General features: G+C 33.4%; 5 protein-coding genes and 1 pseudogene across 5 annotated transcripts in view; 4 read left to right on the forward strand and 2 right to left on the reverse strand.

Annotated features, from left to right (window-relative positions):
* The first annotated feature begins 1,253 nt into the window (after window positions 1–1,253).
* LOC143619122 (uncharacterized) lies at window positions 1,254–5,783 on the forward strand. Its single transcript, XM_077091132.1, has 4 exons — window positions 1,254–1,543; window positions 2,677–2,781; window positions 2,863–2,910; window positions 5,447–5,783. Exons 1-4 carry the CDS (start codon window positions 1,283–1,285, stop codon window positions 5,687–5,689), a joined length of 657 nt encoding a protein of 218 aa, XP_076947247.1. The 5' UTR covers window positions 1,254–1,282; the 3' UTR covers window positions 5,690–5,783.
* A 6,526-nt stretch (window positions 5,784–12,309) lies between these two features.
* LOC143619205 (notchless protein homolog) lies at window positions 12,310–16,166 on the reverse strand. The gene is made up of 13 exons (XM_077091199.1): window positions 16,017–16,166; window positions 15,350–15,431; window positions 15,181–15,270; window positions 14,966–15,091; window positions 14,444–14,571; window positions 14,130–14,329; window positions 13,974–14,037; window positions 13,755–13,865; window positions 13,541–13,678; window positions 12,792–12,934; window positions 12,653–12,707; window positions 12,523–12,579; window positions 12,310–12,436 (listed from the first exon to the last, which is right to left on the reverse strand). Exons 1-13 carry the CDS (start codon window positions 16,164–16,166, stop codon window positions 12,353–12,355), a joined length of 1,428 nt encoding a protein of 475 aa, XP_076947314.1. The 3' UTR covers window positions 12,310–12,352.
* Window positions 16,167–17,297: 1,131 nt separating this feature from the next.
* Window positions 17,298–23,813, forward strand: LOC143619206 (ADP-ribosylation factor 2). The gene is made up of 7 exons (XM_077091200.1): window positions 17,298–17,375; window positions 20,371–20,541; window positions 20,901–20,971; window positions 21,248–21,367; window positions 22,080–22,198; window positions 22,855–22,936; window positions 23,648–23,813. Exons 2-7 carry the CDS (start codon window positions 20,394–20,396, stop codon window positions 23,651–23,653), a joined length of 546 nt encoding a protein of 181 aa, XP_076947315.1. The 5' UTR covers window positions 17,298–17,375; window positions 20,371–20,393; the 3' UTR covers window positions 23,654–23,813.
* Window positions 23,814–26,998: 3,185 nt separating this feature from the next.
* On the reverse strand, window positions 26,999–29,620 carry LOC143619173 (DNA-directed RNA polymerases II and V subunit 8A-like; annotated as a pseudogene).
* Window positions 29,621–57,598: 27,978 nt separating this feature from the next.
* LOC143619174 (homeobox protein knotted-1-like 6) lies at window positions 57,599–64,958 on the forward strand. The gene is made up of 5 exons (XM_077091172.1): window positions 57,599–57,784; window positions 58,351–58,473; window positions 58,586–58,697; window positions 63,125–63,360; window positions 64,535–64,958. Exons 1-5 carry the CDS (start codon window positions 57,599–57,601, stop codon window positions 64,694–64,696), a joined length of 819 nt encoding a protein of 272 aa, XP_076947287.1. The 3' UTR covers window positions 64,697–64,958.
* A 3,165-nt stretch (window positions 64,959–68,123) lies between these two features.
* Window positions 68,124–72,089, forward strand: part of LOC143619175 (L-tryptophan--pyruvate aminotransferase 1-like) — a 9,064-nt gene continuing 5,098 nt past the window's right edge. The window contains exons 1-3 of the mRNA XM_077091173.1: window positions 68,124–68,380; window positions 69,929–70,232; window positions 70,387–70,667. Coding sequence (XP_076947288.1) covers window positions 68,262–68,380; window positions 69,929–70,232; window positions 70,387–70,667 — 704 coding nt within the window. The 5' untranslated portion in view covers window positions 68,124–68,261. The remainder of the gene's footprint in view (window positions 68,381–69,928; window positions 70,233–70,386; window positions 70,668–72,089) is intronic.

A 72,089-nucleotide genomic window follows, 5' to 3' on the forward strand; every position in this document is an offset into this window, starting at 1 on the left:
TTTAACCGAAACCGAACCGAAACTTGTGTGCGTTTTTCCATATTTTGTAATATGTACCTTATTTCTGTTTCCGCATTTTATACCTTTAATTCCAGCTTCGAAAAATTTAATTCATCTATGGATTAACTGTCATTTAGTTGGTAGATGATTGCTTTTTGGTTAAATAATTCACTGAATTGGACAAGATTTATTGAGATTACCTTTTACTTTTTCCTTTTTAGGGCTAATGTTTTAAAAAGGTTAAATTGCCATAATAAAGAAGTATACTTACATGTTCTGATATACTCTTTTAACCTAATTTTGACATGTTAGGCTACTCCGGGCGCAGCTCGGGTGGAGCATTCGATTGTGAATGTGTGGGTGGCGCGAATTGTGATCGTTTTTCAATGGTCTTTGACCATTAACCTTTAAAAAAATAATTTTTTAATCGATATAAATAGCCTTTGATTGCAAGTTTAAACATCCCGGATTCAGAAGAGTAGTTAATTTCAATATTCATGTATTTTCTTAATGAAAATTATTGCTTTTTATTTTAATTGTTTTGTGTTTTGTGATAAAATATTTATTGAAGTTAATGAAATTCTTTATTTTTTTGTTTTTAAATATATAATTTAGTTTTAATTTCAAAAAATGAAAAGAAAAAAAAAAGAATTCAGGTAATTTTCAATGGATTTGGTTAAAAAGGAGGTGGCTGCTCCTCATTGGTTGCTGTCATTTAGGTACTTTGAGTTGTGCCTCTAGTACCCGTATAAAATACATGGAGCTTGTTAAATCTATTGGATGACTTGATTGTAAGAAATGTTAGTTTGTTAGGGTTAAGAAAAGAGTGTATGTAGCATCAAAGTTAGATAAATGTGCATATGTGGCAGTGATGTGTTTGCTGACTGTTCAAATAACTGAACTTGCATTAACCATTTATTTCGTATGTCTATCAATGACTGGATCTTAACAAAATGTTAGTTTGTTAGGGTTAAGAAAAGAGTATATGTAGCATCAAAGTCTGCAAAAAACGCATATTTGGTGGTGACGTGTGTGCTGACTGTGCAAATAACCAACCTGTGTTTATCTTTAGTTTCACATGTTTTGTGTGTATTTAACAAGTTAAGGAATTCTATTATGTCAAAGATCAGTTGATTGAATGTTTGCAAAAAAAGAAAGTATGCTGGTTTTCTTTTATCTTAACCTTGTTTATAATCATGTTTGATGGAAAATTACTGTGACTAAACATGTATTATGTGTTAATTGGCCAGGATTTAATTTAAGTTTTAATATCAAGGAGGAAATGGGGTCAGAAGGGCCAAAGAGTATAGTGATTCACGTTACCGGCTTCAAAAAGTTTAATGTGTTTGCTACCAACCCGACTGAAACGTTAGTTTCTAATTTAAGAAGTTATGTTGAAAAGACAGGTTTGCCCCCTAATGTCACTTTAGGTAGCTGTACAGTTCTCGAGACTGCAGGTGACGGTGCTTTGCCTGCGCTTCAGAAACTTCTAGAATCAAGTGTTTCAAGTGAGAACAAGTCTGGTTCCAAAGAAGTTATATGGGTGAGATTAATCTTAAATTGAATACCGCTATTTATGACTTTTTTGGTTTTTCTATGATTTAATTCGTTGGGCGGATTGTTAGGTTACATAAGTAGAAAGTTTATTTGAGAATGACAAAAAAGTGCAAAACAACACGTGTGGTCGATAGATAAAAAACATTGAGAGCCAAGGTTGAATCTACTTACATGTGCAATATCTTCATGTGTGCATAATGACACGTCACACGTGTCATGTGTTTTTTTTTCATTCGTGAACTAAAACGTTTATTCACATGTGAATATACTCAATTTTGGCCCTTTGTTTTTTGATCCAATGGCCTAGATGTGTTCTTTTGTTCATTTTCTGTGGTTCTCAAATGAACTTATGAACACATCCTGCTACAAAATGCTTGAAGTGATTTTTCAAAGAATTCAATTCAAGTGGAACAAGTGAATTTACTTTGTTAGTCAAGATGGTGCCCCTTTGGGAAAGTATAAGTAGAATCTACTCATGCTCCCCAAAAAGACACTGCCTTGACTTGCAAGTCAAACTTGTTACATGCAGATTGAGATCCTTTTGATACACTGTAACATGGACATTATGAAGCCAGTGTTCGCATATGCGATGCACGCTGAGTTTTTGGATTTTTTAAATTAATTTTGAATATGAAAATTAGTTGGTTTGACATATGAAGTCAATTCAAAACTGTATTCTTCTTTGCTAGGCAAGCTGACTAAATTTTCTATTGCTTTGCACTTTCTCACATGTCTCTACTTATAATTTATAGGGTTTATTACACCAAAACAAATTTTACTTGTAATTGTATGTAGACTTTTAAAGCACCTAAAAAGGTGACATGGCACACCGCGTATCACCATTTCACATGCTATATAACGGTTGCTTATTAGGGTACAAAATTGGAAGCATATTATATACATCGGGAAAAAAACATTTTTTCTTGCATGCAATGCAAAAGGGGAAAGTTACAATTATGGTATAATCAAATTCATATTCAATTTCAGGAACAAAGTAACTGTTCTCTCATCACTGAAATTTCAGTGTTAACCTCAAATAATTTTGTGACATTTTTTAAAAATATTTGTTATGCATCTTTTTTTTTTTTTTTGGTTACTTTACATATTTATATTTTCCAGCTTCACATGGGATTAAACGGCGGGGCATCAAAATTTGCCATTGAGAAACAAGCAGTAAACGAAGCTAGTTTTTCTTGTCCAGATGAGCTTGGCTGGCAACCAAAGGTTCTCCCTTTTTACCGTTAAACTTTACTTGATATCAAGTTTTGATTATTATTTATGCCCAAAAATTCTTATTTATGACAGCGATTGCCAATTGTCCCAGAGGATGGAGAATTAACTCGAATAAGAGAGGTAATTAATGTTCTGTTTCTTGCAAATAGCTTTTTAGTTCCACATAATCATACGTCTATGTCATACATGTAGTCATGACCCATACATAATACGATGTGAAATAAATAGGATTAATTTCATATGTATCCTCCTAAAAGTACAAAATTTCACGCATATTCTTTTAATTTTTATGATATCGTATTTACCCTTTCAAACAGTACAATATTATACTAATCAATACCATAGTAGTAAACTAGTAAACCAAAGATAGCAGTTTCTTTCATAGAATAAACAAATATGAAAACAGTGTTATTACTGCGATTTGCAAATAATCTCAGCACAAGTGAAACGAATTGTTAAAAGTAGTTGATTTTAATTTAGTTCTCTATGGATTAGTTGACAATAGTATTTAGGGCTGTTTGGTAGCCTCTTAATGATTCCATTAAGAGACTACCTCTGAATGGTCAGAGGCAAAGTGTGTTTGGTTCACTAAAAAAACCTCTTAACGGTTCATGGAGCCTCTTAATCGTTAAGTTTCAGAGACATGCCGAATGATTCGAAGGCCACCTCTTAATAAGTCAGAGTGTCGACCCCTTAATGATTCAGCACAAGATTGTCAAACAGCCCCTTATATTTTAAGTGTGTTAAAAGGGTAGTATGATGTTATGAAATTTTGAGGTTTTTAGAAGGATACACGAAATTATTTTTAGTTGGTTGCGTGTGTTAAAAACAAACTTTAGGCAGCTTTTGACCCATTTGACCCCCTTTCAACGAAAATTATTTTTATTAAATTTTGAATATTTTGTGATAAAACACAACCTAGAATCAACACATAAACAAAATGAGTGAAAATTGCCACCTTCAATAATATCTTGTTACCAAACTATTAACAGTAACACTAGAATTAATGTCAGTAATCACCCGAACAGTGATTTACAAGAAGACTACTGGTAAACAAATTAACTTTAGTATATAATGTTTCCTAAAAAGAAAATGCTGCAATTTTTAATGGATATTTGAAACTCGAAATTTTTACAATTTGCTATTGATAGAGATCTTATTCTATTACTTAATACTTAATAGTCATTTGTAATTGTGGAAGGGGTTAAGTGTAATTTCTATTTATATAAATAAGGATTAATAGTCATTTAGGAAAGGGGAGAGATATTAGGTAAGTTGTTAAGCTCATTGCATTAGCATGAGAGGGGCATAGCCTGGGACCACTTTGGTGGTTAGTTATCAATTGTAGATCCTTTAAGATCATCTTCTTCAATATCATATGTCAATATAATATAGTTTACACTTTTGATTTCTGCACTCTTATATTTCCTAATACAGTTTCATACTTAGTTCTTATCTTCACACAATACACTTTGGGTTTATGTGTTATCTCTCACGGAGTCACGGTCAATTGGTCAAATACAAATATTTAGCTAAAAAGGAAACGAGTTGTAAAAGAGGTTGAACACGAAAGTCACTTAAGTGTATAGAGAATGCGTAAAATCTCCAAAATCATTTTATTCAAAAAAACAAACCACTCGTTCTGACCAAATAAAAGAGTTAATAGAAACATAACTGGAAACGAGTCTAAATAGGTTGCATGGTACGGGAGTCATTTGATGTGTACTTTTAATGCGAACAACCTCCTGAGCCACTTTATGAAAAAATATTGTGTTGATTATTGTAACAATATGTTACAATAATTATAACAAATACATTAACCAATTTAAATTATTACAAAAAATATGGATGATAAAAAGTTTCCAGATAAACCCAACCTGGCCAGCCCATTTTAGCCCGTAATAAACAATTACCTATTTAACACATACCCATTTGGCCCGTTACCAACCCGCCCACTTTGTCATGGCCAATATTTCCTGTATGGCTATATTTTTAGGATTAATTTCATATATACCTTTACAAACATCATAAATATCATATATACCCAGGCAAAACTTAAAATATCATATATGCCCTTACAAAATACTTAAAATATCACATATACCCTTACAAAAGATAGTTAAAATATCACATATGCCCCCATTCATTTGTAACAATTTAATAAAATAACTATTTTACCCTTATTTTCAAAAAATTTAATTATTTAACGAATACACCATTATACCTATTTTCATTACATACTGTGTTTATCTCCTATGTTATTATTTTAATTTTGATTGATGTTCCTCATCTTTGACGACAACCAAGTCGTCTCTCGTCACTTCAAAAATGCAAACCCTTCGAAGGTTTATCGCATCGAATGGTCTACACAGTAAACCATTTATCGCATCTAATCGGACCAGGGTAATATGGGTATATATCATATATTAAGAACTTTGTAAGGGCATATATGATATTTTATTTATCATATAAATAAAATTAAGAATATTATAATTATACAACTATAAGTTCGTTTAGGCTTGCGAGCTTAGTCAAGCACGGTATATTAATTGAGCTCCAAATTAGGCTCGAGCCCCATATGCCCGGCTCTGGCTCGAGCTCGTATAAGCTCGGCTGTACTGTCCATACTAAATTACTGATTATTCTTTTATTTTAGACGACTTGTTTCACTGATGCTATCCTGGAGTTCTTAAACAAGATCAAGGGTTGTGATGCAACGCTCTCTGATGACGCAGGGCGTTTCGTGTGCAACTACGTATATTATCATTCTCTCCGGTTCGCTGAAAACAAAGGGCATAAGTCCCTTTTTGTACATGTCCCGCCTTTCTCGAGAATCGACGAGGAAACGCAAATGCAGTTTATGGCAGCCCTTTTGGAGGCAATTGCTGTTAGTTGTTGATATCTTTCATCTTTTCATGTTGTTTTAAAATTCCCAAATCTTTTTCTTATGGTTTGTATGCTTTTGGACTGTTTCTTCTGTAAATTTTTATGTTTTTTTTTTCTTTTTGAGATCTTTTGAATCCAATAGAGATTTTGTTGGTTGTGCATATTTTTGGCCCTTTTTTCGCCTTAGTTTATTTATTTATTTTTATTTGATGTGACGGTGTGTTCATGCAGTGGCGGATCTTGAACACATAATATGAGTGGGCCAAGGATCTTGAAATTTGGATGGGTCGGACTGTATTTTTTTTAATTTAAAAGAATTACATTATTGTGTGCTTGGCCCACACTAAGATCCGTCAATGAGTTTTGTGTGTGGAAAATTTTGAGACGACTTGAATTGATTAGAGATTTTGTTTGAGGCGCTTTCAATGTTTCAAAAACCGGATTATTATTAACCTGGACATACTAGACATACTAGTTCAACTGTAAGACCGTTTTTCAAATCGGATGGTGTGATGGTTATTTTAATTGTACTTTTTTTAAATAGAGTTAATTACATTGTGGTTTGAACACCTTTGGGGTACTAACGTTTAAAAGTAACAAGTTTGGAGAAGTTTGTGGTTTTGATTTTGTTGTTTGTAATCTAATACCAACTTTCGTTAAGTTTTCTGTTAATTTTTCTAAAATGATTAAAATATCCTTTGATTTCCTTTTTTTAAAACTATGATAAAAAGAAAAAAAAATTCGACGTTCACTTTTAAATTTTAATACCCAAAAGTGTTACTTGGGCCTAACCACATAGACTAGAGGTGCACATCGAGGATTTTTAGGAACCGGTTCCGGGTATGGTCAACAGAAGTTGAAACTGGGTCCGGTAGGAACTGGTTTCGGGTATAGTCAGGTATCCGACTGGGTTTTTCGGGTTTTGGGTAGGGTTGGGTCGGGTTTTGACCGAGTAAAGGTGGAACTGGTTCCGGCAAGTCCAGGTCCAGTTCCGGGTACAGGTCTGGGGAGGAACCCAATGCCAGGTTGTACCCGTGGGTGGTCGGATACGGGTAGAAACCGGTTCCAGGTCAGGTTCGGAACCAACTATTTTGTGCACCTAGATCATCAGGGTAATTAACTTTATATTTAAGTATGTTATAAAAAACAAATACTGTATTAACTAAAATTTGTATGATACATCTTAGCTAGGCCTAGTGGTAGGAGGCTTGAGTTTTCTAATGGAGACTCAAGTTCGATTCTCATTTGTGTCACAAAGTAATAAATTTACAATAGAAATACATAAAATATTTTTAATATTTAAAACTTAATGCACAAAGTTAAAAAAATGTACAAGTAATCAAATCAACCTATGAACCAGTGTTTAACGTATAAGCATATGGTACGGGTGTTTAACATTCGGTTACAGACATTCAAACTGAACCAAGCTGAGACCGTTTATAAATGAACCATATTGGTTTTCGGTATTGTTTCAATCAAACAACATTAGCTATTCAGCTTTTGTTTTTAATATCTTCAACGACCTATTTGTGCAACTCATTTACAATCAACCCGTTAAAAACCAAAGCAACCTACAAGAGGAACCTAAAACTCAAACTAATAAGCAAACATCTTGGTTAAATTCACCCTTTCTCTTTGTTGTAAACCGAAATCGAACCAAATTCAAATTCATCTTTTGATTACGACCATTTTAAATTTGATTCGGCTTATTTTCGATTCAAATGAAAGCTAACCAAAACAAATGAACACCCTGCTATATATTCACCTTTTCATCATAAAACAAAAATGGTAATTTCATTAAAAACTAGTGGTTATGCGAAGACAACTAGCTGTGCTAGCCCTTTTGAATTGTAAAACTCTGGTATAACCTAGCAAATGGAACGCCTTTTCGTTCGAAAAACAAAACGTGATTGAAATAGTTTAATGTAGTGTTTTAAAAACCGGTTCATACCGGCAGTTGAACCGGTAATACCGGGTTTCCTATATCAGGCTGGTATTTTGAGCGATTTGCCAGAACATCGAACCGACGTTTTTTTTTCTTCTGAAATACCGGTTTAAACCGGCAAATCAGTTCTAAGCCCAAGCGATTTTGATATTTTGCAGCCCATATTTTTAAAAAGTTACCTTTAACATATCAATTAACATTGAAACGAGTGAACTATTGGATTACTTTTTGAAAATCGAAAGCTTTTGTGTTATTTTTTTTATTATGGATTAACTTTTGGATTATATTTTATTCTGGACTCATATAAATTTGGATTATTTTTTGAGTTGAAGTTACTTTTATATGATATATTGATATTGCAAGGTAGACTATTAACCCGGTTGGGTTGAGCCAGCTGGTGGTGACCTTTTACCATTGGGTCGTCCCGTAATGAGTACATAAGCATTTCAATGCTTGTTGCTCGTTCAAAAAAAAAAAAAACTATTATCCTGGTTGAATCTCTCAGCACAACCCGGCTCATTTGGTTGTACCATTTTTTAGCCCAATCCGATGGGAGTTAAATACCGGTTTTTAAAACATTGGTGTTGTATGATTCTCTTTGGGATGCGATCCTCATACACCACCCCATACGCCTATACGGCTCGTATAGGCCTATACAGTCGTATAGGCTACGCATAACTGACAGGGGGGGGTACAGCTTTTTTCAACCTATACGACCGTATAGAACTATACGAGCCGTATAGGTGTTAAATGGCTCGTATTGCTAACTGACACACCATAAAAGCTATACGGTCGTATAGTGATGTGTGGATGAAATAATGTGTGTTAAGTAAGTGATATAGTGTGTTTTATGTGTTTATATGCCTTGGACACGATTACTTTGAGTGGTTTTACGTTTACAGGTGACTGGAGCTAAATTGGAGCATATGAGATGGAGTGTAAATGAAGATTTTATTACATGGAATGATAGAGAATTTGAAGACGAAGACGTGGCCGAAAACGGTGCGTAAAACGGAGCTATAACGAAGAAGTTATGGGCAAAACAGCGTGAGGGGGCAGTCACCGTAAGGCAGTGAGCTTGGACCGTAGGCTACGGTTCCCACCGTAGCTTACGGTGGGGAGACCGTAGGCTACGGTCGCCTGGGCGGAAAAACACGATTTTTTGGTATTTTCTTCCATATTTAAGCCCGGTTCAACCCTAGCACGGATATGCTTCATACCCTAACATATTTGGGCGATTTTGGGGCCATTCTTCACTATTCTAACACCTCCCAATCACCATAATCATCCATGGTTTCATCCTTCCAATCCATAATCGAGCTAATCATGATGAAGAGCAAGGCTAAACCACTCGTGACCACTTCAGGTGTAGGGTTTGCATATGAACTAATTATTTTTATGAACATTACATGTATTGGGATTTAGTTTGATTAATCTTTTGGTTGATTGAATCTATATGTTTATTGGAACTGATTAAACAGTTGTGTTTTTGGGACTTTCGTTTATCATCAATTATCTGGTTTGTGTTCATCAACATTTAGGATTAAGTTCTTATCGTCATTGAACCGTTTACCATTAATCATTGATAGATGCTTAGTTTTGTATTAATGAACTGGTAATTAGATAGACCGTGTTCAGTTGTGTCAATTCTTCGGATTAAGTTCTGTGAATCATCATAACCAAACTATTGTGTCTAGTAATCATTTATCTATTCTAATAAACGAATCATGTCTATGTGATTTCCCAATTGGTATAAATTATCATCAATCAGTTCATTGCATTACCTGAACCCTGAAGTGTAGTCACTGTTTTCTTAAATTGTTTTACAACCAAATTAATTTTCTACTTGCTTGACATCGTCTGTCCGCTTAACATAATTATTACTAAGTATTGAACTTGATTAGCACTTTCCACTGATTCCCTGTGGATTCGACACCTTACTTGCCCTTGTTAGTAAAGGTATTTTATAAATGTTTTTTATTGACCTTTCGACATCGATCATATAGGGCTATACGACCGTATAGAAAACTTTTGCCAAATGTTTGGGGTGCACTTTTATTTTTATGTATGTAGACCAGATGTTTATCAGTATGTTTTGGCTAAATGTTTTCTTGTTTGCTTAATCATTAATTGATTTTATAACAACACAAGCAGCGTAACACTGAAAGCAATTGCGAGCATTTCTTTTCTTTTTTACAAATTATTATTATTATTTTAAATAAATGCTTGCAATTGACTCATAATTGTATTTAAAAAAAAAAATTTGTGTGTTAAAACTTTATTTTAGTATATGAAACAATCATGTTCAGCCCGATTGCATCTGATGTGGCTGAATGGCTACGTTAGAGGAAATGTTTGCGTCCATTCTTGAATTTCGTTTGAGGTTTTAGACGAAGAGGAAGAATGAGTGTGAATTCGTCCATCGTTTAGTTCGTCACGAAGTTGTAAATGTTGTTTCCTCTGTTTTACTTGTTACGATACAATTTAACATGAAGTTTTTGCTTATTAAGTTATATGTCTATTGTTAAAACTTCTAAAACATCAAACACGCATATTTTATTTTTGTTTCTATTTGTTAACTAGAGTTCGGTAAAACTCGGGCGATGGTAAATCCCAAACATTGTCAATCTTGGGCGTTGAAGCGAATTTGGTTGGTTTCGGTACAAGCGTTATGGTACCGGAACTAAAACATTTAAATAAAACAAAAAAAATAGTAAAATTGAGGTGGATCAATGAGGTAACATCTATTGGTGAAACTCGAACGTTGGTAAAGCCCGAGAGTTGTCAATCCCGATCATTGGTGCGTTGAATCTACGCAAATTCGGTTGGTTTGCGACACTTTCGTTATGATACCGGAACTAAAAAGAAAAAAATCAAAAACAAGATTGACATTTAGTCAATTTTCGTTACCTTCATTACGGTGACAGAACTAAAACGAAGGGCAAAAAGTCTACGTGAACTAAAACAAAAAATTACGGTAACTAAAAAAAATGTCATCCGGTCGGTTTTCATTACGTTCTTTTCGCTACCGAGAATAAGAAACCAAGAAAAAAAAAAGCAAAATACCGAGAACCAATAGTAATATGCTTTCTTATGGTTTATTTTTCATGTTTTAGTGAGGATTGGGCTAACTTTAATTGGGCTGATGTTCTTGAAGTTGGGCTGTGCTGGAAATGATGCTGATGGGTAGGGGTGTTTTTCGGGTTTCGGATTTTTCGGGTCGGGTTTTTCAGGTTTCAAAGTTTTAAATCTTGACCCGAAACCCAACACAAATCTCTCACGGGTTTTTCGGGTTCGGGTTTTTTCGGGTTGAGTTAATCGGGTTTCGAGTATCCCAAAAAACAAACAAACAAAAGAAAAAAAAAAACACAAAAACAAAAAAAAATTGAAAACTACAATGTTAAAATTAAAACAACATATTCTTCTTTGCTTATAACACAAATAATCAAATAACAAACAAACATAACTTGATAAAACAATTCAAAAGAAGAGTAAAACTAACTCGAGCCTTAATCGTATTCAATCGGGCGTGATTTGGTTTTTCGATTCGGTTACTATTAGTAATATAACGGAAAACATAAATTAATAATAAACAATCGATCCATAATAGCTATAATGACAACAGTCGATTAGAGCTAGATTATGATAACTTTAGTGGCTAAGACTTAGCTAATTATACATAAAAATATATTTAATTTTAAAACTAGAAGTTTATTCGGGTTTTTCGGGTTGACCCGAAACTTATAAATCAAACCCGAGAACCAACCCAAATTACTTTGGTTTGGGTTCGGGTTAGTCTTTTCTCGGGTCGGGTTAGTTCGGGTTCGGGTGCAGGTTTTTTGGGTCGGGTTTCGGGTAAAAGTGACAGCCCTACTGTTGGGTAATATAAAACTACACTTTTTGCACAAAATACTAAAAAAATAATTTATTGGTTTATTATTTAGTAGTAATAAAAACACAAAGTATAAGGTGTGAGTTTTTATATACTTACTAACATAAAACGACCATCAAGATTATTAATTCTATCTGGTTTAATGATTCATGAATTTGTATTAGTGGAAGTTGATAGTTGTCTTTTGGTTTTCTGTACAGCTCCAAGTTTCAAATTCTAAGCCGAACCACTAACTACTAACCAGCCAGGTTGGTTGGATTGGGTTGGTCGGCTTTGATCAATTTTACTTTAAAGCGGGCGTCAGTTTTTAGCACATCATGTTTTAAGGGATTCTGTCAAACAGTCGAAGCTGAACCATGGATCGAGTAGTGTAGATCTCCAACCCATTTGCTTCAGTTTAAGCGATTCGATCGATTTAAGCTTTTGTCTTTAGTCACAAAAATTCAACCAAGTAAAGCAAGAGTATTAATAGTACTAGAAAACACAAAATATATTGATAGAATAACAATCCCAAGCCTATAAATAAGACCGCAAAACATCTAAATCCAAGATAATGCAAAAAAGCGGACATGATTCAGTAATCAAACCAAAATAACTAACTGGCTTCGTCTCACACATCGAGCCCATCATCTTGCTGTTATAACTGATCTTGACGGTTTAAAAGAAACAAAGTGCACAATCTACTCAATTTTTTATCTTTAAAATATTAAGAAACCTTGTTCCAATCACCCTTCAAGCCAATGATCCCATCCAAATCTTGTCCGTCATCATTTGTAGTCATAGTTCGCTCGCAGCCATGAATCCTTGTACAACTTACTTAATATAGTTTACAACACCTTTTAACCCATCCATAGCTTGAGAACTCTATCCCTACCACCCGATGCCACCTTCTCACCATCCGGACTCCAATCCACAGCAAAAACCTTACCAACAAAACAAACAAACAATCAATAATTGTTTACTTCTCCAACTGACCTTTGGTGTTGCTAACATTTATCAAGTAAAAAACCTCGTCTTCGTGACCAGGAAGATCTTGTTTCAATTTCTGCGTCCGGACATCCCAAACCTAGAAACATAATTACATCATACTACAGGTTTTTTTATATTTAAAAAAATACATATAAAAAGTATGATGTTACCTTTAACGTAGAGTCCTTGCTACCACTCAGAAGAAGCCTACTATCAGCAGACCAGCTGCACAAAACCACAGCTCGTGAGAAGGTAAACAATATTATTAATGATTCTGTATAAATGCAAAAAAAAAAGAGAGAATCAAACCTTATCTGATAAACAGGCCCCACGTGACCTCGAAAGGCGGCAACAAACTTCCCAGTGATTCCATTCCATAACTTGACAGATTTATCGAACGAAGCACTCGCAATCCATTGCCCATCAGGTGAAAAGTAAACATGATTTACCAGCTGTAAAAGACGAGATTTTTGAAAGTTCTAATTATTTTTTATTGTCGATTTTCACATATAAGTAGAGTAAAACACAAGATTGGCTCGATAAAAGCTCAAAACAAGCCTAGCTTAAACAAGCATAGTGCTTGTATAAATCATAATTTATTTTATATAACAAATACAAAATTATGATAAAAGTTAGTGATAAAATAATATATATACTGTCTCGTATATAAATAAAGCTACAACTATAATTACACATATATACAATGGAGGATTCTACACAGAAGACAGTTTTTATGCGAGAACAGAAAGAACAAAATAAATCACCATTTTTTTCACTTTTAGAAATTTAAAAATACAAGAAAATGGTTGAAATGCAACGCTTAATCATCTCTTCTAACATCTTAAAAAATAAATATAACCAAAATTCGTTTATTTATGAAATCTAATCATGTGCTAGTTTAATGGTCTTTTATGCACATACATAGACATTTGTATGCAAGAAGTAAACGTTTTTCAAAATATGACCATTGACGGAAAAAAATTAAGGATTTCGATTTGTTCTCGTAATAACTTAAGTCTTTCGTAATGAACCTCTCCATATACACGTCAAAGTAGTACCTGTTGATGACCTGTCATTCGTGTTTTAGGGTGCTTGCTGACAGATGGCTCCCAGAGAAACATGGTGAAATCATCACTACCTGAAACCAATCTTTCAGGCGCATTACCCTTCATTTTGTTGTACCTCTCTAAAGCCGCCTGTTGTAATAACAAAATAAAACTTTTTACTTTGCCTTTTCAAATGGAAAACCGACGCGACAAAATAAAATATTACCTTCTTCATTTCTTCTGGAGATGAATAATATTTACGTGTATGATCAAAAGCACCGGTTCTAAGAACATATTCAGTGCTTAATGCCAGAGAATTCACCCAATGTCCATGACCCTGTATTTTGAACACCAAAAATATTATATTATTACTTTAACGTAACTATCTTAAAGTTCATACAAGTATTTAAAAAATAATAATCCTGTTAGTTATAAGTTATTATACCTTCAATTCACGAATCAACTTGCCTTGAGTAGTTTCCCATACTTTAATCGTACAGTCTTGAGATCTGTACCAAGAAGAAAAAAATTAATTAAATGTTGTTTTTGGTTCTAAATTCCATTAATATGAGATTTCATAAGTTTGGAATGATATAACTACCCTGTATATATGAATCCATCGCCACCCCATTTTACACAAGTTACAGCAAGAGTGTGGCCACTAAGACACATAACACTTTTCCTTAATGTTGCATCCCATATTCTTGCATCGCCATCTTTGCTAGAGCTAACAAACCGACGACATGGCGCGCTGAGGTGTGCTGGCTCCCAAGATATACCGGTAATCCATTTCTTGTGACCCTGAAACATTGTAAATTTTATAAATTAGTCCCGGAAAAACAAAAGGTTAATTTCGTCATATAACATGTAACAAAAGTTGATCGGCTTTGTTTTGAATTAGTTGAAGATGGTTACAGTGAGCAGACCGCCAGATGGATTCCCGGTTAGCGGGTCCCAGCATTGCAATTCTCCAGACTTGCTTCCACTAACAAGATACTTACCATCCGGTGACCATGCGATGCAGAGAACCCAATTCTTGTGCCCTAAGCGAATGATAAAAATATAAAAATAAAAATGAGTTATAAATATTTAGCACAATTTTACAAATAACTTGTTATGTCACAGAAACTCTAACGAGCTTTAAGGCGCTAAATATATCACAGTTTTAATACAGAGATCAAAATTAAATATCAATGACAAGTTTCAAAAACGGTTTTTTTATCTATATGCAAAGTGAAGAATTTATGCTAGTACTGTAAACAAGCCAAGCTAGTCATGAGCTACTCGAGATCAGCTTGCTAAAAGCTCAAAGCGCGGCGAGCTCAAGCCTCACTTATCGAGCTCGAGCTGGCTATATATAACTAAAACTGGCAGGTCAGTTCAGGACGGGTAACGGGTCAAAAAGGGTACTGTGCAAAATGGGTCATGATTGCAGACCTGTACAAGTGAAGAGGGGCGTTTGGGTATTTAAGTCCCACAAGCGGACTGTAGTGTCACCGGAACCACTAGCCAACTGTTGTCCATCAGGACTAAAAGCAACTGAAAGGACAGCCTCTGTGTGACCTGCAAGAATTAATTACATAAAAAATGATATTTTTATTACTTGAAGACAGATTTAAGGAAAAAAAATGCACAAAATGTAATAAACATACCAGCAATTGTAGAAGAACAACGATTAACGGGACGAATGCGGAAGACTGCCTGTGGTTGGTACACTATTGTGACTGCCTTCTCAACAGAAACTGAAGAAAGTTGATTAATTTAGCAACAAAAAGACATTTGTGGCTATATTATACTTAAATTCTCATGGTTTCTGTATACCTTTATGCTTCTGCAAATACTCTCCCAGTTGTATAACAAGCTCTTTGTCAGATATATAAAAGGCATAAGGCAGTTTTTCCTCCTGACATTAACAGCTTTTTAATAATCAGTTTTGCCTGTTTTGATTAGGGCTGTTCACGAGTCGACCCAGGGTGGTTTCGAGCTCGTGCTTGAAATTAAACGAGGCAACTTAGTTAGGCTCTAGCTTGATTTTGAAGTTAAACAAGCTTAAGATCGAGCCAACGAGCCGAGCTATGGTCGATTTTGGCTCGGTTACAAAAATGATCCAAATCAGCTCAAGATGTTTCAAATCAACTTTGTATAGCTAGTTTTATTCGAGCAAGCCATGAGCCTCGAGCTTTTTGAACAACCCTATTATCCACCCCGATCATACATAAAGCTATTAAAAACATGGATGTTCTTCATGACTTCCACATATGCGAGTCTTTTCGTCGCATTTCACTTCTTCTGAATCCGTTATCATCAAAACATAAAAAACCCACACTTACAGATTCCTAATAGCATTACTACGCATTCGGTTAAATTACGCCACCAAAACCGAATCGGTTAAGTCGGTTACAGTTAAGTTCCAAATATAACAACCAAAAACCTAATATCCATAAGCAATTAATCAACAATGACTAGAAAAAGATGAAAACTTTATTACATTATTAAGCAGCTTGTTAACCATCTGCTGAAGCTCTTTAGGACCAACGCTTTGAGGAAGATACATGGAAGCCCCAAGTGGGTTTCCTTCAGGATCCGCTAATTCACACATCACGTTGTTGCTCAACTCGTTTGACGACTCCATCTCCATTCTTGCACCTTCAAACTGTTACGAAGAAGAAGAAGAAGAAGAAGGCAATAATAATAATAAAGGTTTGTTTTTTAGGGTTTAGATTTTTTTAATTTATTTTCTTTTTAGCATAATATAAAGCCTGGTAATCCGAGCTCCTCTTTTGTTTAAGTGTTTGAAGGTTCAATGTGATAAATTCGGTTGGCTTCGTATTGAAACTTGAGACATTACGGTCTTCGGAATATCAGTTGAGGTAAACATTGCTAACACGGTTGTAGGTTTATGAATCATTCTCTCTTATAAGTTACAAAACATAGGTTAAATAAATGTTACTTTAAAGGATATTTAATTTAAATAACATATTATATGTTTTTTTAAAACGTTGTATAAAATCTGGATTTCATTAGAAGTTGACACATGACCATGGTTTAAAAAAACACTGTGAGGCGGTTGCAAAACGAATTTGAGGCGGCGTCTCAGGGGATAGAAATAAACGTACGTCTCTTCATGGCCGAGGCGGAAAAAACGACTAAGGCGTTAAAGAGGTGGGAAACCCTAACTTTTTTGTGTGTTTTAATGTTTTAGACTTTTGGTGTCAGTTTCAAACTTATGTCTTTTATTATGTTTTAGACTTTGTGTGTTTCTCATGACCAGCGAATCTGATAATGAAATTATTTTGAAAAGTTCTTTGTTTAATGTTAAGTATTTTTTTTAATAAGATATATAATTTTTATATTCATGTTTCTCATGACCAGTGAATCTGATGTGGGAAAACGCCTTGAGGCGTGATTCCGTACTTTTAAACCTTACACATGACAAGCAATATTTAACAGGAGATATAGGCGAAATACCAAATATTGTTTGGTTTTCACATAAGATCGGGTTTTAAATTTACAAAATGGTTACTATTCTATAGTGTTTTCCCTACATTAAAATGTAAGATATTAACGTATTAATATTTAAAATTGTCTCCAGGAAAATGTCTAAACGCCCGTATACGTATAGGGCTATACGAGGCACTACAAACAATGATCGACAAGCTCCGACCCAATACGACCAAAAGCACTAGTGTCTGCATTTGAGTAACGCAAAGGGCAGTTTGGGAATTTTAACCAAGAATCCGTTGACGGTTCACGCAGCCTCTCTTATTAATCACATCATTTCCCACACTCATTTTTCAGATCGATCGATCCCTCTCTCTTTCCCCAAAACAACCTTCTTCTCTCTCAGGTAACCAATAATAATAATATTAATATTAATTTCAATCGTTATTATACATATTATATCATGTTAATCTCAGATCTAATTGTTTATACGTTCGATTCAATCATTCAAATTACGTTATGTGCTAATCGATCGAACGATTAGATTAATATTTTAGGTTGAATTTATAGGTTTTTGATGAAATTGTGAGTTTCAATCTCAGATCTAATTGTTTATATGCTGAATTCAGTCATTCAAATTACGTTATGTTCTAATCGAACGGATATGCTTATCGATCGATTGATATATTAGGTTTTGTTTGATGATTTATTTTTGAAATTGTTGTGTTAAGCTCAGATCTGATTGTTTGTTTATATGTTGAATTCAATCAGTCAAGTCATGTTATATGCTGCTAATTGATCGAATAATATGCCTAGGTTATGTTGATCTAATGCAATTGAGGATTTGTTAGGTGAAATTGTGCTGTTTAGGTTGAATTTATAGGTTTTTGTTCGGAATTGTGAGCTTTGTTATGCGTTAGGGTTTCTAATTTACGTGTTTTAATCTGATTTCAAATCTCGATTTGGATCTTCGGTTATTGTGTTAATCTCAGATCTATTTGTTTATAGGATGAAATGAATCGATCAAATTATGTTATGTGCTAATTGATTGAATATGCTAATCGATTGAATAATATGTTTAGGTTATGTTGATCTAATGCGATTGAGACTTTGTTCGGTGAATTTGTAGGTTTTTGATGATTTATTTTTGAAATTGTGATTTTCACTGTTGTGTTAATCTCAGATCTAATTGTTTATACGTTCAATTAAATCATTATAATCATGTTATGTGCTACTCGATTGAATATAATACTTTAGGTTATGCTGATCTGATGCAATTGAGACCTTGTTTGGTGAAATTGCATTGAATTTATAGGTTTTTGGCGGTTTATATTTGAAATTGTGAGTTTCGTTATGTGTTAGGGTTTCTAATTTACATTTTATGAATTCCGATCTGTGAATAGGTAAACTCATCTTCTGAATCTGAATTTAAATCTCAGTTTTTAGCCTCCATTATTGTGTTAATCTCAGATCTAACTGTTTATTACAGGTGATTACGCTATGAGCTAATCGATTGGTTAATATGTTTATGTTATGTTGATCTGATGCAATTGAGAATTTGTTTGCTGAATTTATAGGCTTTTGATGATTATTGTCCGAGCATTGTGATTATCGTTATGCGTGTTAGGGTTTTTGTTTACGTGTTACGAGTTCCGATTGTCAGTTTGAAGATCTCGATCAAGTAATAAGTTTCTGTTACGTTGATCTGATGCAATTGAGAAGTTGTTTGGTGAAATTGTGTTATTTAGGTTGAATTTGTATGCTAATCGATCAAATAGTATTTTAGGTTATGTTGATCTAATGCAAGTGAGTATTTGTTCAGTGAAATTGTGCTATCTGCCTAGTTAGGATGAATTTGTAGGTTTTTGATGGATTTGTTTCGAAATTGTGATGCTCGTTATCTGTGTTATGGTTTCTATATACGTGTTATGAATTTGGTTGTTGAGTTGAAGATCTCGCGATCCGATTTGTGAATAGCTTAGATCGGAGATGTTTGCATTGATTAAATTAGTATTAAGCGTGTTTTGAAGTATGAATCTGATTACAATTTTCAATTTCAATCTTCGTTTGTTGTGTTGATCTCCGATCTTATTGTTTATACGTTGAATTTTGTTATTTCAACTCTGTGAATAGGTGATTATATCTTGTTCTAATCGATTGATTAATATGTTTTGATTTTGTTGGTCTGATGCAATTGAGAATTTGCCGGTGAATTCATAGTTTTTTGATGATTTCTGTTAGAAGTTGTGAGGTTTGTTATGCAAGTTTGGGTTTCTGTATATGTGTTATGAATTCTGGTTGTTAGTTTAAAGATCTCGTGATCGGATCTGTGATTAGTTTAGATTGGAGATGTTCACGTTAATGAAATCAATGAACACAGAGTTCTAGATCGTAGATCAATAAATGAAATCTTATAACTACAATTCAACTGCATTTTCTCAAATAATATGTTTTTGTTTTGTTGATCTGATTCATTTGACAATTTGCTCGGTGAAGTTCTGTTATTTGCTTTGAATTCATAGGTTTTGTTGATTTTCGTTTGATATTGTGATTTTCCTTGTGCATGTTAGTGGTCATATTTACGTGTTATGAAATTGTGATGTTTGTATTTACATAGTCAATGTTTGTTATCCGTGTTTTGAAACTTGAACCTAGAATTATAGATTGTTGATTTTGTTTGTGTTTATGTAGTTCTCTGTGTTCTATCACATTTAGGCGGACTTTTTTGCTTTCTTTTAAATTAATTGTGTGTTGAACAATGAATCTGTCAGTTTGGTTTAGCAGATTTTTGAAAACTATAGGTTTTATGTGTGGATCTAGTTGCTTTATACAATATTAGTTCTGTTGTGGCATTTCATTGGATCTTACTCGAAAGATAATTTAAGATCTACTTCTGCTCTGGATGGTCTTTGTTTTACCACTACCAAACTTTTTGGGTCAACAACAATTGTAGCTCTACCAATATATGTTAGTTCTTTGTTATCTTGTTTATAAATTTTAATGATGATTTGTTGGGGTGTTTTGGTAATTTTATTATTTGATATCTAGGCTTTGTACAGATGTGCTTTTCTACATATACTGAGCTGAAACAGTTGATTGTAATGTAGTATGATGACGCAGGAACTTATTTTGGATCCTTGTTTCTATTTGATATCTAGGCTTTGTACAGATGTTTTTTTTGGTTGTAAATCGCATTCTGCTACATCAGTGTTTGGTTTCTATTATTCACTGAAAGTTCTTTGTAATTATTCTATTTGGTTCCATATTTTCTTTCAGTCGTGATGTTTTTTATTAGGTTTAATCACACTCTATCGTTACCATAAGTTGCAGACACTAAGACACTACTTTTTTTTTTTAAATTATAGTAGTTTTACTAAAAGAGTAAAGTTTACCTTGTGCAGGGATCGTCATCAGAAAAACAAGGATGGGGCTTACATTTACCAAACTCTTCAGCCGACTTTTTGCCAAGAAAGAGATGCGCATACTGATGGTGGGTCTCGATGCAGCTGGTAAGACCACCATTTTGTACAAGCTCAAGCTCGGGGAGATCGTGACTACCATCCCCACTATTGGTATGTCTTTTTATAACCAATTTCTATTTAGTAATGTAATTCTATTCACGCAGTGTTCTCGGCGTCATTGGAATAAAAAGAACAGAAAATTTAGGGATATATTTTTGATTTTGAGAAATGATGCATATGCATAAAAATACGACTAATGCTACTTTGCATCCATCCATGGATGGAAGCCAAGCGGCATTAGGTATATCTTTAGACATATGTTTTGTTTGATTGTGTGTAGTTCTGTCATTCAAAGAATCACAATGATATTACATTTAGTAACTTGTGATTCCATAGTTTTGTATAATACCAGTAAGGTATCAAATACCAAGATGAGTTTTTTAGAATTTATTCTGGTCTCTTCTGTGCAGGATTTAACGTGGAGACTGTTGAGTACAAAAACATCAGCTTCACTGTGTGGGATGTCGGGGGTCAGGACAAGGTAGAATAGTTTCTTGATTTTGTTATCTCTACATTTACACGGCTTTTATAAATTTTTTGATTAAGTTACTACAAATAATTTTATCTTATATAAATTGTGACATCATTAACTTTTTGTCAACCATGTAAGTTTATTTTGGAACTTTATAAAAGCAATATTAAATATCAAAAAATCATGTGACTAAAATATAGCATGACGTTTTAAAGTATGAAGCCTTGTTTAACCATTAAAGTTTATTATGAACTATTTAAAACTCTATCTGAGTATTAAACGCAGATCCGTCCACTATGGAGGCATTACTTCCAGAACACACAGGGTCTTATCTTTGTGGTTGATAGCAATGATAGAGACAGAGTTGTCGAGGCAAGAGATGAGTTGCACAGGATGTTGAATGAGGTAAATTTACATGCTAATTGCATTTATCTTTGCTTTCAAACATTCAGCAAAGCATGCTAGTTTTTGGTCCGTCTCATGCTTTTTGACAATTATTACTCCATACGTTTTAAAATAAGGTTCATAAGAAAAAAACTTTCAGTTTCAAGAATGTATAGTTAATGCATTGGTTGAAAACTCAAGCCACTTTTACCCTTTATAGGGCACAACTTTAGAAACTAGAATCAATGCAATTTTGTTGACATGTTTGTAAACAAACTAAGTAGAAAGGTGGACAATTTATAAAGGCTTTGGTCGTATTCTTTATCTATCATCGACATTTTGTATAATAATGTTTAATTAAAGCTATTCTTATACGATTACAAAGTATAAGTTTGTAAGAAGAATAAAACAAAACTTCTATGATGCTGTTGAGACCCTAAAGTTAAAAGGAAATTTATTTAAGAAAAAAATCACAAATATGCCCATTTTTGGGTTTGTGTCTTCTTTTTATGCTGCTAAAGCCCTTTTATCGGTACACGATTGTTTTTCATGTATTTTATTTGAGTTTTTTTTATAAGTACAAAGTGAGTTTTTTGTTCATTAGATCATCTAATGAATTGGAGATCCGAAATATGTTTGCTTATTGTCTGACATGGACAATATATGTGAGTTTCTCTATATATATTTATAGCATCTTTGAGAAGGTTTGTAATTAGATTAGTGTATACTGTAGGATGAGCTAAGGGATGCAGTTCTTCTTGTGTTTGCTAACAAACAAGATCTGCCTAATGCAATGAATGCTGCTGAAATCACCGATAAGCTTGGCCTTCACTCTCTCCGTCAACGCCACTGGTAAATTCTTTAAATATTGCCCTATTTTTATTCAAACGCCAACAAAGTCACCACAGTTGTCCACATTGGTTTCTTTCTAAATTTTTGTCTTTTAAAATTTGACTTAAGTGGCACCATTTATTATAATCGTTATCTTCAAACTTTAAAAATGGAAAAAAAAAACCTTCTTTATAAATAGGCGGTTTAAATTCTAGTTTTCTAACTGCTATTTATTATCCGCCTATAAATTTAAAAAATGAACAAAAAAGGTCTTGGTTTTTGACCACCCATCTGTCACCCTATAGTGGGGGGTGTAAAACCGTAAACGAACCTGAGTTAAGACTGAGCCCACATAAGCTTGAGCTAAGCTCATTTAACTTAAAATGTTATAAGAGCTAGAGCTTGGCGTGTACATAATAGTAAAATGACTGTTAATTTATTATCCCTGATAAAATTTCATTATTTTTATGTAAATAATAAGCTCGTTATATGAAGCTTGGGCATTTTTTATTTATAAATTGTAAATTCTGTCTTTTTGTTCAAATAAAATTAAATGAAATCAATGCCCGTGTCCAAAATGTCGCTGATTACCCTTTTCAGTTTTAAGTAGTTAATAATTTATTATTTGGTTTTAATTATCATACCAGAAAATTAAAGCGGAAAACACTGTTTTTCAGGTACATCCAGAGCACCTGTGCCACCTCTGGTGAAGGACTTTACGAGGGGCTGGACTGGCTCTCCAACAACATTGCTAACAAGGCAAGTTACACTTAATTATACGTCTGTTTACCAAAAGAATCACAGGCCAAACCAAACCGGTTGGGTTCGGTTTGGTTGCATTGGTAGTTTTAGTGGTTAGGTGGTTTAAACTGATTATTTATTTTTTTTTTATCAAATTGTTAGTATGCATATACCAAAAATGAAAGTCAAATAGATAAAAAGGCTAAACTGTCGGTTCTAGTTTCCAAAGCGTTGGTTGAACGGTAAGCCACCAATACTAAAATGTGAACCAAACTTACCTACAGAGGAATCGGGTCAAATTGCTGTTCAAAAAGCTCGAAGCTCGGGCTCGTGGCTCGCTCGATAAAAGCTTGAATAAAACTAGCCAAAAAAATAATTGATTTGAAATAACCTGACTTGAGTCGGTTCATTTTTGTAACCCAGCCACAATCGACCATGGCTTGGCTCGTTTGCTCGATCGTTTAACTTCAAAATTGAGCTCAAGCCAAGCTGAGCTGCCTCGTTTAATCTCGAGCTCGAAACCACCATGGCTCGACTCGTGAACAGCCCTAGGTCAAAAGTCACCTTAAAGCCGATGTAACTTTTCACAATTTAATTTATAAGTTCTGAATTGGTTTACATGACTCAGAACTTTACAAACTTTTTATCTGACCGATAAACCGTGTCTATTCTGTTATTTATACTTTTGCTTGCAGTTTTATAATTGTGTTTTTTTTTTCTTTTTATCAGGCATGAGGCGATGATCGAGGCGGTTATGGAAGTTTGTTTGTTAAAACAGTTATTTGATTTGATATATATAATATAGGACATGTTATGATGATACAGTGTTTGTTTGGAACTTTGTTGGTATTTTAAAGTTTTTGATTGATATAATCTTAAGGATTAAAAAAGACTCGTGGGTTGCTGTTATGTTGTTTTTTGCTTTGATTTTCTTTTGAGAATGTAATATTTGATTTGGTAAAAAACAAAAAATATCAAGGTTACGAGTTACGACATTAAGCAAAATCGAAGGGGGTGCTCGTGATTTCTTATTTTTACCTCCTTATAACTTATGGGTTAAGTTATAAATTATAATATTGTAACTTATAGCTTATTCTCTTACATAAAAAGCAATCCTAGACATCTTTTTATAACTATTCAAAAAATTGTATGTTATAAGTTGGCAAAAATAAGCAATCCCAGAAACCCTGAAATAGGTAGAAATACGTTTTTGTGTTTTTCCTCATAAGGAAATCTGATTAGATTGAAACGACTCAATTGTTATTTCAAGTACGGGTCGAAAAGGAGCACTTCGTGTTTTCAAAGTTTGATAAGAATCAAATTCTTTTGATGACGTTTTTGGAATTTTGGTCAATATAGAATCAAAGTTTCGAGTTACTGGTATTAGTAACTTTTTACTCGCTCAAAGTCAAACGGGTCATTTTTTAGCCAACAAAAACAAAGTTTCCGGATAACTTGTAGTCAGCGCTAGAGGTGTACAAAACTGGTTTTAAATCCAAACCGAACCGGTTTGGTCAACGCCTGGTCAAAACCGGTTTGACTCAAACCGGTTAGGTTTATAAACTGGTTTAGACACAAGATAGGTCAACCTGGTCACGTTGATTCGGTTCGGTTTATAAACCGGTTTTAGCCGGTTTTAAACCGGTTTTCCTCATACCGGTTCGGTTTATAAACCGGTTTGGTCGATCTTAAGGGGAACCGGTCCTGAAACTAGCGATTTGGGTTGGTTTGAGAACCGGTTTGGGTGAAACCGGTTTTAAACCCAAACCGGTTCGGTTCGGTTTGCCTAAAACCGGTCTCAAACCGGTTTTTTTGTACACCTCTAGTCAGCGCTATGTACATGATAACTATCCAACAGCTTCCAAACCCCAACTACAAGCCCATCCAAACTTGCTACAATCCCACCGGCTGTAAACCTAGCCCCTTTTGGTCCAAAGAATAATTCCACCCCAACTATAATCCTAGCTCATGTCGGTCCAAAGCATTATAACCATGCAAGTATATAAATTATGAATGAATATAATAAATTTCTTACGATAAATTAAATTAAAATCCAATATATATATATATATATATATCCACAAAAATAGAAACGACAATATGATTAAGTTTGCATATGTTAATATTTAATTATGTGTTCATGTGAAAATAGAGGTTTATTTGTAAATTATATTATAGACAAGGATGTTGAAGGGTGTTCATTATCTGTCAAATAGGTAAAGAACAGTTAGTTCGTTTAAAACATGAACGTGTTCATGTCCGTTCATGTTCGTTCAATTTAAATCTAAACGAACAATTCATGAACATAAACAAACGTAAACGAGCATAATTGAACAAAGGTAAACAAACATAAACGTAAACGTGTTAGTTTATTTAAAACATGAATATGTTTGAATTTGTTTGTGTTCGTTAATTTAAAATCTAAACAATCTAAACCAGCAATTCATGAACATAAACAAACAATTGAACAAAGGTAAACGAACATAAATTAACATATATGAACAAATGTAAACGAGCACAAACAAAATAAATGAATATAATTGAACACAAAAGAACAAATATAAAACATTAAATAGATTATTCATTTAATGTTTCATTCAAAAATGAAAATAAACGAACATAAATTGATCAAAATAGGTCAAAGTATATAAATTCTAAATGAATATAACGAACTTTCTTATAAATATTAAATTAAAACAATTAATTAAAATAATATATTGCAAAATGATTAAATACAAAAACCTAAAAGCCAGTATATAATAATTGACTCTCCTAAAATCCTATGTTTTGCATTCTGGTTGCATCTCTGCCTATATCGAGCCACCAGGTTGCTTGATTTGTAGTTTGGAGTTCTTCGGTTTTGACCCATTTATGTATCTTACATGGGTCATAACAACTCTCCTTGCAGTCTTTTGTTTCATCGATGATGAAAACCTTGGCTTCTTTGCATCTCCTCCGCACCATAGAGATTATGTCTATTATATTCAAATTCAGATGGTTATGCCTTGTACCCTACATGTATTCCTCATTTCGTTTCGTTTTCAGTTTGTTTAAAGCAGATATCAATTGCTTTTGTTTATCAGATTTAGTATTTTCATAAATGGTGGATGCCATGGATGACTTGGTGTATTAGGCGGCGAGATGCCTGGGGCTCCATTGTTCTAGTTCATGATCTGAACGAGTCGCACATACACCCTAGTACATGTTCCTCGGCGCTGAGGGCATCCCCGAAGCGCGGGGGATTTTGTGACATTTCTAATTGGCTGTCTTGTATTTCTAATAAGTTGTTTTGTGTGTATTTAATGTATAATGAATCAAGTTAGCCATGCTCTTACCAGTGGCTAAATTGCAAAATAGAATGAGGTGCTTAATTCGTGTAGATATAATGTCCTCTTTGATTTCATCCAAAATAGCAACATAAACAAACATTAAACATAAATGAATTAAAATGAATAATATAACAAACTTTCTACAATAAATTAAATTAAAATAAATAAATACACACACACACATATATATATTAGAAACAATAAATGTAAAACAATACTCGTAATACAGAAGCTAAAAGTTTGTGTGTGTTTAAAAAAAAATTAAGTTTCAAACACAAAGCTGAAAACAAAATGCACCGGTCAATTATAATATTTATCTATTTCGTTTTATTATTATTTTTTTTATCAAATTCTTCTTACAACTTCAATATGTGTATATATCAATATTTTCATTTTCATTTAATCTTTAATGGATTAGTTTTTGTCTAATGAGGTTTCTCGAGAGATAAAACAGTTTTTAAACATACACATTTTGGTAAATGGTTTCTCCCCGGTCCCTGTATTTGAAGAAAATAATCCAACTTAATCACTAAATAATTATATTTCAATAATTGTTTCATTAATGTCAGTTCATTTGACAAATGGGTTATGGGTTTTACAGCCCTTTGACTTTTCAGGTCAACTATGCCAAAAACCAGTCTAATATTGTTTTAAATTTATAACTACCAACATCAACTGTCACAAATTTAGAGTGACACAAAAGAGTAATCAGTTTTAACTTAACAACCAACCGTTCAAAGTACCATGACATTTATTCCTTGAGCAGAAGAAGAAACAACCTTTGATCAACCTTAAACTTACCCATCTTCGCGGGCGCACCCTTCATTAGCAGTTGAAGCCCTCCAAATGATATGTATACAGCCCTTTAGATTCACAAAAGTTAGTTATAACACAACTTATGAAATCGAAAATAAACATATATGCAAATGAAAGTAATACACTTCAACATCACCACTCTGGTTCTTATCATCTGAGATCTTGTATAATAGCCCGTGCATCAAATCTATCGGCGAGTGATTTCTTGCTTCCCTGTAAGCAGACGTGTTATCACATATTCCAATTCTAACGAGTTCTACAAACTAAACAGATTAGGAATATAATTTAGATTCCTTTTAATGGAAACCGCTACAAGTAGCATTAAATCGTTAAAATAAATTGGAATTGTGATGTGTTTGGTCAATTCCAATTCCTGTTATCATCGAACCAAACACTCCCCATAAATGAAAACCGTTAACATATCATGTTGTAAATAATAACTTACCTCCGAACCATCCTCGTTCAAAAAACCATCCGATATTTTTCACCCGCGTGCATAACTGTGAGTTCACATCCAGCACAATGTGCATATCAGATTCCTCCCCTTTTGCTTGAACACGCGAAACTGATAGGCATGTTTTATTTTTCACAATAACAATATAATTAACCAAAAATCAAACTTTTTTTTACCTTTGTCGTACTTTTTACCATAGACAATATATATATATATTTTGGACTTTGTTTAATATATTTGTATTTATATATATATTTTTTGCCGTATCATTGCCGTACCTGTATCTTGGATTTTTCATTTTTGCCGTTTCCCGTACCCGTATCCTAGTCCCGTACTCGTTCCCGTGCTACTTAGCGCGCCAGAGCTCGAGCTTGTGTACCTTTAAGTTTTAACTCTTATGGGCAAACGAGCTCGATCTCGAGCTCGTTTAAGGGTTTCTCGAAATATATAAAGGAAACTAAAACGTGTATACATTATATACTAGTATGAGAGACCGCGCGTTGCGGCGGGGGACGCAACGGAAATTTAGTCGGCAGCGTTTGGTTCATGATTCCCATGGTTGATTTACATGGTCAACCGCCGCAACGGAAATTTAGTCGGCAGCGTTTGGTTCATGATTCCCATGGTTGATTTACATGGTCAAACTGCCCCATTAAAAATATATATGACCAATTTAAAATATAAAGAACTAAAACTTGACTTTTAAAAGTCAAATCGTACCATGTAAAACATGTAACCCAAAACTATAAATTGAAGTATAACTAAAAGGTTATTTATGTCTTTTTAGCTTAGTTTGAAGTTCGGTTCGAATTATCACCTTATTATGAGTATTACATGCTTGACCCTCTTAAAGTTACAATTATCTTTCCTATCTGATTCAAGAATGTAACTAACACTTTATTTTTTTATTTATTGTTTTTAATTTTAAGTCGAGAATACCTTTTAAGTATATATATATTTTTTCCTTTCTTCCCCTATCAAATCTTATCATTTCTTTTTCTTGTAATTTAAACCCGAGAATGCAGTGTAAGCGAATAATAACATACATGAATTTCTAAAATGTCAAGGATGAGAAAATATTCAATTAACAAGATCCGTAAAGCTGATGGTACTAATATTAAAACATAACTTCCAAATTTAACTAAAATGAAGCTACTAGTTGGGAAGTTAACATTGTACTTAAGCATCCACTGATACATTAGTTGCTTTAGTTGGTTGCTCGGGCATCAAGACCCGCCCACTCAACGGGTCAACTGGGCGGTTGTCACGGGGCCCACCTTTCATACCCATTGCAACCATGGGTGGTGGTGGTAGCAGCCCTGCTGTAAATAAAAGACGCTCAACCGGGTTTGACGGTTGTGCACCAACTAATAGCCAATATCTATACAACAAAAGAAAACAAGTGTAACATTCACCAAACAAAAGAACAGAAAAATATGGATTTTACAATTGCAGAACAAAAATATACGTACATATTCCCAATTTATGTGCATAATTATTGCGCGATTATCGACTAAATGTCAAAAAAAACAAGCAATGAACATGCACTGTTGTTTACGAGATTATATATTTGGCACCCAAACTTTAATTCTATAAGGCTTTTGATACCAACTTGGTTATCTAGATTCCAGACCCTAATATAATCGATTAGTCGTTTGTCACGAAATATAAAAAGTGTTTACTTTTTCCATGACACAACAGCACAGGCAAAGGTGGGCCGGGTAGTGGAAGTTGGGCGATGGTGACATTGTTCTTAGTGGGGCCCAATTTAAGAGGGGTGGCGGGCGGGTCGGGATGGTGGGCTGCTTTAGTGGGAGTGTGGCAGTGGAAGGTGATGAAATGTTGCCCCTAGTTGAGAAAGATAGAAACCAGATTGCTAGCCGAGTGACTCAAACGTCTGCCTCATTCTAAGCACAAAATGAAGGTCTTCCAGTATTTGACCATATACCAAAAGACCAAATTAGTAACAAAAAAGGAAACTTGTTTATCAACATGTCTGGCATGTCCCATTTGCATGTATACACTATACACACAAAACATGATACATGAAGTGAAATAGATTAAGACTTACAATCTTGCATGAACCAAGTTGCAATAGTCCATGGCCAGCTTGAATGACAACTATAGTCTGTATGAAGAAAGTAAGGTACAAACTTTACGACAAACAAATTAAAAACAACCGTACCAAGTAAATCCTGGCTACTTGTAAAATAGGGTCCAAGGAGTTTGAATTCCTCTAACCTAGAAGATAGCGATACTGTTCAAAATTAGACCCCAACTTAAAAAATTCATTACTTTTACAGAAAACAAAAATCATTATTGGTCTAATATTTGTTAGGACAATAATTTATGTGAACAAATTGTAACAAGATTTAAATGGCTTTGGCTAAATGTAAAATGTACCCCTACTTGTTATACCCCGTGTTTTACGAGAGTATAGCATATGTATGCACCGTGAGAGAGTGATTTGAAAAGATGAAATAGCAAGATGGGGTACGTTAAGCACAACCCTGTTTAATTTCCGTTTTATAAAAATAATTGTATTCAAGAGACAAAAAAAGGATTAAAGTTACACATGATTTTGATATTTCTTGGATCTTTTTATCAATGGTGATGATGATCAAAAGAACAATAATGACATCAATTAGAAAAAGGTTGTGTCAACATTTGATCAAAAATAGATTGGAAGGTGATGTTATCCAAAAAGCTCACCTGAATCAAACTGTTGAGGGGGTGTTTGTCCTAACTTTTATATTTTGGCTTATGCTTATATTTTAAAGTGGCTTATAGCTTATTTTCTATCATTTGATAAGCTCCTTTTAAGTGTTTGGATTAGCTTATATTCTACAAGTCGATAATAAGTTGTTAAATCCACCATTCTTTAATTTTTATAGTAATAAGTTGCTTCGACAATTATTAATCGTTTGTTCTATTTTCTTACTGATCACAATAAAAGAGAACTCGAACTCACAAGCTGCCATTGTTGTCTCTGACTTTACCGCCTCGAAGTCGACTGAAACAATGGTTAAAGGAGTAGCGGCGCAGCTTGTTGCCCGCTTGCCTTCTGTTTCGATGTAATCCAATTAGTTTTTGAACAAAAAAAAAAAAAAATACTTAAGTATTCAAATCAAGTAAAGTTACAAATTCATGTTGCTGCCAATCTTTTGTCCTTAAAACCCAGAAAGTATTTACAAATACCTACATCGGCCAGGGGGCTGAAACCTGGTACTTAAAGGCAGAGGGTGGTAATTGAATGCCGTGATTATGACAATCATCGCCGGACTGAAATTGAAGTTGGCCGGAAATAAAACGGCGGTAATATAGATATAAATATATATTAAAAATTAACATTCCAACCAGTCACAAATAATAATACTATTCCTCTTTTGTTGGTTTTTATTGGCTGCTGGCAAAAAACAAGCCGGGTGGCGCCGGTTGGAGTAATTTTTAGGGGCCAAAATTTTTTGTATCTATATTTTTTATATATACATTCAAAAATATAAAACTTATAAAATATGAATTGCTTTTTATCATCTTATAATTATTGGGCTCGAAATTATTTTTTATCCATAATTCATTTAATTAAGTTTAAACTATTGGGACCAAACTAAAACTAAAAACTAAAAAAAATTAAATAAAAACCCGATGCAAAATAAAAGAAATAGCGGTCGATTGAAATTTTTCTTTGGTTCCTTCCTTCTTTGCGAATGCTGATCAACGACCAATCTAGCCGATAATTGTATAAGCATAACTATTAACTTATCTGGTATAACTTGATAATTATGACTCAATAAACACATATGTTACTACTCTTTATCAACCCATCTCCCCTTATACATGTGAACATAAATCCTAATAAGATTACTTTCAATACTCCCTCTTAATCCTGATCCTCAATCGCGTCTCGGTACAAGTTTGAAGTGAGTGAATAGTTGGAGAAGAGTTTTGAGTTAACTTGTGTTTGTTGAGTTGGTGGGTTTAGATAAAATGTAGCATTTAAGTTTATGAGTTTTACCCTTGTGTGTTTTCAGAATCCATTTTTTTATTGACTCACATCGAAATTTGAACCCAAGTCAAATTAGTTTTTTCGTATCTACTTCACTTTCAAAATTCGAATAACCAGGTTTGGTTAACTGTGAGATTCGATCCCTTTAACACCTCTAAATTCGACTAATTTGTCCGGTTTGAAATGTATATGGATTCATAGTTTGGTTTTGATCGTCTCTAACCTTGTTCTTATCATTTTCAAATATTGAATGCAAACTATGATTTTGAAAAACAAAATTAATTGGTTTAAAACTTTAAATTGATATACTATTGAAACCGAATAATAGTTAATGATTTAGTTATATTTTGTCATAACCTATTGAACCTTATTAAAACGCTCCTAATTAATACGTAAAATTATATTTTAACCAAATTTCCACAATCATGATGTATGAGATTTATGTTTTCCTGTTATACATAAAATAAACTTTCTTTTTAATTAAACATTTTAAACTTTATACTAAAAAATAAATACCAAATGTTCAATATATATCTAAAAAAAATGAAGGATGTGATGTGATATTATTGCTTGGTATTGGTGAACCACTTTACCTTCTATGGGTTGACATAAGATAATTCAAATTCTGGTTTTGACTAATAAATTTGAAAAAAATGGTCTTTTGTTTTGACTAGTAAAAAAACTATTAGATTTACCTAAAAATAATTATTTGATTATCTATTTATAAAAGATATAAACCATTTATTCAATAACATTTTTTTTATTGACAAATTGAATTTTAGTAATTTAAAAAGTTACATATAAAATAATAATTCATACCATGATTACCTCAATGTAATAAAAAAATATTAAAAAATTACACTTTCATTGTTAAGTGCAAATCCCACTTTTATAATAATCATATAATTACATTTTATTTCACTCAATTTCGCTCACAAGACTCATTATGGGCGAAATGGAAAAACGTATTTTCTTTGTGAACGTTTCAACTTTCAGGTGAAAATCAGGTATATATGTATGATGATTATGCGAGGGAAATTGTTTTAGACAAAAAAAAGGTAAAACTTTGAAAGTTCAATCTAAATTTTTCACATCAATTTTTATCAGTCAATATCATAGAAAATTAAAATCCAATTTGCTTTTCTTTTAACACCCTTTTACGTGATTCTAAGTTTTCTATTTCATGACGTGTTTAGGGAACTTTTTATTCAATATTGTATGATTTTTTTTTAGTGTTTCAATGGGTGGTCACAACTCACAAGCTATGTATGTTCAAAAACCAATTGGATTGTAATTTTTTTTGAACGACCAACAAACATAAAATGCCTAGATATTCCGTACTGGGTGATTTAATGGCAAAAGATCACCGCCAGCTAGCCTAACCTAGCCGTACGGAACCCTTAAGCGCCTCCAAGTTATTTCCAGTACTAGGGAAAACCCATCCGCCCGAAGACCTACTGGTGGTAAAACCCGAATGCCCTCAGGATCGAACTGAAAATCATAAAGATCTCAGTATTCCTTCATTGAGCCACCCATGTCCTCCCAAAGGGTTGTAAGTGAGAATTGAACTTGAGTCTGCATTAAGAAACCTAAGCTTCATACCACTACATCACATTAGAAAGGACAATTGGATTGTAACTAATTAGGTTTTTATTTAATTAACTTTTATATTCAGTCTTACCTCTAAATTAACCAATAGATATATAAGTCAATTACCACTTTTTGACCAACTAAAAAACAAAATGACAAATATATATAATAAAGAAATATATTAAAAATGTAGCTTGGAGAATATTAGGGTATAGGTTTCAAGGCTTAAGCATATCAATGTAAAGGCCAAAAATTTTGTAATTCTGTAAATATAAATATTAACGGATTATTTTGACTTTAATTTAAAATAGAAAATCACATAGTTGCAAAACATTTATACATTTAATATTTAATTGTAAAAATTTTATATGAGAACTTTTATTTATAAAATAACTAAAAAAAAGCTTCACACTATATATATATATATATATATATATATGCAGTATAATACAGTATATTATACCACAAATATGTTGTATATAGTTATATACCACATATTGTATTAATAATATCATATCCATAGTATGATATACCACAATATTATATTTTATGGATAATTTTAAAAACTCAAGTAATTTGACTTATAAAGTTTATTTTTAAAACCAAAATATTTTACAAGAACATATGCAAAAGCTAAAAAGGACTCTGCCTAAGGAGTTAACCATATCACTTATGTTTATTTATGGTTTTCATGATTTATAAGTTATAACGGCACCATTTGATTTACACGATTGAGTCGAGTACTCAAAGTTAATAAAGTTTGATCCATCGCCTCAAACGACCGATGTTAGATTCAAATAAGTATATCTTGATTGATAATTGCGTCAAAAATCTCCTCAATAAGTTGATAACTACGTACATTTTAGACGTAATATTTAGTAAAAAAAAATGTATTCATATGGTTACAAGTTGGTCACATAGAAGGAGGAGGTCTCGAGTTCAAGTCACACAGACGAATGAATTAAAAAATACTCGCCGTTAAAAAAAAGTGTATTCATATGGTTATCCGGCAATACCCCCAAACAAGGGAATGCGCATACGCCGCTAATTCTCTCTTGCACTTCATTGCCTGCATATTTTAACCCACTAAACAACTACTTACCTTCACTCTTTAGGATTTTATTTTTTTCCCAACACATACTATGGTAAATAACAATAACCAAAATATATTTTTTTAAGCAAATTGCTACATTATTTTTATCCACTATATAGCTTGAACCCTCACTATTCAGAATTTATTTCGGTATATATTTATCTACTTGTCATATTTGTTTTTTACCTTTCTGTCTTTTTTTAAATATTAATATTTTATTAATAAAAAAAGGTGTGTTTTTGACTTTTCTTTTTTTTTTTAAGTTGGAAAATAAATAAAAAGGCAGTATAACTTGCTACATGTGCCCACTTATTATTAGTTATTATAGCTTGACACTACTCTACTCTCTAGCTCTTTGCCCTACACAAAGGAATCTTTGACAACGAACCCAACCTAACCAATCAAACCAACCTAGAACTTTTCCCTAAAATACTCAACACCGATATGCACCCTACCCACCAAACCAACCTCAACAACCCCGAGCTTGCTACAATTGCGGTGACCCTAACAATTTCCGCAACAATTGTCCTCGCCTCATCCTTACTAACCAAACCATGACCGCACGTTACTACCAAACTCAAGCTTACCAAGTTCAAACCTACCAACCTCAACTTTCCCAACTCAATGCACCACTCATCCAACCCATCCAAGCCATACAAGCACCACCTCCTCCACCACCGCAAGCACCTCAAGTCAACCAAGGCAATCAAGGATGAGCTCTCATGATGAATGTTAATCAAGCTCAAGCGGCAAACGATGTTGTGAACGGTATGTTTTTAGTGAACCAACATTTGGCTTCCATTTTATTTGATACGGGTACCGATAGAAGTTTCATTTCTTTGAAATTTGAGTCGAAAATTACCGTGTCTCGAACCAAGCTTTCCTGATCGTTTTCTGTTGAAGTCGCCAATGGGAACTCCATCACCATAAATTCCGTCGTCTGCGATTGTACTCTCGTTCTTGCTAACCATAAATTCTCCATCGATCTCATCTCGATGCAAATGGGAAGTTTCGATGTCATAGTAGGCATGGATTGGTTATCTTTGCACCGTGCCGAAGTTGTTTGCTTCGATAAATTCATTCGCATTCCGCTTGTTAACGGTAAAATCCTTAAGGTCGTCGGAAAAGCTACTTCGAGAAGGCTTAATCTCATGTCGTGCTCTCAATCGCAAAAATACTTACGCTAAAAGTATGCTCCGCTCCTGGCTCTCTTGGCGACAAAAGACAAAAAGGAAAGGAAAATCCAAGATATTTCTATTGTTCGTGATTTCCTCGATGTCTTTCCCGACGATGTCACCGGCCTTCCACCCATTCGTCCGATTGAATTTCGAATCGATCTTGTGCCCGGCGCGATGCCCGTGGCCAAGGCTCCTTACCGTTTAGCCCCGTCAGAAATGCAAGAATTATCGAACCAACTCGAAGAACTTTCCAATAAAGGTTTCATTCGTCCTAGCTCTTCTCATTGGGGCGCTCATGTTCTCTTCGTGAAAAAGAAGGATGGTTCGTTTCGTATGTGCATCGATTATAGGGAACTTAACAAACTCACCATTAAAAATCGTTATCCCTTGCCACGAATCGAGGACCTATTCGACCAACTTCAAGGCGCAACTTGCTTCTCCAAAATCGATTTTCGATCAGGTTATCATCAATTGCGTGTTCGCGAAGAAAACATTCCAAAAAACCGCTTTCCGTACTTGATATGGACATTTCGAATTTTTGGTTATGCCTTTCGGGTTAACAAATGCACCTGCGGTGTTTATGGACCTCATGAACCGCGTTTGCAAACCATTCCTCGATAAATTCGTTATTGTCTTTATTGATGACATTCTCATATTTTCCAAATCCAAAGCCGATCATGAGCATCATTTGCGTTCCATTCTCGAACTTCTTAGAAACGAACGACTTTATGCCAAGTTCTCCAAATGCGAATTTTGGCTCGAGCAAGTTCAATTTTTGGGACATATCGTAAACAACAAAGGTATTCATGTTGATCCCGCTAAAATTGAGGCCGTTAAGGATTGGAAAACTCCAACGACTCCCACGGAAATTCGATCCTTCCTCGGTTTAGCCGGATATTATCGACGTTTCATTCGAAACTTTTCCAAGATCTCTTTGCCACTTACCTCCCTCACTCATAAAGGAAAACAATTTGATTGGGGTTCGAAGCAAGAAAAAGCCTTTTGTACTCTCAAGGACATGCTTTGCAATGCTCCCATTTTAACCCTTCCCGATGGAAACGACGATTTCGTGATATTTTGCGATGCCTCTCATCAAGGTCTTGGTTGTGTCCTCATGCAACGAGGTCAAGTCATCGCTTACGCTTCAAGGCAACTTAATGTCAATGAGAAGAACTACACGACTCATGATCTCGAACTTGGTGCCGTTGTTTTCGCTCTCAAAATCTGGAGACATTACCTTTTTGGTACGAAATGTGTGGTTTTTACCGATCATAAAAGCCTTCAACACATTTTTGATCAAAAAGATCTCAATATGAGACAACGACGATGGGCCGAATTACTTAGTGATTACGATTGCGAAATTCGTTACCATCCCGGTAAAGCGAATGTTGTCGCCGACGCCCTAAGTCGAAAGGTTAATGTTAAATCCATTCTAAATTCTAAGCGTTGTAATACAAACTCTCGAGAATATGCTACGAGCATGTGTTCTTGATTTCGGTGGGAATTGGGATTCTCACATTCCGTTCATTGAGTTTTCTTATAACAATAGCTACCATTCGAGCATTGAGATGGCTCATTTCGAAGCTCTTTACGGTCGTAAATGTCGTTCTCCGATAAGTTGGAACGAAGTCGGTGAAGCTCAAATCACGGGACCCGAAATGGTTCAAGAAGCCACCGACGTTATTGATCGAATCCGTAAGAACCTCCTAGCCGCTAGAAGACAACCGGCGAAAAACGATCGAATTTAATGTTGGCGATCTTGTCCTTCTAAAAGTATCTCCTTGGAAGGGGGTAGTCCGTTTCGGAAAGAAGGGTAAACTAGCTCCTCGTTTCGTTGGTCCTTTTAAAATCCTTGAGCGTGTTGGAAGAGTAGCTTATCGACTCGAACTACCGGAAGAACTTACCGGTGTTCATTTGACATTTCATGTTTCAAATCTTAAAAAGTGCTTAGCCGAGGGTAATCTCCATATACCTCTCGACGAAGTACATGTCGATGAGTCGATGGTCTTGGTTGAACGACCCGTTGAGATCATGGATCGCAACGAGAAGAGAACCAAGCGTAGCCGTATTCGGTTAGTCAAAGTTCGATGGGAATCACGGCGCGGCGCGGAATTCACTTGGGAGCGAGAAGACAAAACGAAAGAGAAGTATCCACATTTGTTCGCAGCCTCGTCTTCGTCTTAATTTCGGGACGAAATTTCATAAAGTAGGGGATACTGTGACATTCGTCAATTTCGGGTCTTGTTTGTATTCGTTTTTGTATTTGTTTATTATGTAAACCGACCCGATTTGTAAACCGAAGCTTATGTTATAATCAAAATCATGGATTTATGTTACAATATTGTTTCACACTTGTTGGGTCATGAAAACATCCTATTTTTATTTGTATTTTTATTTATTTATTTATTTATTTATTTTTTTGTTGTTTTATGTTTTTGTCTTGATCCATTTTGCATGAAAACTCTTGTGTCTCACACCCATATTTGACCACCAACATTACCCTATATATACACCACATTTCCTCTTCACTTTCCCTTGCTACAACTCAAAAAAAAAAACCCTCTCAAACATCAAAGATTCAAGGTTATCTTCTTAAGTGTTCTTGAAGGATTTTGGTCTTTCATCTTAATTAGTTTATGTAGCCTTATTAATACTTGTTTATGGTTGTGCAACATATATATAATATACACCCCTTGCTTACCTTTGGTAGTTACTTCTCCGATTCCATATGTGAGGTTACGGACCCCATAAGGCAAGGTTTCATAGAGGACTTCGTGTCCTTTATATATATACATCTATATAACTTGTTCATACATATTAATCTTGCTTATTTTAGTTTGTTGGTCATGTTTACAAGTTCCATGGTAATGGGTTTTTAAAAGTCTATGCTTCGGTTTAACCGTAAATAGCTCTAAACCGTAAACCGAACTTTGTTACTAGTTTTGTTTGTTTAAACATACTTAGTGTTAGATCTAAGTTTCTAAAATCATTTTTACAAATTCTATGGTTATGGGTTTGTAGAATCTTACCTCGGTCTTAACCCGAAACACGATCCGAACCGAAAACCAAACTTTTGTTTAAAGACTTTATTTTTAACTTTTGGTATTTTTTTATATGTACATTATTATACAAGTTCTTTAGTGTTTGGACATGTGGAAACCATCTATGAACTTTTTGTGAGATGGAAACCAAACCAAACCGATTCTTGCTCGCTTAAGACACACAAGTGTGTTTTTTTTAGCCATCAAGACTTGTATATTTCTTTAAAAATAGTTACAAATTGATTTTTAAATATTTTCTTAAGTACTTGGAAATGTTGGATCCAACTTGATCTCATAACAAAGTTTGGACCGACAAAACCGAACACTCGCTTAACGTGCGTTGTTAGTTCTAAAACAATGGAACTACATACTTGGTTAAGTCTTATTAAATTTTATTGAGTTATCTCATAACATTCAATATTTTGGAAAGTTGACTTTAGGTTTGACCAATTATCAAGACCCGAACCGACAACCCGAACACTCAATAAAACAAACCCGTTTTAGTATCTTTATTCCAAAGGGATTTGCATTCTTGCATTTTACCCACCTTATTACTTAACATAGGTTGAGTAAATATTCAGGTTAGATACTTTAACCCGGTTTCGAGCAAACTTACATTTTTAAAGGGTTATTATTATAAATTTTTAAACAGTCACATTTTAAACCTTGAACTTTAATTATTTACATTTCTCAACATTTATTTTGTTTAAAGACCTTCAAGACAACCTTTCTAAATTCAAGACTTCTTTTCTTTTTAGGCATTGTGCGTTAAACTCGTCGTTCCGACAAATCTCCAAATTATCATCTTTCAAGTTTACCACTTGAAGGTGAGTACTTCATACCCCATTTTCCATCTTTTATTTTGGGGGTGACATTTCATACTTATTCAACAAAATGCTTTATATTTGAATCTTAAACCACAAACGTAGTTGTATACTTTACCTAAATAATTGCTCGATTTGGTGTTCTATGCTTATATGCCTATGTGTTTATCGCTTTTGGTTGGTGGAACTATAAAATCCTAGACTATTTGGCATCCCCTTATAGCAAGGTGTCGTTAACGTAATGCAATTAACGATAACTATAAAATCCTAGACTATTTGGCATCCCCTTATAGCTAGGTGTCGCTAATGTGTTTAGCGATATCTAGTTATCCAAATTACCACTTTTATTTATCGTTTCGTATGCAAGTCTTGTGGCTATCTTTATTATATACTAATATGATCAAACTTATGAATTGTTCACCGACCTTTGTGTTGACAAACTTTATTTTATGAAATGTTGCAGGTTTGCATCTTGGTTGGTTATGATTGTGAAGAAAACGACATCAAAGACCTTAGGATATTAGTAAAAATGAACAATATCAATTTGCCATATTTTGTGATATCTTGTTCATGGTTATTTTATGGATAATTGCTATGTGACATTTTCGATGTTGTGAAATGAAATGAGTTTATTAAATACTGTCACTTTAATTAGTGTCATGTGCTTATGGACAATCGTTACACCTCGGCATGTTCCGCCGCCTTTGGTCTGGGTGTGACACCTAGTGTGTCTGTGTGTGTGTGTATATATATATATAGGAGAAGTATAGTTTGAAAACCCTTTTGAGTTGAGAAAATCCGTGAAAACCCTATGTAACATCGTTTTTTTTTGTAATGTATGTTGTTACATTTAATACAAAACATCGAAAACATAAAAAAAAATGTGTTGCTATTTTTTTACATTTTTTAGTCATTTTTATATATGTTTTCAGGAGAAAGAAAAAATGTAAATAAACTTTTATATTTTTTATTAACTTTAATTGTGGACCACAAGATTTAATCTTTAATTAAAAACATGTGGTTGAGAATGGGTTTCTAGAGTTTTCACAACTCAAGCGGGTTTTTATTCTAACCTAACCCTATATATATATATATATATATATATATATATATATATATATATATATATATCTACTTATTCTAATAAAGTAAAATAAATGGAGACACTTGTCATGTTTTGGTTAATTCTCACAATTTTTTCCCTCCAAAACTAATATACCCTAATATATGTAATAAATCAATAATTATTCACTTTCCTTTCACACTATATTTATATAATATTTATATATTTTTATAAATATAAATATTAACATATTATTTTACTATACATTTCAAAATACTTGGTGAATTCCAAAAATCAACAACAAATCATTATTCTCAAATAAAAATTGTTTTGGGTTTTTTGTGAAAGTTAAATTTGATTTTATGGGTCAAAAGTTGGCAAATAGATTGTTTGGTACAAGTTAATTACATTTAGGTCAAATTTTGTTACGGGTCAAAAATGAAAATTTTGAGTATTTTTAAAAGTTTGAGAATGCAAAATAGATTTATCGTCAAATTTGTTATGAGTTCAAAGTGTTAACTTTAAAATGTCAAAAAGTATGAAAGTTAGAATTTTAAACATGATTCCGGTTTCAAGTTTATTTTTAAGGGCATTTTTTGAAATAATCAAAAGGTTCGGGATTTGGCAGATTGACTATTTTTCCATCAACTATTAAAACTCAAGAAAAGATTGCGAACACTTTCGATATGCCACCCCCATGCCTATCAATGCTTCTAACTTTTATCAAATTTCAAATATTTATGTAAACATTAATTTTTCCTTCAATGGTGATCAGAACGTTGTATGGGAAGCATGTCATGCAAAACTATGCTCAAATGAAACAAAATATTCACAAAATTGAATGAGTTGACATGTTATTTTTTATGTTGTCATTATGACAAAGTTGAGAAGTTATCTGAAACTTATCAAAATCTTTTTTATGGCGTAGCTCAGAAAAACATAGTTCTTGAAGAATATCCATTGTTACAATTTAATATCCTACTTTCTTTTGATGGGTGGTAAATTGATAAATATATCAATAAAGGTAACGCCTCTTTTATATTTAGGCTGAGTGGTTAGAACTACTATCGTATGAGAAGTCTTATTTTCGAAATTGGTTCATAACCAAAATTCTTTCAATTATACATATATGACACCGAGAATGAATTTTTCAATAGAAAGAAGCATTCTCGGATATGATTTTGCACGGATATTTTTTTATTAAGTTCATTTAAAAAAACCATTTTGTAATATAAATAAAATCAATTTATTTACACATTGTATAAATACAAGCATAGATGTAATACATTTTTTTTATATACGCCATGTAATTATTTGTTTTACTTATAATTTTATCATTTGAATTATTTCGTGTGTAACACGGGCTCTAAAACTAGCATATATATAAGCAAAAACCGATCGTTTTCGACTTACTGCTTTATTAAAAAGTGTCTTGCCTAAATTATTCAATTTTATAAATAGTATATATATATATATGTGTGTGTGAGAGAGAGAGAGAGTGAAAAGTTAAACCTTATATAATTACAATAAAGTAAATGACTAGTCTAGTAATACCAAATTAATGTTAAATATAACTCTGAACATCATATATAATCATGAGTCATGATCGCTATGCCCTTTTTAACATGTTATATATGCCTTTTATCATTAAACACAAACTATTCATCTTTGTTACTCTTCCCATCCTACAACTGTTTTTCTAAATAAAATATATTATTGATTGTATACTGAGTTGTTTGATTGTACGTTGGAATAACTGTTTGGAATCACCCTCTATACGTAACCGCATCCACCACACCCGTCACCCTTATAGATAAAATATTTTCTTTCAGGATATATGCGCAATTCTAAATAGATACAAATTACATATCAAATGACATACCGAGCCAACACTCATCGCCCTTATAAATAAAATATTTTTCTTTAAGATAACTATCACAAAAATATATATACCAACAATATAAACATGTTTATTGTTTTCTAGAATAAAAGTATGTTGGATTTGATTGTGTTTAGGTGATGTTACCCAATGGAGTGATCTCCACCTTAGAATGGCACCCAATGGAAACACTAAGACCACCCGATGGCACGGGCAAGACAATTCATGAATGAATGGCGAGTTTTCTATTTACTAAAATATCTTTCCGGAAGCTTCTTTTTAGAATTGTGAAAGTAGGACGAGGTCTGCCCTTACACTTCCTGTTAGTAGGAGTGGATTAGTTAGAGTCGGTCCGTTCTCTTGTTTCAGAAGCTAGGGACAAGCCTTCCTCCATCCTATTCAATAGCCTATCGAGCCAAGCCAGATCAGCAGCCAGTGACGATAACCAAAGGTGCGCTCAGCCCGGTGACTAAGAAATGAGTTTGCGCTTGAATTTCAGTGATGAGGTTTTTCGCCTAGAGATGTTCAAAACGGTTTGGGACTAGGAACCGGAACCGGTTCCTATATTCAAAACCCCATTTTAAACAGGTTCCAGGCTCGAACCGGTTAGGGAACCGAACGGTTCTCCCACCCTCGGACCCCTAACCTATCTAACCGGTTCTTACCGGTTCCTAAAACCGGTTCCTGTACAACCGGTTACAGTGTAAATTTTTTTTTTTCGTTTTTCGTTTGCGATTTGGATTATAAACTACGATTCGTATTTGTATAACATGAAAAATAAAAAAAAACAATTAACATAAAATTCATTTTAATTACTTTAAGAAGTTCAAAAAAAAAAGTTACATGTTTTAAAATCTTCAAAAACAAACTAACAAAACATTAAACTTATAAATATAAAGTTGTGACATATTATTTCAAGAAAAGCCTTCTTGTTCGTCGTAATTATTGAGCGGCGACTTCTTTCTCGGAATTACTTGTAGAAATGTCTTCTTGTTCGTCGTGCACTCGAACATCAAGTGGTGTTTCATCTTCGAGAATGGTTACGTGTTGAATACGATCGATTGAGTCCAAGTGATCTTTAAGCAAATGCACATCTCCACCGACTCCGAATTTAGTCTTGTTCTTCTCACCGATATTACCCTGCCACTAAGAGAAAAAACGGATTCCGAAGCTACCGTAGAAGCTTGGACGGTTAGTAAATCACGGGCCATGGTGGCAAGAATCGGAAACTCGGTTTCCTTTACCTTCCACCAAGCCAAAACATCAAAAGTTCCATATTCCTCTTCGGATAAACCGGTAGAGTAATCATTTGCACTATACCTTCCTAGTTCGCTTGAAGGGGTGTTACCCCTTTGTTTTTTAGCCGTTACGTTGCGAACGGTGTTCATAAGGCTAATCATGGGATCTCGTACTCTAGTAGCACTTGAACTTGATGAAGACCCCCCCGGCATAGGCATGTGTATGTTTGACCCATATTTATTTAAATAAAAGTCATACATAAATTTAAAATTCAAGTTAAAATAATTTTTTGCCTCTGTTGAAAAGTTTGGGTCAACTTCATGCATATCTAAGGCTGAAAAAATTTCGTCTTTCACACATTCAACCCCCGTAACATTTAACATTGGGTTTAAAGCGGCGGCGCAAGTAAAAACCGGTGGCAATTCAAGAAAGTATTTTTTTAATTTAAACTTCATTGGTAATATGATGTTTGAAAACATTGGACTTTTATTTTCAAATTCTTTAAGATTGTTAACCATTAAAAATAACTCCGAAAGAACCAAGGGACTTGTCGGATAATACGTTCCCGATAGTTTCGTAGTTGATGTTTTAAAAACTTCAAGAAAAGTCGATAAGTCATTGATAATTTCCCATTTCTCATTTGAAAAGGGGATTGCCAAATCATTCTCGGCAAGACTAGAATGAAACATTTGTAAAGTTTCTCTTTGTTCCAAAGCACTTTGAAACATTATGCAAGTGGAATTCCATCGATGAGGTACATCCCAATTAGCTCCCAAAGCTTTTCTTCCCGTATCTTTACAAAATTTTCTATATTCCATTTGTCTTTTTTTACTTTTCTTAAAAACTTTATGTATCATTAGTCTAAAATCGTTTATAACCGATGTAACCTCATCCGAAGCAAGTCCGTCTTGCACGATTAAATTAATGATATGTGCAACACACCTTGAGTGAAAAAATACACCATTGCAAATCGGCGTATATTTTAATTTTAATTTATCAACCGCCGATGTATTATTCGACGCGTTATCAAATGTCATTGAAAATATTTTATTTTTTAGTTTATAAGTTTTTATAACATAATCTAAAATTTCAAACAAATTATCTCCCGTATGTGGATACTCAAAGAGTTCGAAAGCAATGGTGCGTTTCATTATTTCCCACGATGACGGGTCTACCCAATGAGCGGTGACACAAAGATAAGATTCGGGTAGACCATGTGGAGCCGACCAAACATCACTAGTTAAGTTTATTCCCGTATTTATATTTTCAAAATATGCAATTAGTACCTCTTTGGCATTCTTCCACAATTTTAAACAATAACGTTTAAGAGTATGACGACTTACATGAGTGTATTGTGGTTGAAGCGTATCTCGAATCATGGCGGTTAAGCGAGGGTTGTCGAAGTGGCTAAACGGCAAAGCTTCTTGAATCACAAACTTCGCCATACGATCTTGAACTCGATCAATTTGGTATGTAAATATTCCGCCTTCACTATCCATTTGCGTTTGTTGCGAATCGACGTTCTTTTTCAACGCCTTGCAATACGGTTTTTCGATGTGTTTCTTCAAATTTGAATTCGAAAGTGGGTTTAAATAAACCCCACAAAACTTGCACCGAGCCTTCAATGAATGGTCACTCAATTCAACCAAATCCCAATTGCACCAAATCTCTTGATTACGATTATGAGGTACAATACGAACGAAACTTGGTTCGGCGTTGGAACCTTGACCAACCGATGATTGTGAGGCAGCCATAACAACAAATATGAATATAGAAGAAGAGAAAACAAGATATTAGATAACTCAAAACGTTGTAATAGCGTTTTTTTGTATTTTTTTGCGTTCGGTTTGCGTTTTGAGTGTTGTGATGAACCCATGACACCAAATACCTATTTATACTAGTAGTGGGGTGCTTGGGGGAGCCAAAAAACGGCTATTTTTGACCCCAACGGTCAAAAAACGGCCAAAAAAATGATTTTCAACGGCTATACTCGATCCAACGGCTAGAACCGGTTAGGAACCGGTTCCGGATGGAACCGGTTAGGAACCGGTTCCGGTTCCTACCCGCCCCCACTCAGAAATGCAAGAACCGATCACGGATCATCGGGTTGAATCAGATAGGGTCCGGTTCCTACAAAAAACGGGTAGGAACCGGTTCAGTTCCGGTTCAGGTCCACCGGTTCGGTTCCAGGAACCGGTTTATTTGATCATCTCTAAGACCACCCACTCATGTCATCTTTTCCTATTTGCTATCTTTTCCTTAGCTTTATTAATTATTATAGCAAAAGAACAACCACCCACTACTACATGTTTTATTCCACAAAATCTCATTTTTGTACCTTCTTTGGATCTTCATGGTACACCTCATCCTTTTAATTATCTCATTGGTTTTCTTTTCTATTATTTTAAATCAAATTCTAATACCAAAAAACTAAGAGATTTTAGATACATAAATGATTCTAAATAAAATAATTTGCATGGGCATTTATGTCCACTAATATTTTTTGAAATTTGACACATAAAATGGGTTTTCATACAATTTTTGTGAAGATCAATTAACACCTAATGAAGATTATGGTGTATAAAATACACTACAGTATGTGGTCCTCAATTGCTAGATGGTTGGAAGTGGTCTTTCTTTCTAATAAAGGCCCTAAAAGTAATAATACCGAATGGTTGGACTCTTCCAGATGGTTCAAAAAGAAAAAAAGGCGTTATCGAGGCAATTATATTTACCGCTCTTTGGATTATTTGGAAAACTTTGAACGGGACCATTTTTGGTTCCCAAAACAATTTCAAAGATACTTTATTTGACTTGATTGCGTTAGTGTCCTTTTTATGGTTTACACCTCGTAATTGTAAATTTAACTTAACAAGGTAGAGTGGCTTAAAAACCCTTTACTTAGTATGTAATTTGTTTTTTTTTTTTCGAGGTTAGGTCTTTCTAACCGATGTGTTTAATATCAAGTTTGCCTTAAAAAATACAATACAAAATTATTGGCAACTTGCTTGTTCTTAGATTATCCAAAGTTTTCATAAAATGGTTAATCTAGTTCAATCGGCATAAAATGGTTAATCCAGTTCAATCGGCTTTTGTTAAAGACAGTCAAATTCTTAACGTTCCAATAAGTCTGAATGCGTTGGTGTGTTGATATATAACTCCCTTACATGCAAATAATAAACCAATAAAGATCGAACTAAAAGGTTTATTTTTTTAGGATCAGATCAAAACGCGTCATTTTATAAGTTCACTACTGATTATTATGCTAAGTACAAAAAAACACATTATATTATTACACTAAAACTTAACTTTTTTAACTTTTAATAAAACAATTTAGTTGGTTTTGTATTTGATTCACTTTAAATAGTTTATAATCCATATTTAACCAAATTTTATTTGTTAAGTGATTAAATGGGCCAGGAAGCATCACCTTTGCTTGGGCCAAGGTAGTACTTTGAAATTTGAATAATAGTGTGTCCTTGGGCCTTGCTTATCCCTTGAAAGTAAAGGGATTGCTTTATAAGATAATTGGATTGTAAAACTAGTAAAGTTTTTTCCGCACAATGATGTGAAAAAGCCTCCCTGTATTATAATATACTTTGTAGCAAGTAAGGTAGCGATTACATCAAAACAGAAGACAAACAGGCATCAAGTTGTGTCGCTACCCATTTTGAATTACAAAACCCAATCTTTTAAAAATCACATTTGCTGATATTTGAGTCATAACATTACTATGCATGACCCGTTGAACTTGGGTAAATAACGTAAAACTGAATTCGTCATCCTATTTGCACTTAAAAAAGTAACTGAGAGTTCATCAGCTAGATAATGATAAAAATAATAACAATAAAAATAACAATTATTATTGTTATAATAATAATAATATTAAATTCTAAACAAAAAAGCATGAAAAATAGTAATAATAAATGTAATTAAGATGATACAAGTATCTATAATCAACAGTTGGAAAAAAATTATATGATAAAAACAACTACACAAATAACAATAAAAAGCCAAAAAATATATATAGAACTTACTAAAAGTGATAGTCAGAAAAAATAAACTCCATATAATGATAATGATAACAATAGTAATAATAATATTTACTATTATTATTATTATTTAAACGGCTAATTTGGATCACTGACAGGCTAATGGCCTACGCATCTCCATTCCCCGAGTATAGGATGTTAGTAATAATAATAATATTAATAATAATAATAATATAATAATAATAATAATATTATTATATTATTATTATTAATATTATTATTATTTGTTTACTTTAGGTAGAAAAAAACATAAAGTTCATTGCATTATTGCAATGAACTAGGATAAATTAGTTGGGCTAACTCTAGCCAATTAAAAAACTATTCTCTGATTCAAGCCGAATAAATGTAAGACCAAATAAGTTAATCTGCTTCATAAGGGTTGAGCATTAATCTTAACATGAACTTTCTGGTCTTTTGGGCCATATGACTTCATCTTTACCCCAATATCATGGAGCTATAAAAAAATTGTAATGATGTTTTGAACAGGTGCTGCTTTTTAGACACCCTCTCACTCTTTAGAGATGGTGTATGTAAAAGAAAAAATATGTGTAAAATGGGTGTATGAATAACAAAAAAGGTGTCTGAATATGTCAGTTCGGTTACCGTACTATAAGACAGTTTTGTTTTGAATACAGCTTCGCATTTAACAAAATTTATATCAAAACGTTGAGTAAAAAAAATCACCATCACGTATTTAGTTTATTACAAAAAAGTTATAACACTAGGTATTAGAGAAATATAAACTTACTAAAAATTGTAATTAAATTGGTTATAGACTTATAGTTTTATAGTATAGGGTCAAAAACCGTAAAAATGAATACTGATATTAATTTCGATAATGCCAACACTAGTACCGATGTATTGGTTCGGTTCATCAACGTGTACGATAACGACACCCATTTATAGCTTACGATACTAAAACACCTGCATTATTTCAAATACAGCTTCGTTTTATTATAATTTATCTTGGAACGTGGAGAATATATAATCACAACCGTGCATTTAGTTTTATAATAAAAAGAAAATAAATGAGCACAAGTAATATAATTTTTGTTGAAAATGGATTTGCATTCAAAATATAGTATATTAATTCGTTATAAACCAAACCAATTTCAACCGAACAGTATTGGTACAGGTTATCAGGATCACTACCGGATATTTGTTTTTATGGCTTTCAATCGATGCAAAACATGTGCGTGTATTCTTTTGCGCATATCAATGCTTTATTTTTCTTAGGTTTTCTCATCGTTTGATATAACGAATGCCATAACTGTAACAGATCGAACCAATACCCCGCTGCATCATACAGGGAAATCCCACTAGTTATATAATTTATGTGATGTTTAATTCAAAGTTAATAATTTTTCGAAGACACAATTTAAGAGAAAGTTTATGAGCTCACTTTATTGTTTTAGATTAAGTCAAAAGAGTGTTGATGAAAGAATGGTGTTCCACTAATGCATGATTATATGGAAATTAATGATGCACTTCCATTTCTTCATACTTCCATTTATGGCAATCGAAATAAGTTTATAAATAAAATAGAACATTTAATTATATGGAATCTGATTTAATTCTTTTGACCAACAAGAGGTATATTATACGTAATCAAAACTAAATAACATCTATTAATTTTTTTTTAATTCTTCATCTCATATAATACACGGGTCACCAAGGGTGTTCCTAGACTACCATTCAACTTTGTCTGCAACATGCAAAATTAGAGTAACATTTTTTTTTCTTCACTTCATGTTTCTAATACATCTTAGCAAATATTAGAATGCCCTAAGTTCATTTATTTTCTGATATCCTTGAATTTTTTCTTCTAGATCCGCTATTGAGAGTCGCTACTCTAAATCTCTAATACTAAAAGTATCAATTGATGTTAAAAAAAACCAATTTTGTTACATTTATACACTGTTACACAAATATAACAGAAGTTAAGAAATAAACGGGACAAACACTTATAAGTATTAGAGTTTCTTTTTTTTTTTTTAATTTGAAACATTTTCATTTACAAATAAAAGGATCCAAATACAATATAGAGGCGGGTAAACGGGCATCAAGCTGCCTCACTACCCCTTTTGAATAGCAAAACCGATCATACTGAAAACAAAGTTATCGTTCTTCGGCGTCGTTGAGTTACTGTGCACGACCCGCTGAACTCTTTTAATAAACGTAGCAACATCGGGGGCAAGAGAGCCAAATGTATCGAAAGCAAAAGGAATGAATGCGTGTTGATTCTTAACACACACATTCTCGTGTTTAGCAATTTTTCCTGCTTCTGTCTTTAACACGGCTTGCCTAGCAACAAACCCGGTGTCCCTAAGTTCGACAAGAAGAGACACTCCAGTAAGATCCACCCCCCCACCCATCCAAACACATAAAGTTCTATAATGAAATAAATTTAAGCAAAATATATAAGTGTCTAATGGGGTTTTCCACTTACAAATGGTTCTATAATGAATGGCTAAGTATTTTATTATAAAATCATGTTCAAATTCCATGTGCCTCATGCCCTCATTCAATTTATTTAACACGCCCCAAACTTCTTCATTATTTTCTTCCAAACCCAATTAATTATTCAATTCTCCTTTAGAGTACGTCAACAAAATAGTTTCGTTCATCATTTGGGCTCAGCTCAAATTTTGCAATCCAATTTTTGCACAAGCACTAGACCACTTAATATGTTTAACATAAGCATATGTAAAGGTTCCAATAAAAAATCCCAAAAGTGAAAGAAATGCTAGGAAAGGATCTAGACCACTTAATGAGTTTAATAGGTGGCACTTTTAACTAGTGACGTTTTTGCAATTAAAATTTAGAAGTAGTTAGATTAAATAAGGAAAACAAATGGTATACGGGTATATTGGTCAATGGTATCTTGTGGTTAATTGACGTTCTCTCTCTTTGACGGTCGAATGTCGAATGTTCAAATCCCGAAATCGACGAGTTAGATAGCTTTAGAGGTAGAATATTAGTTGTTCAAAAAGGGGGTAAAGATTTGTCCTAATTTTTTAATTAACTTACCATATAGGGGGCGGTTAACGTATGCTAATACACTATCGTACATTACGTACGCGAGTATTCAGAACGTACAATTATACGCGATTAAATTTTTAAATACAATTATACGCCACGATACGCCAGTTATCAAAAGGGTATTTCCGTCAAGAACGTCCCCCAAATCTATTCTTCAATTCCCCCAAATCCCTGTTCTTCAAAATTCATCAATTGATTCATCGAGCGTCCATCCATATCAATATAATTCAACCGTCGATCGGTATTAATCTAATTTGTAGGTCGATATCAAACTAATTGAGTTATATAACCTTAAAAATGTTCGTTACCTGCAAATAAAACCTCAAACCCTAATACGTTTTGCTTATATGTTCTGCTAATACTTTCTGCTAATATGTTCTACTGCTAATACATTCTGCTAATACTTTCAGCTGATACGTTCTACTGCTAATACATTCTACTAATACTTTCTGCTAATAATTTCAGCTAATATGTTCTACTAATACGTTCTACTAATACGTTCAAATCTTAAACGTTCAACGTCAAAAACCCATCATCCAGAACTCCAAATTGATCGATTGAAGCTTCAAATTGATGATTAATTGAATCGATTTCAAAGATTAACCGATCAATTGGCTCCAATTTCAATTTGTTGATGGCGCCGGCGTTTGCGATTAAAGGGCGGTTTTCGGTTTATGGAATCTCAATTACTCAATAAAAACGGTTTATGAAAACAGAGTATAATAGAAACCGTTTCTAAATTTAGTAGCGGCGTTGGCGTTGAATTTTTAAAGGATGTTAAAAGACAATTCTACCCTTATGTTAAGTTACGATATCAGATTGTAAATAGTTACGATCTACGTTCAATATACTCGCGTACGTAATGTACGATAAACCATTAGTGTATTATATTCTTTATATATATATATATATGGGAATGTTCATATACAAAATAATCTTAAAATAAGAATGTAGAAAACAATATCAACTACAATATCAATCTACATAAGCAATGTTTTATAATATAAAGAAAAAACCCTAATAATAACAACAAAATAATCAAAATTAGCAACAAAATAATAACATCAAATACTTATAACGTCTTATAGTCTGAAATTAGCAAATACAAACAAAAAATAACAGCAAACACATATAAAAAAAACCCTATTAATAACAGCAAATTGATTGTCACTGTTTTCATATTAAGAATGATTTGTATTGAACATGAAACCATATATATATATATATATAAATATATATATATATATATATATATATATATCAAATCATGCTATCTCATAATTCGATCGATGTCAACGTCCCCACCGCTGCTCCCTCTTTTTACGTCTTGCTGCTGCTCGTCAATAACATGAAAACACCGCCTCTGCTACATAATGAATTCAATCTCTACAAGATTTATAGGTGCTACCGTGCTATCTCAATTTTCCTCAATACATTGTATCTTAATTAATTTTTAATAGATTGTATTATCGGTTCATCTTTGATACATTGAGTTTTAGTTCATTTCTAACACATTGTGTTATTAGTTTATCATCAATACATACATTATGTGTTATTTCATCTTCAATCCAATGTGCTATTGATTCATCTACAATACATTATGATTTACTTTATATTTAATAAATGTACTATGGGTTCATCTTCAATATATTGCATTATAATATTATATGTTTTAGTTCTCATGTTTAAAAAATTTAGATTTGTGTTTTTTTCCGAAGAACATGATTCAAATTAAAACCGTTTTGTGGTAAATGTGAGAAGACTTTAAAATAAAAAACATCACGTAAATATAACAACTATATCGTTTAAATAGGACACTATATAATTTTTATAAATTATTAATCTCAATCACTAGATCATAGATTCAGAGGAGACTAGATCTTATATATTGTATTCTTATGTTCAAAAACAAATTAATAGTGTTTTGTTTTTTGGTTTCCATTTTATGACATGTGTGTTAAAATGTACAATCTGATCTTTGCAAACGTTGACATAATAGATTCATAAAATAATCATCTATTAAGGAAACAACAATACCTTTAAATCATATTTTGAAAAATGTCACACTTGTCACTCTTGTATTCATTCCTATGGATCGTTTGATTCGAATCAAACTTGGAATGGGTACACTTGACGATATGAATCATTTGCAAAATAAACGTATTCGTTCTGTAGCGGATCTTTTACAAGAGCAATTTGGGTTGGCCTTAGTTCATTTAGAAAATATGGCTCGAGAAAACATATATGCAGCACTTAAGCATAACTGGACACCAACTCCTCAGAACTTGGTAAATTCAACTCCATTAACAGATACTTATAAAGTTTTTTTCCGTTTACACCCATTATCTCAAGTTTTGGATCGAACTAATCCATTGACACAAATAGTTCATGGGAGAAAATTGAGTTATTTGGGCCCGGGGGGATTGACTGCGCGAACTGCTACTTTTCCAATACGAGATATTCATCCTAGTCACTATGGGCGTATTTGCCCAATTGACACATCTGAAGGAATAAATGTTGGACTTGTTGGATCCTTAGCAATTAGAGAGTCGCTAGCTTACTTGCATTCTATTCTATAAACGGAGCGGCTTGTTGAGTCTACGAAGCTTCGTAGTTGCTCCCCCCCCCTTTTTTTTCTTTTGCCCCGCCATGCCACTAGATCCATAATGACCGGCGAGTCGGAACATGTATGAATATAACCACGCGGAGCGCCGTACCGGCCTATCGAAGCGAAGAAAGAGATCATTGAGCCTATTATTTAGCCGAGCTAAGGTTTGGAACCTTTATAAATAAGATATCTATCTATATATAAAATAATAAGCTAAGGGGGCTGGAAATCGCAAGAATTGAAAAGTCCTCCTTTGAATGGGATGAGAAAGATAGGTTCGGAAATGGCCGGATTAGCAGGAGGAAGGGCGGCCCCATCCTGAAACAAAGGTGTACGTACATAAATAAAGAGACTGGTTATGGCCTTGAAGGGCTCCTTCCCATCTATCTTGACTGGGAAGAGGGGGGAGGCTCAAGTCCCATATATATTAATCTCATGTGCTATTGTTGTGTGGGACATCTTTTGGGTTTGTTTTGAGTGAAGTATTCGGTCATGCACATTGACTAAGAGAATCTTTAATAGTGTTTCTAAGATATTATTATTAAACATATGAATGCCCTTTCTAGATAATAAGATATTTTAATTTAAGCAATCGACAAATGTGTAACAATCGACTTTTATTCAAAGTTGAAAATAATTCTACGGCTTGTGCTTGTAGAAAAATCAACTTTTGATCATACATTATATAATTATTTACATAAATAAATAAAAATATATAGGTTAGAAAGATTTAGTTTCAAAAAATAATAACCCTGATAACTTAAGATAACTCAAGTTCAAAAATTACAGACAAATAGTCCGACTAGGTTAAGTTTTCTCTCGGGCTAAGGTTACTCGGGACACCATTCGAGTAATGCTTCCAGGTCCATTGGGTATTTCGGGCACACTGATGTGGATGGCTCAGGTTGGTGAATCGGAAAATAAATTTGATGAATATTAAAGGTATAACAAACTAAGATTGGCCGAGACTTTGAGAGAAGTAAAATACAGTATATTGAGATATAAATTGACTTGGTAGCTTTTTAACAGCCATTAAGAGGCTACCTCTTAATGGTTAAGAGATAGCCTTAAGTCGAATGGCTAAGAGGCTACCTTTTAATGAGTATCTTTTAACCATTCAGACTTAAGGTTTTCTCTTAACCATTAAGATGCTATCAGCCATGAAGAGGGGGCCTCTTAATAATTGTTAAGAGGCTATCAAATAGCCCCTAAGTTATCAGAACATTAACAAAATTCGTTGTAACATGCACCTCTGATAATTCTAATGCTACATTGTCAATAAATAAATCACAATGCAAGTGTTAAGTATAACCGATTCTTCAATTGATATACGGAGTAACCCATTTAGTTGTCAAATCATGTATATAATAAAACAAGCTGTTTAATTTGTGATGATCCATTAACACATAACAAAACCGATCATGCCACACAGAATTCTTCATATTCTTTAGTTAATCCTTGCTAATTATAAGCTTTGTAACTATAAAAATAACAATATTAATCCTTTTAATCATCCACCACTTTATTCTTGTTAAAAGATGAGTCAAACTTATTTACAACTTTCTAATTTCCATGGTATTTTATGAAATTTACGATAAGATTTGTTCTTCTTTTAGCTTGAATGTGGCTTAAGTAGAATCGTGTTTTGTGCGTTAAAAGTCAAATAATTTTTAATAAAAGTGTTACTGATGAGTATTGACTCTACAATGAGGCATCTCTTTATATCATCACTTGATCTTCTCATTTTGTGGGTGTGGTCTACTGCCACGTCATTATAGTTAGTGTTGATTTTGCTTAAATACACCTTAACAACTTATTTAAAATACTGGGAGAATAATCATTTCTAACATTCTTTTTTATTTTTTTTAACGTTTTTTATTATTACGAACTAGCAAGAGCTAGAAAAAAAAATACAGTTACATAAAAAGGAGAGTATGGTTATTTAAAGATTTGAAAAAGAATTTGTTGGTAAAAATTTGAATTGTAAACAAGCTAGAGGTTGTTGCTCATTTTATTCGTTTAAATTACACTCAGTTTTTAATGTTCGCAAGTTATATATAATCCAATAAATATATAGTCCAATTTTACTATTTCCACTCAGGTTTTAATGTTCGCAAGTTATATATAATTCAATAAATATATAGTCCAATTTTAATATTTCTAATCCCTAGTTTCACATAAATCTATGCTCATTCGCTCGCTCGTTTGACTCGTACTGAGTTTGTTTATAACTTCGCCATGTATGTAATTAAGTATATTGATTTTAATAAAATTTTAAAAAACAAATGGGTTGGTTGGTTGAGTCAAGAGTTGGCTGAGCTCTAGCTCTAGTTTCAGATTGTTAGGAAGAAATAAGCTGAGCCTAGCGCCCAAGTAGACTTGTTTAACTAAAGTTGACGTAGCTCGACTACCGAAAAAATCTTCATGGTCGATATGTGTTAAAACTATGTGCATGAAGTACTCTGCGTTTTATGTTATTTAGACTTCGTTCCCTTTTAGTATTTGTGTCTGATATGCTTTTTTGATTGGATAAGACGTTTATGGTGCTTTGGGTTTCACTAGAAGCAATTTCTATATTCTAAGGGATAGATATATGGTTTGTGTAAATTTTAACTTCTACTGATAACATTATTATATGTGAGATTGTTATTAAGTATGGTGGTTGTATGTGCATGAACTAATTATCTCTTTATTTGTATGCTACATATATAAAACTTTTATGATTATGGTGGAATGTTAATTACAAGACCAGCTTAAAGAGATAATTTCAAGAGTCATACAAATATTTTTAACTTTTATTTTAACTAGGATACACAAGACAATTATATGATCGTTCACCTCTGTGTACACCGGCGCCTCTATGTTTATCCAATATATGGTTAGTAATTTTTTGTCGAACATATACAAATGTATTACGTGATTATTATAATTCTATATCTAAACCATTATTTCAGGACTTATAATTACAACCACATTATGAAATAGGTTTTGAACACAAACTGTAAATTTAATATAAAATAAAATAAAAGAGTAAATTGTGGTTTTCTTCCATGTGGTATGTTCGAATATGCAGTTTTAGTCAAATAGTTTTAAATATGTGCTTTTTGTCCATGAGGTTTCATTTCACTTGCAATTAAACCCGATCCTACTAACCCAGTTGAGTCTGGTCGTTAAATCCATCAGCTTGCCCCTCATATGAGGGGCAATTTAGTCTTTTTTCTCCCCAAATAAACCCAACTCTAATTCGCAAGCCCCCTCATATGAGGGCTTGAGGTGTATTTGGGGAAAAAAAGGACAAAATTGCTCTGACGTGAGGGGCACGCTGATGAGTTTAACGATCAGACTTAACATGGTTGGTGGGGTCGGGCTTAATTGCAAGTGAAATGAAACCATACGAATGAAAATCACAGATTTGACACTATTAGACTAAACCACATATTTGGACAAACCACATGAAAAACCACAGTTTTCTCAAAATAAAATGATAACACGTAACATAATTGCTTTGTAAGGATACAAAAATAGGTATAAGAAAAGGCAAAAAGGCAGTCGGGCCAAATCTATCACAATAATTCAAATAGTAAAAACATGCAATTATCTTTAAGGTGATAAAAACGTTTTAACTAATGTCACTATAAATTTTTTACATTTTTCAATAAATCTTTAAATGATAGTTCTTCTTGTTGGACATCCTTTGTCTTCTACAGCCGTTCAAAAGAAAAACTTAGGGCTTTTAAATCATATTAATTAGTTTCATGACTAACTTACATAAACTATTCATGAGCTTATTTTCATGACTAGATTAACCACATATTAACCGGACAGTCAAACGTCCAGAAAACTACACAACAAATCCCACGGTCCTAATACGGTTCGACTATTATAGTTTCGTTCAAACCAAGCATAAGAAACTCAAAGAAAGACAACAACTGGTTACATGTTGCAACTGCATATATTCATTGTCTAGAACCAACTTTAGCTTACAACATCATATATATGTAAAACAATAAGATCAAAATTGTTTTACATACATATGATCTAGTTTATATTGTTTATAACCATATGGTTCCATGATTCATTAGGTTGCTTGTTGCGGAGCTTGTTGAACTTGTTATTAAAGTGCTAGATCACCCTTACATAGGCAGTGCGATTTTAACTAACAACCACTAATAACCATATTATATGATTTACAAACTCACTCATATAAATATAGCGAACCGACTATACTCTTACAGAATAATATTAAAGTTTCCTCAAGGATTATACTATGCACAAGCACAACACCCAACAAGCTTTTGCTTCCATTCTCTCTCCACCAAATCCAAAGAGCATTGTCCAAAGCAAAACCCTAACTATCCTTCTTCTTTCATATTTAGAACTCATCATCATTCTCTCATTCTCATTAGTCATTCCTTCTTTTACACAAATACTACTACTACTATTATTATTATTATTATATGGAAAAGATGTGTGGTTTCACCGATTACACTGTTTCACCGGAAACTGATCACCTGATGTTTGATCAGAATATAAATAATAACTTTAATGAAGATGATCATCATGTTGATGCTTGTGATGATATGATCAAAGCGAAGATTGTTTCGCATCCTTTGTATCCACAGTTGCTCGATGCGTTTATCGATTGTCGAAAGGTTATTGATATTAAACCTAATTGTTATCCGCTTTTTGTTTATTCCTTTATCGTCGCGAGCTTATAATCGCCACAGTCAACCACTTTTTATCATCAAACTAGTTTTGAAATTGATTCATATGAATCGGTGACTGTGACGGTAAGCTCACAACGATATCTAATGAAACTAGAAGCTGCTCGAGAGCTAGTTAAGCTCGGATCAATAAAAATGCTCGTTTGGTTATTGAGCTCTAGCTCGAGCCTTATATGAGAAGCTCGTTCATACATGAGCCGATCTTTGGCTTTTTTAAGGGACTACAAGGGCTCAAGACGATATTAGGCTCATTTAATGTTTTTCTTAAAATATATAAAATTAATTAAAACTAGCAGTGCTCAAGACTAGTCCAACTCGTGCTTAACTCGTCTCTATTAAGGTTTTTCTTTATGGTCATGCATTTACAGTCATAGTAATCAATTTGACTGTAAGCGCGTGACAATAGTTGTATAACAGAAAATACAACTTATTCTTATTGTAACTAACTAATCGTCAATCTGAAAAAACTTATCGTTGTATATTTTGTTATACAGTTAGGCGCGCCACCGGAAATAGCATATTTGTTAGAGGAAATCCGTCAAGAAAATGGTGTTTCGCATACAAACGGTGTCGTTTCCACTTGCTTAGGAGAGGATCCTGAGCTTGATGAGTTTATGGTTCGTGTTTATATAATTTTCGATTTTTATATCTATTATCATGTTTAGCTAGTTGCATATATTATGAACGTATTAGATGAACAAATTTTATATGCTGTATTTGATTGTGTAGGAGATGTACAGTCAAGTGTTAATGAAATATAAGTCTGATCTGGCAAGGCCTTTTGATGAAGCTACTGTTTTCCTCAATAATATTGAAGCACAACTTAGCAATTTATGTATAGGTATGTTCATCTAACTCCTTTTAGACTTATTATTATTATTATTGAAAAACTGTTTGCTATATATCTATTTCTCTTTATGAAATTATAACTTTACCTCAATTATATGTGTTACGTTTATTATTAGTTGTAAGTTTACTTAAGTCTTAGTAACTAATGGTTGAACCGGCTATAGGCGGCTATATAGGTGGTTTGCTGGTTCAACTGGTCGGACTGTTGTTCGTATTAGTATATTTAAATTTATCATTAATATAAAATTGACCAGTCTTAAAGTCTTGGAGTATACAATATACAAAATTTCACTTCATTAAAAAGTTAGGGGGTATCCCGAGTACCTATATAAAACCAAAATTATAGAGATAAACATCTATTTATGGGTTACGTGCTCTGGTTACAAAGGCCTTATATCTGTCAAATTTACGAACATATTAATTAGAGGCATAAAATGAAATATAAATATTAACTTCAGTCAAAATAACCAACAATCTAAACTAAAACTATGAATGTATATAAAACAATTACGTTTAAATTATACACGTTGATGTCGATCACTTTCTCGTTTAATCTTTAAATTTTGACGTAAGATTTAAGTTAAAAAGTATTAAAAAAAAGAGAGATGGATAAACCTGAACAGAATCCATTAACCTATACATATACGTGTTTGTGGGTTCAACCCGAAACCATTTACTTAGAATAAATTTAAACCCGTAAATTTCGTGTTAATATGTTTTCTTATAAATTCACACAACTCATTGGAAATTGTGTTAAATGTGTCTGTTTGTAGTTAAGTTGACACCCTATTGAATATTGATCATGTGGTCCTGTTTGTGAACAAATCATAAGAAATTAAACATTCCAAAAGAAGTTCTTGTTAAGGTTTTATACTTAGTTTCTGTTGATCTCATTTGTAGTAATAGTAAATTAAACCAATTAGTACATGATGGATCTCTCAAACTTAAATCTGTTCTATCCCTTTTTTAATTAATTTTGACAGAAATATTCTTCTGTTTGTCTCATGATCTTTAACTTTATAAGCAGCCTTCAATGCTGGAAGCCATTATAATAAGTAAAGTGATCCAGTTTTGTGACAAAAGAATTGTTTTGGACACTTAAAAAAGAGTTTGAGAACTATTATTATATATATACACCCAAAGTACAAGTTAACTTTTGGTGATGTTTAGATTGTTCTTTGCTAGCCTTGTGTGCGTGCTACTTTAAGCCGATTAAATCATGTATTTGTGCATACAAGGCATATAATCACGTGCATTGATTGTTTTGTGTACTTTTATTTGCATGCTTTCAAGGTAAACTAGTAAATTTAACATATGTTTGGGATTTAATTATATGCATTTTGTGTTATGAATTTCAATTTAGCATTAAGTTGTTTCGAATGTGTTCAAGATTTTGCTTATCCAAACCGGCTTATATTAACTCATTATTTCTGAGTGAAATGTTTCGATTTTAGTCAACACTTTTATTGATACAACGGAATTTGCGTTGGGTGTTGTTTTTGGGTTGGTTCGTACGTATGATATACAAATTAGTAATCAGGATGAGATAAGCATGTATATAATCATATTCATAGTAATTAGGTTGGCTCGTCTTATCTTGTTTAGCAAACAACATAAAATAATAATTCATTGAATATTCATAGGTTAACCATTACAGAACAATAGTAAATGATTCATTTCATATACTTATCATTCGATCAATTATCTCATAGTTTTTTATTTTCTTTCTTTACATCGTGTATAAATCAGTGGTTAACCTCAAACTAAATTATACACGTATCTTTAAAATACAAAGCATTTATATTTTTTTATTTTGTTGAACAATTACCAAAACAGACATGGAAAACCAACCGGTGTCAAAATAAACATTCAAAACCAACCAATCTAGCAACACCAAATAAACCTGCAGACAAAAATTTAGCCACTGTTTCTAGATGCCAGTCAAGGCTAAGCCTCGCTTTGAACGTATATTATTTTGTTTGATTATATTTATGGACCATATTGTATTTTAATTTAGTCGATACTAAGATCTATTCAACGCTTTATAAATTAATGTGTATTTTGTTAAAGTACATGTATAGAAAAGAGTAATGAATTACGTAAGAAAGATAAAATAAATGTTTTAATTATTTATGTTGGAAATGTGTTTGAAACCTTCAACGATATATTTTTGTAGGTAGTGTGTTGAAAATGCGTAGAAAAACATTTGTACCGAACCTTTTTTCCACATACCCGTTTTTGTTGAAAATATGTTGAAAAAAGTGATTTCCTACGCATTTTCAGCGGAAAATGAAGCAGGGAAGAACAATGATGTCCTAAGTCCAATTTGTTGTTATTATTATTATTTATATAGCTACTCTCCCTTAATGGATTGTAAATTTGTAACCCTACATCACTACACTACATGGCTTATGCATGAGGAGTGTGTTCCAAAATTTGTTCAAATGGACTCCCGTATTTTTAGCTGCCTGCTTTTAGAAAAGAACCCTAGGTAGCCTCACACAAGCACCACCTAGTGGTGGTGGTGGTGGTGGTGGGGTGGCTTTACCTGTCAATTCAATCCCGGAATATTCCTCCAGGTGGCCGACGTGTCTTTATGTGGGGCCTACTTATGTGCTATTCTACTTTTGCATAATTGCATGCAATTGTATTTCCATGGTGCATCATCTAATATATATTTTTATACAATCAATAAATTATGAAATAGGGATGATATGCGTAATAATCATGAGTACGTGATGTTCCTTTTTAATTTGTGGTCTTACTGAGTTAATTCTAAAAAAAAACCCGTTTTCAAAAACTCGTAATACAAACATCTATTTTATATTAAGGTCCTATAAAACTAGAGGCCTAAAGCCATGTCATCACCAAACACCAAAACGAGCCTATGAAAGCTAGGAGTTAAACCCATCGGTGTCAAAGCCTTGTCATTGCCAAACACAAAAATGAGCTTGTAAAAGAAGAACAATAAACCCACCAGCGCCAACACATTACCGTCCAAATTATATCAATGAGATGGGGCTCACCTCAAACCAACCAATCACGTTTTGTTTAATCTTTTTCTATTATTTATTTTTTAGCTAAACTGTAACGAGCTTATTAAAGAATGAGTTAGTCAAAGTTCGACAGTGACATTATACACTTTTTAGTTATATCAGGAGGTGGTTTGATCATTGATGCTTGTGTGTGAGACGTGTGGGAATGAGTAAAAAATTGTCAACTTTGTCTAATGGGTGGGCTGACAGTTTGATTTGATGGTGGGGTATACCCACACTTCCGTCAATCACCCAGTCTTACATGTTACTGGCATTGATACGACTTAACATGCACTTGTCACATACTACTTTTGCTTATCTTGTAATATTCCTTCTATCCAATTTATCTCCATCATGTAAGAACAAGCGTAGAGGTAACGTTGTGAAAAACGTTGAACCAATGGGAATACCATCTCGCTTGGCGTTTTGAGCTTCAAAAAAGCTCCTAACGTCATGAAGAAGACGCTTGATGAAATGATGGTAGGTCCAAGCTAGAAGTGAAACCAATCAATGGCCATTTTGACGTTTGGGGCATTTCCCACACTATGCTTGGTCTAACTAAGGTAGTTCAAACTGCTCGTCGCCCGTTTGAAACATGCTTGAAAAGTGATCTTTTGATATTGGCTTCGTTTGTAAATGAGCCAATTGAATCGAATTGAACAAAGCGTACCTTTTCTTGTTGCTTGGATTGTTTGGCTAAAAACTACTAATTTGCATTTAAGATATAATATTATTTACAACTTTAAACTTGTTTCTCATTGAAAATTTTAAAGTGAAGAAGAAATAAGCAATGCTTGATGTTCGATCGAAAAATGCCCTGTTCAATTTTGGCTTGATTTATAAATGATCCGTTCGGTTCGGTTTGTAAACACATGTTACTGTATTCTTTTCATAATTGCTCTAGTTAAGAAATATATGATCTATTAACAATCATTTCTGTCATCAGAGAAAAAAAAATGATTTGGTGAGGACTTTAGCTACGAGACTTGTATCTACGAACCCTATTAGTAGCAAATCCGCAGCAAAATGGGTGTTTGCGAGACTTGTATCTACGAACCCTATTAGTAGCAAATCCGTTACACCCTATTACGAGACTTGTATCTACGAACCCTATTAGTCAGTTTGATACGAATTTGACGGTAGCAAATATCTATTTTTTTAGTAGTGCCGGTGTTTGTTTGAAAACTGTTTATTTGGTTCATAAAACAATGTAGTGTGAAGGGCTGTTTGGGAATTGAGATAACTTGCTGTTTATTTGTTAGAACTTTTATAACGAGCCTATATCGAGAAGCTCATGATCGGCTCAGCTCGTTACACCCTAAGACTTATGTCACTTTACGTATAGTTGTATGTCATATCTTTATCCGACTTAATTATGTTGTAGATGACGGAATAGTATCATCCGAAGAAGAATTTAGCGGAGGAGAGACCGAAAACGAAAACACACAAGTGAGTAGAGAAGAGCAGGAACTAAAGGATACATTGTTAAGGAGATTTGGAGGTCGTATAAGTTCACTTAAACATGAGTTTTCGAAGAAGAAGAAAGGGAAGCTACCAAATGAAGCAAGACAAATTTTGCTTGAATGGTGGGATTCTCATTACCAATGGCCCTACCCTACGGTACCAAATATTATCCCAAATTTAACTTCGAATAAAAATTGTTTACCATGCTTATCATTCACTATGTTTGGTGGTGTTTGGGATTGCATAATTGAGTCTCCTTATAACTTATTGACTTTTTTAAAAAGTTAATAAGTTTTTTGAAAAAGTGTAATTTATTAACTCATTGTGTTTGATTTACTTATTATACCTTCAAACCCTCAAAACTCATTTTGGCTTTCCGCGCTATATAAGTTAATTCAAACATTTTTTTAGAAACTCTTTTAAAAAAAAGCCATAAGTTAATAAGTGTTTTTAACAAAAAGTCCTTTTTGACTTAAATAAGCAAATCCGGAACACACCCTTAGTAACCAACTTATACCTTTTTTAATTTTTTTTAAGCCCCAAAATCATGGGGATGTATATTTCAAACATAACACGAATCTAGTAAGGAGTCGGTTTCTGGTCTAACCTGCAAACATACTTAGCTAAACTGGTCATTTTCAGTTTGATCGCTGGTAACCCATCTAGTCAATTTATTTTTTTAAAATAGGTTTTTTATGTCATAAACTAAACTAATTAATTTTTTAATGATAAACTTTAGAAGATAAAAAAGTGAGCATGATGTTTGTTTCATAATTTAAATGTAATTATATTATATACAATTTTAGTTCTAAATTTATAATTTTATAATACTTATATGCAAAAATACAATAACATTTCGGGTTCGTGTCGGGTTCAGTCCATTAGCACAGCTCATTTAATAGATCCGGTGAATCCTTTATAAGCTATTTTATTGGAACCTAGGCTTAATACACCACCGCGATTTCTACACTAGCTAACTAGTGGTTCAATGCATTGTAACCATTTACCCTTTTGTAAATGATCGTTTACAGTTAATTAGTGGTGTATCATTTCTAAAAGCAGACACCACTTTTAGACATGATACACCACTAATTAACTGTAAACAATCGTTTACAAAAGGGTAAATGGCCGTTTACAATGCATTGAACCATATTTTATATCTACTCCTAACCCATATTTTATTAAGTGGAGTTCTTCTATTAACCATTGTTTAATTTTCAAAACTTCATTAATTTACTTTATATTTGTTTATAGCATCACTAGCATCTATGATATATGTAGTATTAAATCAATGTTATTAAGAATAATGTTTTAGAAATGAATGATGCAGGAAGCTGATAAAATATCATTAGCAGAATCAACTGGACTAGATCAAAAACAAATTAATAACTGGTTTATAAATCAAAGGAAGAGGCACTGGAAGCCATCTGAAAACATGCAGCTAGCAATGATGGGTGGCCATTTTTCTGCACAGGATTTTTATGATGACTGAACTAAAAATCACAGGATATATATCATCTATGCATGTATATTAAAGAAACTATAACTCAATACTAACACTTGGAGTTTGCTAACACTCAATCATCGATCATTTTGCTGAAATAAGAACGGATGAATGCGTATAAATATTTTTGAACGGATTATTCTTCTATGGACAGATCATCTTGTTTATAATATTTACATATTGGTGAGTAAAAAAAACAAAATAACCGAATCATAGTTGAACGAGCACAAAAAATTGATGTGGTACAATTGAACCAACGAGAAACTGATGGATCATTATGGTTGCTACTGATTTTTACGGTTTGCTTATGATGATGTGTAAAAATAACTGAATTAACAGCTTACAGCACTAAGTTTTTTTTTATAAGAAGAGTTAAATGTCATTTTCATACATGAGATTTGGCTAACTACGCAACTTCGGTACAATTTTTAAATTTTTTGTACCAAACACCTAACGGTTTTAAATAATCGTGTCATTTTCGCACATTTCGCTAATTTTATCTATTTTGGCCTTAATCAGGAAAAAACCAACCTTTTTGTTTTTTGTTTTTAATTTCTCACTGCTTTTAACATTGAATTAATTGTCATTTTTATACCTGAGGTTTGGCCAATTATGCAACTTTAATACATTTTTAATTTCTTTTGCAACTGAAAACTTGACGTTTTGGGCACCGTTTAGGCCTTTTGGGCTCAGTCTGTGTCTTTTGGGCTCCCTTTTATGTCTTTTGGACTTCATTTATGCCTTTTCGGCTTCTTTGTACCTTTTGGGCTTCGTTCATTCCTTTTGGGCTTTGTTTGTGTCGTTCGGGCTCCGTTGTGTCGTTCAGGCTCCATTTGTGCCTTTTGGGCTACATTTGTGTCTTTTGAGCTCCATTTAATCCTTTTGACCTCAATTTCTGTCTTTTTGGATCCATTTATAACTTTTGGCTTTCATTTATATCTTTTGTGCTCTATTTATGTGTTTTGGGCTATTTGTGATTTGAACATACCCTATGGTCTATTCATCAAAATAAACAGAGAAAATAAGTTAACTATATGTCTATATGTTGATGACCTAGTAATTACGGTTGACTTACGATAAATGATCATAATATTCAAAGAATCCATGAAATCATATTTCGAAATGACTGACATGGCTTTATACACTATTTCTAGGAATAAAAGTAAAACAATGCAAGAAAATGGTGACCATCTCACAAAAATATGTAAAAGACTTACTCTTATATTCAACATGACAATTTCTTTATGGATAAAAGAAAATATTGATTATGCTTTATATGTAGTAGTCTCTATCAAAGTTTGGTATGTACTTAACATGCACAAGACTAGAAGACCTGATATCATGTTTGCAGTTTTCTGATTAGCCAATTTATGAAATCCCTAAAAATTCACTGGGAAGCTAGAAAACATATATTATGTTACATAACAGGAACTATAGGTCATGGTATTCTTTACTCCAGTTGAAGCAATGCAACCCCAACACTAAAAGGATATACTTATGGCGACTATAGAGACAGTATAGATGATAACAATAGTACTACAAGTTACATCGCAAAAGAACCATGTGATCCATGGCAAAAGCGAACTCATTCGAATTAAATTTCATATCATCAAATAACAATTAGTCGACATATATCCCAATTCAGGTTAGTTATTTATTAGGTACTAATGATAAAATTATATTGTATGTGGTGGTTAGGAAGGTAGTAAAAACAGTTAATTTTGGCGATTAACGTACTACCAACAACCACTGTGATGGTTCAGTGTTTCCTTTCACATCTCCTCCAAGGTAAAAAAGGATTACTGTCCTCATTTGTAAAACAAATTAATAGATATATGCACCGCATATATTAAGATCATTTTCTCAACAAAAATAACCGGTAGCGAGCAACTTAATATCATTACACCCATTAGAGTTATACTAAACGGCATGCATAAAATGTATCCATAGGTGTTATACTTTTTCGATCTTCATGTGTCTATGGAGTTTGTTCACCACAAAACTGAAGTTAAAATCTAAGTTAGTCCACTATCTTGTTATCCCTAATTAGGGTAAAGAGTCGTGACTCGAGTAACAATCAAACTATTAATATAGTGATGATAACTTAAACAAAAAAACTTTCGGGTCCCCCGCATTCTTTTGTAAAACTTGATATCTTAGAAACAGAATCATAAACCCTTGTTTCAAAACAAAAAAAAAAATCACACGAACCGAAAACCATACACAATATGGAGATGGAAACCTAGTCATGACAATAATAATGGAACACCAATATTATAGCTCTGTTGGAAGGAGGGTTATGAACATAAATGATAACTAATATGAACTAACGGGGAAATGAGCTCTTAGTACAAGTCATATGAATGAATCATATACTTAAACATTATAGTTGTCTCATCACTATCGTCACCAAGAATCCTTTTATGTACCGATAATGGTTTTAGCATTCTCATTAGAGTACATTCTTGTAAAATAAAATTTTGGAGGGAGTGACATACCATAACTAAGTATGAGGTCCCTACATTCTTCTCTCCAAAATTGTCACTCAAACCCCAGTTTCTTACAAACAATCAAAATCCATTAAGAACCAATCTTTCAACGAATCATAAACGCATACAAAATCTATCGTCTTTTTTTCCGTCTAGCTTTTAGCTAGTCGTGGTTTTTTCGTTTTTTATATAAATTTTGTTGCCTTTAAAAAAATGCCTACATAATCATGAAAATCACAAGTATCGTTTCATATTCGAAATCTTATAATTAGGATCACATCCTCGTTCCTCAAAAATATTTAGGGTAATCTGTTTTTATAATCATCTACACGTACGATAAATGAACCCTAATTTATAAATGGATTATTATATTTGTTTTAAAGGATGAGAATTAAAAGGGAAAATGGAAATCCAACCTCAACTCCAATACAATTTAAGATAATTTTTTATTAAGATAAGTTCTATAAAAAAGTATTTGGCTTAAGCGGTACCAATGTTTTGGGTAAGGATTACTCTTTTCGAATTGTGATGATCAATTAAATTTCATAGACAGACAGAAAAAAAAAAGTTTTAAATAAAAAGAAGACAAATTCTTAAATTTGAATAACCGAAATAATATTTTCAAAAAAAGAAAATTAGTAAAACAGTTGAAATTCAAACTACTTCTTTTACTAATTTAATAAATCACCATAAATTTATATGAATTTTGTACCCTTTTAAGAATTTAAAATCATTTAATCAACAAAAGTTCACAAATTCTTGGAACATAATTAATGATTTCTACACGTTGGTTCTTTGAACATTGACTGTATACAAACCAAATACATCTTGATTTTATAGTTATATTTTTTTTTACCATTTTTATTATAGTGTTTCCTTAAATTTGCACAAAAATTCATTATATGAGTCAAAAAAGTATATCCGTTTTAAATGACTTGTTTGTTAATTCACTAGCAGTCTTACTTTATCGATTTCAAGCAACATATTCTCATCTCACTATAAATAAACCATCAAATTATCAAATGCTAACATTCTCACTAATACTCATCAACTTCATCTAAAGAATGGGTGGTGCCGATCAAGTTTCTGGAACCCGAACGGTGGCTAACGGCGGCAACACGGAGGAGAATCACAGCGGTGTTGCCACAAACATGCCAATCGATGCTATCATTAACCTAGACCAGTGTGTTTTTTTATACATGTTTAATATTTTGTTATTTTTTTTAGTTGTAAGGGATAATAACCAACATGTTCATTTGATTGGTTATTTGGTTAATATCGACAAAATGTCGATTTGACTCGAACCAATTTTAAAAATGTCCACCCTAAACTTATCGAGCTGATAAATTTTTAATCATTACTCGATGAGATTTATTTTTAATCATTACTCGATGAGATTTTTAACTGTACTATCTCACATATGTTGGGAAGGAGAACGAAACCTTTTTTACAAAGAGGAGGATATCTTCCCTGTCGTGACGAGCTTTAAATCTATGAGACGATGACGGTTCGTCATGGCAAAGCGGACAACATAATGATGCGGTTATGCTGAGCCGTTACATTAAACAACCATATTCTGTCATGCGTCATAAGACCATTAAGTCGTTAGTTTTTTTTTTCTTTTTTTAGAAAAATATTGTCGGAGCCGATGGGATTAGGCGTCCGACGTGATTTATTTTGGCTTCCAGCGAAATTTTTTTGGACAATGGTAGATGCTGATCGGTTAAATTCTCGCCTTAGTGATGGATATAAAGTGATCAGGTCTAGGGGTGTCAGGATTTGATTCGAATTCGAAATATTCAAAATTCGATTCGTATTCGATTATCAAGATTTGAATTCGATTTTAAAGAATTCAAATTCGATTCGATTCATATTCGAGTATAGTAATAGAATACGAATCGAATACGAATATATGATCTTTTATTCAATTTGATTCGAAATTCGAATTCAAATTGTATATATATAATTTTTTTATTTGGGCCAAATATATAAACAATAAATGTCCATTTTAAAATAATTAAACCAAATAACTCATACTATTATTTCTTAATTTTACCTATATTCCTCAAACCCTCCTTTTTTTTAACAACAATTGATATTATCAAATCCTAATTCAGACTAGACTAGTTCAGTCGCAGGCACCATAGTCCATAGCCCCATACACGAAGTTTATATTGATGTTGTCGACTTTTCGTTTTGAATGTTTTGAATTTTAGACTATTTGTACTTTAATTTTAAACTTAGTATCACGTTGTATTGTAGCTATATAAAATTTATATTTGTGTGTTTTACAATTATGATTATGATTTTTGAAGTGTTTATAGGTGAACTTGAATTAAACTGAATTTATTCGAATTCGATTCGAGTTCGGGTCTCAAATACGAATCAAAAAGAAATTTCAAATATGACATATAATACAAATACGAATTCGAATCGAGTAATTCAATTTTTAGTCGAATACAAATACGAATACCAACAAAAAAAATAAAATATTCGGATTATTCGATTCGATTAACTTGAAAATTCGTTATTCGATTCGATGAACACCCCTAATTGGGTCTACGAGTTTTAAGGTGGGATAATAGAAATTGGTTGGTCAAATAGACATTTTGTCAACATTTACTGATCAATTGGACATTTTGGTCAAATAATTTTTCCCTTAAATCCTTAATATTTCGTTACTTTTAATTTTTAGTCAAACTTGTTTTTATTAAATATGTGAAATTTACAGTGGGGATCCAACAATGTTCGAATCTTTTTGGAAGAAAATTGGGGACAAATGTACTGTTGAGATGAAAGGATATGAATCTTTGAGTTACTTTTCAAAATCTAAGAGCCTTTGTTGGTTTCTCGAACCAAAGCTTGAGGAAGCGATTAAGAGTCTGCATGGCGCGGTAGGTAATGCAGTAACCGATGGTTACACGATTGTTGTTGGGACCGGTTCGAGCCATCTGGTGCATGCAGTGCTCTACGCGATCACATCACGTGACCAACCTAACCAGATGAATGTTGTTTCGGCTGCTCCTTATTATTCGGTATATCCATTAATATAAATATCTTTTTTTTGGAACAATAAATTTCTTACTTCCTGAGACTTGATTTATCTGAATATCTAACTCAAATGTTTTACCTTAAGTTACACTGTATATATGTATATATATAATTAATTGTATTCATTACCAAATGTAGGCCTACCAGGAGATTGCGGATTTGGTTAAGTCAGGATTATACAAATGGGGAGGTGATGCACGCCAGTTCGATAAAAATGAGCCTTACATTGAACTGGTGACATCACCTAACAACCCTAGTGGAGTGATCCAAGAAGCGGTGGTGAACCGAAAAGGCGGTATCTTGGTGCATGATCTTGCATACTATTGGCCTCAGTATACCCCTATCACTTCCGCACTGGAATTCGACATCATGCTGTTTACTGCTTCAAAATGCACTGGCCATGCCGGTTCGCGAATTGGGTAAGTAATCTTATTATGTATGGTAACAAACAAAAGTAAAATGGTTATTTTTTATAGGTAATATTATAAATATTTAGCAAACTTATAATTGCTATCCTTGTAGCAATTTACAAAAGACTAATGGTATGTCCTCCCAAATTTTAATCTTATAACTTAATTCATTATAATACTTGACATGAATTAATTACCACATCTTATTGCTTTCATATGTGAATGTATTTAAATCTAATAGTAATTGTATATTGCCTATAATTAGTTTGTTATCTTGAATTCAAATAATTGTAAATATATCCCTAAAATAAGGGATTTGATGTATGATTTATAGTCGAATTGTTTAATGAGAAGGGAGAGGAAATTATTCCATCTTTCATGGTATCACAGCCATAACCGATCCTCCTCTTTTCTTTCCCAGCTGTCGGTATCTCATAAACCGCCGGCCTCTCTTCTAATACTAATGATCCTCTGCTTCACCCATGGCTTCCCTCCACCCCGCTGTCACCGTTACCAATATCCGGAACTTTGTTCCGATCACTCTAGACAACGAGAGTGCCCAATACGTCACGTGGTTGGAATTATTCTGAATACACTGTACGGCCTTTCTGGTGGCCGACCACTTGGCACCACGAAGGGAAACCTCTTCCTCCTCTGCCGCCACCGGAAAAGACATGGCAGCAGATCCAGCACCAAATTCTTGGGAACGTTTGGATGCAATCGTCCTTCAGTGGATATATGGAACGATTTCCCCTTACCTTCTCCATACCATCCTCAAGAAAAACACCATTGCGTATGACGCATGGACTGCTCTTGAAAACCTTTTCCAAGACAACAAGGCTTCTCGTGCACTGTACCTTCAGGCAAAACTCACCAATACACGCCTCGAAAACTTCAAGGACATGGTCGCCTATTGTTAGGAGGTGAAGATGCTTGCCGATCAACTGCTTAACGTAGACGTTCCTCTCACCGAAACACAGTTGGTTCTGCAACTCCTCGTTGGGCTGACCGAACAATACGTTACCATTGCCACCATTCTCCGCTCCAAGGAACCACTTCCTGATTTCAACAACTGTCGATCAACTCTTTGCCACGAAGAAACTCAACGTGCAGCCACGGCACTTTATGCAGCAAACTCAGCAGCCGTGGCTCTACATGTCGGCTCAAACGGGTCAGCCGGCTCACACAGCAACACCGCACAACTCGATCCACGTGCGGACGTTCGGGCAGAAAACAATCAGGAGAAGGGTAGACTCGGCAGTGGCAACAATAGCCGTGGACGCGGCAGGGGGCGTGGCCGCGGGAGAAACTCAACTGGACGCGGCCGCGGGTCATTCCAACAGATCGGTTTTTACCCTTGGGCTCCATTCCTGGGCATGTGGTCTAACCCGGGTGCGGGAAATTCACAGTGGCAACAGTGGGCATCAACCC

Source organism: Bidens hawaiensis, unplaced genomic scaffold, assembly GCF_021521415.1.
Source record: "Bidens hawaiensis isolate Kalapana, Puna unplaced genomic scaffold, B.hawaiensis_p1.1 tig00002414_1, whole genome shotgun sequence".
In the NCBI taxonomy this organism is placed as follows: domain Eukaryota; kingdom Viridiplantae; phylum Streptophyta; class Magnoliopsida; order Asterales; family Asteraceae; genus Bidens; species Bidens hawaiensis.

Bases quoted from the DNA above. Each gene is read 5' to 3' on its own strand.
- LOC143619122 (XM_077091132.1), top strand. From the start codon at position 1,283: ATGGGGTCAGAAGGGCCAAAGAGTATAGTGATTCACGTTACCGGCTTC. The intron at 1,544-2,676 runs GTGAGATTAATC...TATATTTTCCAG, and splicing joins GTTCCAAAGAAGTTATATGG to CTTCACATGGGATTAAACGG. The intron at 2,782-2,862 runs GTTCTCCCTTTT...TATTTATGACAG, and splicing joins AGCTTGGCTGGCAACCAAAG to CGATTGCCAATTGTCCCAGA.
- LOC143619205 (XM_077091199.1), bottom strand. From the start codon at position 16,166: ATGGAGATGGAGTCGTCAAACGAGTTGAGCAACAACGTGATGTGTGAA. The intron at 14,572-14,965 runs GTCTGCAATCAT...TCATTCGCTTAG, and splicing joins GCCCCTCTTCACTTGTACAG to GGCACAAGAATTGGGTTCTC. The intron at 12,935-13,540 runs GTACTACTTTGA...CGTCTTTTACAG, and splicing joins GAATGACAGGTCATCAACAG to CTGGTAAATCATGTTTACTT.
- LOC143619206 (XM_077091200.1), top strand. From the start codon at position 20,394: ATGGGGCTTACATTTACCAAACTCTTCAGCCGACTTTTTGCCAAGAAA. The intron at 20,972-21,247 runs GTAGAATAGTTT...TATTAAACGCAG, and splicing joins ATGTCGGGGGTCAGGACAAG to ATCCGTCCACTATGGAGGCA. The intron at 21,368-22,079 runs GTAAATTTACAT...TGTATACTGTAG, and splicing joins TGCACAGGATGTTGAATGAG to GATGAGCTAAGGGATGCAGT.
- LOC143619174 (XM_077091172.1), top strand. From the start codon at position 57,599: ATGTGTGGTTTCACCGATTACACTGTTTCACCGGAAACTGATCACCTG. The intron at 58,698-63,124 runs GTATGTTCATCT...ATTATGTTGTAG, and splicing joins ACTTAGCAATTTATGTATAG to ATGACGGAATAGTATCATCC. The intron at 63,361-64,534 runs GTACCAAATATT...TGAATGATGCAG, and splicing joins ACCAATGGCCCTACCCTACG to GAAGCTGATAAAATATCATT.